At 45.0% G+C, this 71,006-nt stretch overlaps 4 protein-coding genes, 1 long non-coding RNA gene, 1 other non-coding gene and 1 pseudogene across 13 annotated transcripts in view; 4 read left to right on the top strand and 3 right to left on the bottom strand.

Moving 5' to 3' along the window:
- The window catches only part of LOC133916675 (zinc finger CCCH domain-containing protein 9-like), a 2,037-nt gene extending 412 nt beyond the window's left edge, over positions 1-1,625 (bottom strand). The window contains exons 1-3 of one of the 4 annotated variants that reach the window (XM_062360463.1): positions 1,543-1,625; positions 495-1,215; positions 1-406 (exon numbers count right to left, since the gene is read on the bottom strand). The exon at positions 1-406 is cut by the window's left edge and continues 412 nt beyond it. In XM_062360463.1, the coding sequence (XP_062216447.1) occupies positions 71-406; positions 495-1,184 (1,026 nt within the window). In that variant the 5' untranslated portion in view covers positions 1,185-1,215; positions 1,543-1,625 and the 3' untranslated portion in view covers positions 1-70. Of the gene's footprint in view, positions 407-494; positions 1,242-1,542 lie in introns of all 4 variants that reach the window. The other 3 variants (XM_062360479.1, XM_062360487.1, XM_062360472.1) reach the window with 3 other exon arrangements.
- A 15,130-nt stretch (positions 1,626-16,755) lies between these two features.
- Positions 16,756-22,821, top strand: LOC133916670 (probable sodium/metabolite cotransporter BASS2, chloroplastic; annotated as a pseudogene).
- Positions 22,822-38,218: 15,397 nt separating this feature from the next.
- LOC133888941 (indole-3-pyruvate monooxygenase YUCCA1-like) lies at positions 38,219-42,872 on the top strand. 4 transcript variants are annotated; one of them, XM_062329372.1, is made up of 5 exons: positions 38,219-38,910; positions 39,329-39,581; positions 39,835-39,953; positions 41,958-41,961; positions 42,652-42,872. In XM_062329372.1, exons 1-5 carry the CDS (start codon positions 38,281-38,283, stop codon positions 42,870-42,872), a joined length of 1,227 nt encoding a protein of 408 aa, XP_062185356.1. In that variant the 5' UTR covers positions 38,219-38,280. The 4 variants fall into 4 exon arrangements, with proteins under 4 accessions (XP_062185356.1, XP_062185337.1, XP_062185345.1 ...); XM_062329353.1 differs by lacking the exon at positions 41,958-41,961 and having other exon boundaries at positions 39,329-39,577; positions 39,831-39,953; positions 42,645-42,872; XM_062329361.1 differs by lacking the exon at positions 41,958-41,961 and having other exon boundaries at positions 42,645-42,872.
- Positions 42,873-47,195: 4,323 nt separating this feature from the next.
- On the bottom strand, positions 47,196-49,923 carry LOC133916656 (molybdate transporter 2). 2 transcript variants are annotated; one of them, XM_062360439.1, is made up of 2 exons: positions 48,423-49,923; positions 47,196-47,966 (listed from the first exon to the last, which is right to left on the bottom strand). In XM_062360439.1, the coding sequence occupies exon 1, from the start codon at positions 49,834-49,836 to the stop codon at positions 48,451-48,453; it is 1,386 nt and encodes a 461-aa protein (XP_062216423.1). In that variant the 5' UTR covers positions 49,837-49,923; the 3' UTR covers positions 47,196-47,966; positions 48,423-48,450. The 2 variants fall into 2 exon arrangements, with proteins under 2 accessions (XP_062216423.1, XP_062216414.1); XM_062360430.1 differs by having other exon boundaries at positions 47,196-47,944.
- A 2,238-nt stretch (positions 49,924-52,161) lies between these two features.
- On the top strand, positions 52,162-54,748 carry LOC133916648 (uncharacterized). Its single transcript, XR_009909526.1, has 2 exons — positions 52,162-53,725; positions 54,445-54,748. It is a non-coding gene; the product is annotated as an uncharacterized LOC133916648 (long non-coding RNA).
- Positions 54,749-58,175: 3,427 nt separating this feature from the next.
- LOC133916644 (pentatricopeptide repeat-containing protein At3g22690-like) lies at positions 58,176-61,803 on the top strand. Its single transcript, XM_062360411.1, has 2 exons — positions 58,176-60,925; positions 61,407-61,803. Exon 1 carries the CDS (start codon positions 58,234-58,236, stop codon positions 60,229-60,231), a length of 1,998 nt encoding a protein of 665 aa, XP_062216395.1. The 5' UTR covers positions 58,176-58,233; the 3' UTR covers positions 60,232-60,925; positions 61,407-61,803.
- Positions 61,804-62,162: 359 nt separating this feature from the next.
- TRNAI-AAU (transfer RNA isoleucine (anticodon AAU)) lies at positions 62,163-62,236 on the bottom strand. The gene has a single exon. It is a non-coding gene; the product is annotated as a tRNA-Ile (tRNA).
- Positions 62,237-71,006: the final 8,770 nt, after the last annotated feature.

The raw sequence follows: 71,006 nt of genomic DNA, 5'->3' as shown, positions 1-71,006 counted from the left end.
CGAGATGAAACAAAAACGAACTGACGGTTCCAGGTGATAAAAGCCTGGCCGTGCACTGGCACTGCCTTTGCTAAGGGCGGGGTACGAGGAGGCGTTCGGCGGGGGTGAGCGTGTGGCGGAAGTGGCAGCGGTGGCCGTAGGGGCAGAGCTCGCCGGCGAGCACCATGCGGCAGACCTGGGTCTTGTAGCGCGGGTGGCGGATGACGGGACGGAGCTCGGCGACGCCGTGCGCGAACTGGCACTGGTCACCGTAGGGGCAGGCCCCGGTCTCCTCCCACTTGTTGCACAGCTCCGTCTTGAGCATGCCCTGGTTGTACACCTCCAGCTCCATGCCACCGGCTGCGCGTTGCTCCTTCGGCTCCTCGCCTTTCCTGCCGCCACCGTCGCCCACGCACACGCGCTGCTGCTTCAAGGTGAATGCAACAATATCAGATACCAAGCGGAGGTGACAGACTGTCAGGTGCGGGGTTCGCGAGGCGGGAACTGGGACTCACCGAGATGGGGTTGTTCATGGTCGGGTTCGACGCGCGAGGCTTGCGGTTGTTCACGGCCGGCGTGGCGGGGGCTTGGGCGGGCTGGTTTATCTTGAGGTAGTCGTTCGAGCGTACGGAGATGCTCTTCGGCAGCACGGCGAGCTTCTTGGGCGCGCGCTCCTTGGCGTCCGCGACGGCATTCTGCTTGCCCAGGCCGAGCCGGTGGATCTCGTCGGCTATGGCGGAGGCGGCGGCGGTCTGCTTACTGCAGAGCAGCGCGAGGCGGCGCACGAGATCGCTGTTGGCGACTCGGAGCTCGGTGTTCTCACGGCGGAGTGCCGCCGCCTCGTCGACGACCTCGGCCAGGTGGGCGAGGCTGAGCTCGTAGCGGTCGGCCACCTCCTGGTACTGCAGCGCGAGGCGCGCGAGCTGGAGCCGGTGGCCCGTGGAGTCGGCGGTCGCGTCGTCTCCATCGTCGACGAGGGAGGCAGAGGAGGACGGCGAGAGAGAGACGGAGGTGGCGAGCGGCGACGGCGAGGAGAAGCCGAAGCTGGGGCTGAATGGGGAGGAGCAGCGGAACAGGGCGTCGTCGCCGCCGGTGGCGGGGTAGCGCGGCGAGGAGAGCCGCTGGTCCCCGAAGGCGAACGGCTTGAGCTCGAAGGCCGAGGGGAAGCGGTCGGCATTGGCCGGAGAGATGAGAGCCTCCTGCATGGCTGCGGCTTCCCCCACAAACAACTAGCCTCTGCGAAGAAACGGATCGAAATGTCACTGAAAATTCACAAGAAAAAACTTCAGTGGTGTTCTTGCTCAAAGCACTGGACTTCAGTGGTGATCAGAGATGCTCCAGTACACAATTGCTACTTCTCCTGTTGAACTTGTAAGAAATTTAGCACTAAGTCAAAGGAATTTGTATGCCATCATGCAACCCCTTAAACACACCTACTAAGGCAGCCAAAATCCATCAAAATATCAACCCAATGGGAGAGTTTAAGCAAAGCTCGGCACTCCATTAGCTAAAAAAATGCAATCAAGAAACCATTTAATCGAGCTTGACCAAAACAAGTCTTACCTCTTGGATCGAAGAGTTTAGGTACTAGGCGCAGAGATTTAGATTTGTTGAAGAGGACGATCGCGGAGATGGGTGCGGGTGCGGGTGCGGGTGCGGGCAGGGAACGCGTGACGTCGTGTTTATATAGCCGGGGAGCATGCCAGGAGCAGAGGAGACCGTGGGGCCCATGCGTCTGCGAGAGCGAGACGGCAGGGGAATGAGCCACTCGATCGTACCGGGGTCCGGAGCACGGTCGGGTTCGTTTCGTGCTCCTTGTTCCGTTCGGTGGTTGGGGACAGGCTCTGGTCGGGTCCGAACCTGAGTGAGTCTTACGTGTGAGCGGCCGTATAATATGTTAAAAAATCTTGTTCTTGATTCTTTTGCTTGCCTGGCGTGGCGAGAGCACTGCTTCAGGCTTGCTCAATTTCACCTGGTTTAACTGCGCTGGTGGAACAGTGCTAGTTTGCTACCACACGAGCAATGCATGCTTGCTAATCACTGTTCAGATGTACAGTACAATGTATACAGAGCCAGTGTGCAATTGTGCTCAAGCCCCCTACCATGTGCGCAGCTAGAAGCCTCTAAGCCTCTATTTAATTTTTAGCATGGAAGAGGAAGACTGAAACGTCTCGGTTATTTTGTGCTTAAAATTTTATTATATCAGTTCCTGAATCAGTCACGGTTAAATACACGTCTTACAACAGATGATAATCAGCTACAGTCATACAATAAAACGAGTGATAAAATAACTCTACTAAGCTAGTAATATATAAAAGACTATGGTAAGACCTGTAAGAAACATACTCTACGACACCAGAAGGCACAACAGGGCTAACATGAGGGATATATCACTCTACATGCAATTCGGGTGCTGACGCGACCAAGACTTATTCGTCAACCTCACCGTCGTCATCGGTGAACTCCGGATCTTCCTCTAAAGTCATCAAGGGGTATAAATGTATGCATATAATATTGACAAGGGTAAGGCTGTAAGTTTAACTTTTACAGAAATACTAAGTTTACACATGCAATGGTTCATTTTCATAATACAGGTTTTGTGAAAATATCATATCATCGGTATTAAATAAAGGGGGGGGGGGGTTCGGCCGTGGTGGAAAGTCATCAGGACTCAAGTTTTAATGTTACCGGATACTCCGTCCACAGCAACCCACAACAAATTGCCGGACCTATATCCAAAAACGGGCACACCTTATCCACTCACACTCCAAGGGAAACGCACACAACCATACTAGTTGTTGTGACCGAACCATAGTTAGTCAGTGATCATGGACACAGCTATTTGAATAGTTTTACCTCTGTGGAGTGATACACTTTACCCACAAGTTAAGCTTGACAACAAACCACCTTCATGGCAGTGCAGCTCTACAAAGCCATTACTCACCACAACATCATCCCACTAGCTACCTACATGAGCTAACTAGGGTTCCATCCCTATACTAGGCCTCCAACCGGGTCGACAAGTCTGCATCTACTTGCACTCCTGCCTCTGAACGTCTAGTGGACTAGCTTGTACGGTTTAAACTAAGCTCTGCCACATACAGGGTCGAGTGGCTGTACGGTGAAGACTAGGTAAGATGTCACATCAACTCGGTCCTTAATTGAGCCAAGGCAAACATCTCCATATTAAATCTGTCACATAGATATCACTTAAACTCCTAAGGCATTCCGAGCGAGAACCCTGATTTGCCTCAGCTCTAACAGGCTTTCTGTTGTTATTAGCCATCTGATAAGTCTTCACATCCAAATGACTCACACAACACCAAAGCACCAAGTTTCACACATTTCGCAAACTAATTACGATCAAACATGAAATGACAGTACAATACGCAATCCTAAGCATACTAGTAGTAAGGGGTTCATCGTAGAATAATCAATATTGCCGAGACGATAATTCTAGGGTTGCAATGGTTATATTTAGGTCAAAAGCATTCATGCTAGCTAATCTAAAATAGGACATAACTAGATCAATAATTTAAATTATGCTGATAATTAATACTTTATACAGTCTAGTGGAAAAATGACTCCTACGGGTTGTGGTGAAAAAATCTGGATTCAATATGATCAACAAGAGAAACGAATTGAGACTTGCCTCCACTAAAGTCCTTGAGGGGTCTTGCTCGAAATCTTGCACTCACGGCTCCTCCTCTTCCTCCTCGATCTCTCCGACTTCTACTGCACGTCACACCACACACAAACAAAAACACACATAAATACCAACAAAATAGAATCTAAATTGAAATAAATATGAAATTGATGGAAATGGATAGGATTTGAATTTAGATGAGTATCAGTGAAAGAATCATCGAAATCGGAGTTGAAACAGAGGAGATATAGGCTTCGAAAGTTGGCTGGAAAAATAAATTCGGGAAAAAGAAAAATGGTGGAATATTCTCTGGAAAAAGGATTATCAGAAAAAGAAAAAGGTTACTGTGTTGTAGACTAGGTTCATGGATCTTGTGGACCGAAGGGAATCTAGTCTATGGTCTACGGTGGACTGGGGCCATAGACTATGCTGATGTGGTGCCGATGTGGAGGGATACATGTCGGCGCGAGCGGCTTCAGTCGTCGGGCAGCGCAGGGACGACGACGCGGGGATGCTCGCAACGAGGCTTGCTAGAAAGCTCACTGGTGGTGGCTCTCGGCCTTGGTTCAGATTGAGAGCTGGTCCAGGAGGACTAGCACGGCACGACATAGCTGGTTGCGGGCATCTTGATGGTGGGCGTTGACTAGAGCAACGCTAGCAACTCGCCAGAGTTGGGAAAGGTGGCAACTGATAGGGGAAACTGCGAGAAGATGGATTAGGGTTGGGTTTTGGGGCGTCGGGAGTGTGTGTGGGGTGTGAGGAAGTGATCTCCACGCTCAGATTGGCCGGTGAGGCATCAACGGTGGCTGGCGACGGAGGCAGAGGTCGGCGGCCATGGCGGCTCGGTGACAGCTCGGAAGAGAGAGGGAGAGGCTAGGCAGAGGGGCAAGGGAGGTGGAGTGAGGTCAAGTGAAGCTCTTCGCGGGCCCAATTGGCTAGTGGCGGCATCTGGTGGTGGATCGACGACGGGTGCCGTCGGCGGAGTGGAAGGAGACATCGAGAGGGAAAAAGAGAGAGGAGTGGCGAAGCATGCCTTGGCGAACTCGATGAGCGATGGTGCGATGCGAAGGAGCAAGCGGTCGGCTTTTATAGGCGGAGGAGGGGGGAGTAGCCACAGCAATGGTCGGCAATCATGCGGATGCCAAATAGTGGTGTGCGGTGGGGTCGGCGTCAACTTGCGCCAGTGACCTTGTGCGCGTGTGCAAGCACAAAGAGAGTGAGAGAGAGAGGCAGAAGGGGAGGCAAGGCGGTGAGCTGCTGTTGCCCATACACAGCTCGGTTCGCACGGGGGCTGTGTGCTCATCGCTGACTCCTGTGTGCAGTGAGCTCGCAGAGAAGGGAGGGGAGACAGGGTGACGGAGGTGGCACTACGGAGGCAGAGGGTAGGCAGGTGGTACTGTAGGTGGCGACTCGCCGCGGGGTCTGCGGTTGGCGAGCTTGGGCACGAGCGTGCGTAGCGGGAGCAGGAGGAAGAAGAAGGAGATGGCGAGCCGACTGGGCTGGCGTGAGTGGGCCACATGAAAAGGTGAAGTGGGTCGGAGGGGTGCTACGCCGGAGGGAAAGAAAGAGAGAATGAGAGAGTGAACTGTGTTGACATAGATTTGGATTAGATTGAACCTAAGGGGAGAGAAAAAGAAAGGAAAATGTTTTGAAATTTGATTTGAATTGATTCTTTGAAAAAGATTTTTGGATTTTAAAATTTGCGGAAATTTGGAATGTTACAAAGAAAAAGAGAAGGAGAAGAGAATGAGGACGATGAAGAATAGGAAGAGCCTCTACTTGGTAGTCCGGGATCCGCAATTGCTTTCATGTCCTGAAAATCGACGGCTTTGATTGTAAACAAACCTCGAACATGAGAAATGGTCTTTAACATTCAAAGACTATTCTAGAAATGAATTGCTGATTTCTGACTTATCAGATGACTCATTCATCTTTATCGGTACGGTTCGGGAAATGCTAATCGTGCCATCACGGGAGGTGCTAACGTTAATTTCTTCAACCACACTTCATTGAGCGCTCTGATGCGGACAAGTCGGCCCCGCCTTTGTGTCGGGTGAGGTCACGTCGGATAGTCGGAGGTGAGTCCACTCCTGCTGCCTCAGAAACGCTTTACAGCTTCAGAATCTGGGAACTCACCATTTTCTGCATACACACATCCCAAGCACTCGTGCGTGCAAGAAACTAGGTAGGAGTACTGCGTAGAAAGTACCATTGTTGTTCTTTGTTCTTCTACGCGTATTGTATTATGTTGGCATATGCTACAATTTGGGGCTGTGCCAAAATTTTACCAAGTGAAGGTCAAATTTCACGAGCATATATAGCAAAAGTTTGGCTTCACACACTGGAACTCTGTACCAAACAAGCCCTAGTTCACGGCAGTCTTGTCACAAGAAACATAAGGCAATATAATCAACTCTACATGATGCATCTCTATTAGTTATTGCTTAACAACTAATTAATCTTGCTTTTGGAGGAACACAGCTAATAACTGATCGCAGCGGGTCCATTCTACATGTCAATCGGGTACATGACATCCTCGATCGGTCAGTGAGGTGCGCCCCGGCCTGACAGGAAAGGCTCATCTCAGTTCACAACGCAAAGCTCCCTCCGATCCGGTCGACATCGCTCGAGCTTGCTTTGCTTTCACGGGTCAGTCCCTCTCGGCGCTAACCAACTCGATCGCGTCTGCCTCCTCCTCAGGAAAATCAGAGTAACAAACGCAGGTAGCGGTCACACCACACCACGCACTGACGCACATCATGCAATCATGTTGCTTCCTGCTTACAGCTTTAACTACCTTCGAAATCCTGCCTCGCTTGCCCGCCTACCGTCGCGGCGGCACGTCCGAATCATTCTTTGGAGACGACGGGGGCAGCCGCGCGAGACAGAAAAGTTCGTGTCCGTGCATGGTGTGCGCGCGAGAGCCGCCTTCCAGCCGGCCGCGACGGCCAAACGAATCTGATGGACTTTTAGGTGAGTGCTTCCGTTCGGCGTTTGCCGATCACTCGGGCGCCGGATCTGCGGTCGCCGGTTGCCATCGGGTTTGTTATGCACTGTTTGGTAATGGTGGCGACGGTTCGTGCGAATGAAGGCATGCACTACGAGCGGGCTGATGTGCCCCTTCGACCAGAAATGGATGTTAATATGCTATCTTTGGATTGTTGTCATGGCTATCCTATGCCTTGCTTGGTGACCTGGAAGGATCGGTTCACACGGAACAACACCGCATTAGAACCTACCCGGAGAATAAAAAAGCTTCGACAGATCGGACGGTGGGCAGATATCAATCTTGCAGGCGAGAGAAATGTAACCTCATAGTTCTGCTTGCTAATAATATAAGCTTCTAATGGCGACAAAATGTAAACATTACATGCCTCAGGCCGAACATATACGTGATTAAGGCCTTCTCTACTATAACCCTCTGTCGTTGCAGCAATTTCGTGCTGATGATTTAAGGTTGAGATCTATCAATGCTTTATTTGGTAACAGTTTTGGGTGATGCAATAACCAGCAGATCTGTAGTTAAGTAACCAGCAGACACGTCTAAATGCAATATTAACGTGATTTACATAATCATGTGACCACAATATTGCATTACAATGAAAATAAATAAATATACACGCAAGTACTGTAACTAATATACAATGATATATGCAGACTGATAAAAGACGGCTCTTATTCCGATATGTAACTAGTGAAAGTAAAAAATATATCTTATTTCGATATAGTACTATTAACATAAAAGACGACTCTAAAATTAGATTTTGGAAGGACAGCTAGTGAGGCAATTCACCACTAAGAGTTTAATTCCCTTCACTATATAATGTTGTATTGAACAAGCAAGCCTCGGTAGCTAAGTCAATGGAGTCGTTCCCCATCAATATTTCCTTCAAGCGGGATCTAACTGGCCCAAAATTAATTATGTGGAATGAATTGATGGTACGTCTCACCAACATCAGTTTGTCGGGAGACCGAGATGAGTTCAAATAGAACTTAAATCAAAATAGAAGGTTCACGGTTAGCTCATTATACAAAACAATTGTATAAGGGATGAACCAATTCAGAATAGTTGAATGTGAAAATTAAAATTATTTTTAAAAATTAAAATATTCTTTTGGTATTTACACAATAGTGTTTTACTTAATAAAGGATAACTTAAAGTAAAAGACAATGGCTCGAAGATCAAAAGTATTTTATGTCACATAACTGAGACAATTAAACACTTTTTTTTCGATTGTCGTTTAGTTCTGCATGGTTTATAGTTAAGGTGGTATCAAATCTTTACTAACCATGTTTAGTTCTGCATGGTTTATAGTCAAGTGGCATCGAATCTTTACTAACCATGAGGCATTTAAAATATGTTTGGGAATTAGCTTTGGGATCTTAGTAAAAAATTGAAAGGCAGTATAATAGCGGTGACGACCACATTATATTGGTCTATATGGCTATACATAAATGACATTATCTTCAACAAGAGAAAATATGTAATCCTGTACAGGTTATTTTTATTAATACACACTGGTTTCATTCGTGATCTGTCCTACATCAATAGGAGCATCGTGAGTTGGTTACTATAACTTGTACAAGACTGAAACATTTTGCCAGGAGCTCTCTACCCAGTTTAGGTGGCAATCTAGACTCCGTAGTAAGTATAAGCAGAATAACCTTATATGAGAGCAGGTGTTTGGTATATCTTATTACTCTTTCTTAATTTTTGGTTGTGTGTATCTATGTTATACAGATATTAGAGGTAAACTCTTAGGTGATTGTATTAGTTTGATGTAACGATAAGGGTTAATAAAACTCTTTTTTCAAAAAATAATTAAAAAACTGATAAGAAGTGAAAGCCTAAAAATTATTTGAGACAAAATAGGCGCTGCTGCACGTACGGCTGCATGGACCCAGTCATACGCATAGCTTTTTCGAGACAAAATATATCGCACAGGCTTGTCGCGAAACTCTCTGCCTGTTTTAGATCACACCGCAAGAGGCATAGCTTTAATCTGAAGGACTGGTCGGCGCCGATCATCTCCATCTCAACCTTGAGCTCCAGCCTGCCTCGTGCGCGCTTGTCTGACGCCATCCGGTCGCGTAGTCCGGGGGACAATGCCAGGCCCGGGTGCGACAAGACAACCCCACCTCGCCCGTCGCCCGCTTGGGCACGCACAAACCTGGCACCACGCCCCAACCGACGCCCAGGATCCTCACGGCGCCGTTCTCCGTGCAGGTTTCGTCATACCAGCGGTTGTCCATCCGGAGTGTGAAGTTGAAGGAGGGGGGTGTCCCGAACAGACGATGAAAGCTATCGCCGGCCGTTGTTGTCAGGCGCCGGGGTTCGCCTGAGGACTCTGGTTCGACGACGATGGCCTCAACGTCAACGAGTGCCATGGACGCCATGAAGGGCAACCGAGGGCAGTAAGCAAAACGATATAATATTAATAAGCCCTATATAGGTAGGGGGACGTGTATGTCTCACATACGATTGCTTATTGTTAGCAAGATTATTTGTTTCCTATCTTGTGCATATCCTAGGGATTATTGCTTCCCTGTAATTGATCCTAGAAATCATTATATTTTCATAGATAGATAGTACATATCCTTGTATCCTGTAATTGCTCTCTTGAGTTATATAAAAATAGAACCCCAGCTCCTTACCGTGTGTGGCTTCCCCCAAAACTTCTCTCCGCTGCACTCTTTCATGGTATCAGGATTTCTTTCCTAGCCTTCTCCTACCTAAGCACCACCGCCAGTATCATCTGCCGCCAGTTCCCACCTCCAGCTACCCCCTATGGCGACTTAGTCCACCGCAGCCTTCTCCTCGTCTGCTCCGCTCGGCTCCACTACCACCAGTGCTCTTGCACCTCTGTCCATCTCAGGCATTGCTGGGCTCGCCGGAGCAAGTCGTGCACCACTCCCGGTCCTCCTCGACTTCGACGCCGACAACTTCTCGAAGTGGAACATCTTCCTTCATGCCCTCCTTGGTCGTCACGGACTACTCCACCATGTTGATGGCTCCGTCGCTGCTGCTCCCAATGACCTTCCTTCATGCCCTCCTTGGTCATCACGGACTACTCCACCATGTTGATGGCTCCGTCACTGCTGCTCCCAATGACCCCGTCCTCTTTGCCATGTACGGCTCCATCAGCTCCCACTTCCTCGGCATCTCCGTGACATGGTCACCGGCAGGCCTCTTCCTCGCCTAGCGTCAGTACGCCGCCGATCTCCTTCATCGCACCAACATGGCTGACTGTCACTTGACCATGACTCCAGTGGATACTCAGGCCAAGCTGTCTACCACGGCTGGTGACCTTGTCCAGAATCCGACGGAGTACCAGAGTCTAGCAGTGGCTCTTTAGTACTTGACACTGACACGCCCCGACATCGCCTACGCCGTTCAACAGGTGTGCCTTCACATGCATGCTCCTCGAGAGTCGCATCTTGCGCTCATCAAGCGCATTTTGCGATACGTGAAGGGCACTCTCGGCTTCGATCTTCAGCTGCATGCTATGCCCGCCACTTCTCTCACCACGTACTCCGATGCGGATTGGGCTGGCTGTCCAGACTCTCGTCACTCGACATCCGGTTTCTACGTTTACCTAGGTGACAATCTCGTCTCCTGGTCGTCCAAACGACAGACCACCGTCTCCCGCTCTAGCGCAGAAGCGAGGTATCATGCAGTTGCCCATGCCGTCGCTGAATGCTGCTAGCTTTGTCAATTGCTCCAGGAGCTCCATCTGCCCCTGCAGTCTGCCATTCTTGTCTATTGCGACAACGTGAGTGCGATCTATATGTCCTCCAACCCCGTCCAACATCGCCGAACCAAGCACATCGAAATTGACATCCACTTCGTGCGGGAAAAGGTTTCTATAGGGCATGTCCGCATTCTGCATGTGCCCTCCAATCTCCAGTTCGCCGACATCATGACAAAAGGGGTTGCCGACTCAGCTCTTTCTCGATTTCTGGACCAGTCTATGCATCCGGCCGCCTCCCTCTGAGACTGCGGGGGGATGTTAGCAAGATTATTTGTTTCCTATCTTGTGCATATCCTAGAGATTATTGCTTCCTTGTAATTGATCCTAGAGATCATTATATTTCCATAGATAGATGGTACATATTCTTGTATCCTGTAATTGCTCTCTTGAGCTATATAAAAATGGAACCTCGGCTCCTTGCCGTGTGTGGCTTCCCCCAAAACTTCTCTCCACTGCACTCTTTCACTTATACTACACAGAGAACAAAGATAAGTGTTTTCACCGTATTCGAGTATGTTAACCAAGTACTCTCTAACAAACTTCTCCGGTCCGGATCTTATACATGATAGAGGTTGGGCTATGGCCTAAATGGAAACATTCCAATAATTCTCAAAGGCCCATTCATATATAGCATGGTGGGGAGGAACTTTAGTACCATATTGCTAAGCTAGTTGGAGGGAGGGCGATTCCTCGCGTAGTCTCGTAGAGGGGTGACTCGGGGTGAACCGCCTCCGCCCGGCCGCCGCCGTCCGTCCTGCTCCGGCGGTGGCGGCCTCCCCCCTCCACCTTTTCCTTCCTCTCCTTTCTCCTTTCCTTTCTCCCCCTGGCTAGCCGGTGCTCTCCGTCCGGGTGGTGCTTCTCGGGCCCTGTGCCCTCACCAGTGCCGCCCTGGCATGGCCAAATATGGCCTCCCGCCGGCCGGATCTGAGTCCTAGTGGTCTGCTCGCCGCGATTCCGTGCCTCTACGGTGTTACAACATGGTGTTGGCCGGTGGAGCTCTGTTGTCACCCGTTTCGGCGTGTTCCTCGACTCGGGTGCGTGTCTACCGGTCTTCGCCTCCCCGGTGTTCTTGGCCGTGGTCTCAGCGTTGTGCTTGCAGTTCGGCGGATGCCCAGATCCATCTATCCGACTACCGATGTGGAGCTTAGGGCTGCTGGTGTCTCCTCTCCGGCACCATACGGGGCTGCAACGGTCGGCCCTCCCCTAGCCTCCCAGTGTTGTTGGGCTCCTCCCCTTACTGGGTCTTCTCCCTCCCTCAGATCTGGCATGTGGGGAGTTCGACGGCATGACGATGGCTTGTGGCGGTGCTTGCGTGTGGTGGTGGTGGTCGTGGCGGGTCTTCAGTGCAGATGTTTGGGTGCAGAGAGTCGTGAGCGAAAGCTCAGGCTGGCATTCTATCGGTGCCAATGTCGATGACGCCCGCGGGCGCCATTTCCTCCCTGGAGGAGATATTGTAGCATCTCTCCGGCTCTGGGGGCATCTCTGGGTGAAAACCCTGCTCCAGTTTTTGGTCAGGCGATGGCAGTGTAGACGTCGCTTCCTTCCTGAAGGCGTCATCTCTGGAAACCCTCCTGCACTATTGAGCGGCACCTGATTCTTTTGTTGGCTGGCTCCTACGCCTCCGTTCGGTGCGGCGGCGTTTCCAAATCATGTGGCGTCCCCAATATCAATTGATGTATGATGCGCACTCCTCTAAAGTGACACGCCCGCTGACTATCTGGGGGTTTAGTTTGGCGTGGGAGCAAGGCTTCGCTAACCAAGCTATTGCTGGCATGGTAGCAGGACTCCGCCGGCTTGTTGCTCAGGATGTTTGGTTTGGTGTGCGAGTTGAGTTAGGTTGGGCACAGCTATTTTGTTGGTTGCGTCGTGTGTTTTCGGTTCCACGACACGTGGCATACTTGCGCGACACGTACCTGACACACAGGGGCCAAACACGTTCTCTTGAGGTAAGAATAACACTATGCGAATCCTCATTTACTATACTAGATTGTAAAAAAATTGTGTAATTAAATGAAGCTTTCCTTTGTAGAGGGACATAATGCACCAGATTGATGTTGAGGCACGTGCGTCGAAGCTGCAGCTCGACAGTGGTAGCGAGGTCCCCAGGGTCAAGATGAGCGTGGTGTTTGGCCGAATTATCCGGAACGTGGCCAAGGTCTTCCGATCGATGAGCTACAATTCATCCTCAGACGTTACGATGGGACCACGAGCGTCGACTCATATCCCGGCACACCCATCCACCACCTTCACCTAGTAGCCGCACCCACTGGAACGGCCGATCTTCACCGCCGACCCGTTGAGAACGTCTTCGACCCCTACTACGATGAGGCAGTCCTTCACCACGGCTGGTCACCCCCAGTACAGTGGCATGTTGCCTTGGCTTTCATTCTCCGGTGCCGGTGACCCTCGCTACGGCGTCACAACGTCTAGGACACCCTACACCAGTGGTGGTGACCGCTTCTACGCTGAGCAGGGCAACACATTCTTCTTCTGCGGACCCAGGTCCTTCGAGTTCTCGCGTCCCTAGCTCAGGAATGACACTCGCTTCATGCATAACAAATTGTTACGTATGTCAGGGTTTATCGATGCTAACATATTTTCCTCATTGTTCCATGTGCAGAGATCGACGATCTCCGAGACGTAGAGGTACAGGGTAGCTACATGGAGCTGCTTAGTAGGGACGTTACTCGGTTCCCTAAGTATGACTTCATCTTCGGACAAAGTGACGAGCTCAGTGTGTCACAGCTACCTAGCGCACCACTCCCGGGGACATAGCCCTCCCAGGACAAGTATGCCACTCCACCGCCCGCTGGATGGCTTGAGCGGCTAATCATTCCACCGGACCACCTGACATACTCAGCTAACTAGGTGAGAGTGAGGTGGCGTAGGGTCCCGACGACAGATGCGACCATTGGCTTCATCCCTAATAGGGGACGTAACATGTAGGCAGTTATATCATCGTTAGTTTTATGGTGTTATGTTATTGTCTTTCTTTATGCTATTATGTTATTGCTATTGTCATAATAGCTTTTATGTATCTTGATTTTGTTCTGTGATTCTATTTGAACTATTGACTCGTAGAACGATCATTCCATAACAATCATAATAAACATGTCGACCGAATGAACGATGGCATATATAATACCCCTAGTATTGTACCGACGCTTCACCTAGCATGCCTTAGGGACTAAAAAATAGTACAAGTCAAATACGAAATCAAATTCTCTGCCAACAGCTAGAACACATCGATATTACTCCCAGTTGTTCCTCTGACCTGCCATGTGAGGCGGGATATAGCATCTTCTGACGTTTTTGGCTCTCTCTTGGCGCAATTGTTCCTGTAGTTCCTCATGATGATGTGAATGTGATGGATGTATTCTTGAATGTGTGGTTCTATCTGCGGGTCAATCCAGTGCTAGAACCCACAATAATCCGTCTGGAAAAAGTGATAGATGAGATAAGTAAATGGTATTGAGATAATAGAAAGGAAAGTGTGTATTGTTTGTTATACTCTGAAATGTGGACAACGGAAGAATTGATGGCTTGCGTCATTGAAATGCTCATAAACTTGGACTACATCGTCATCTCCATGCCGACATGGCGGCCAAAACAAGCAAGGAAGAGTATTATGGTTTTCGTAGTAATATTTACCATAGATGTCTAAATGGGGGTGTGGAGGCAGTGGATCGATTGGGGCATCGGGGGGATGAGGATGCGCCATTGTCTTGATTCAATTCAAGGTCAAGAGATTGTGAGTAGAGAATCGATTGAGTTTTGTTTATATACAGAAGTCCCAGTGGTAGTAGATAGATGTTGCAGCATTGAAAAGCCTGTTGCCTAGACTGCACCGACCTATTAGGGGTAGCACCAAAAAGTCTATTCTCTAGACTGCACTGACATATTAGGGGTACAACTGATAACTATATAGTTTCTGAAATCTACTCTATATTAAGGTGAAAACTAGCGTCATCACATAGGCAAAAGCATGCCAGAGGCAGAAGCTAGGGTAGGGGTGCCGTCCTCTACTACATTCATTGACTTGCAACTTTCCACATCAAAACCATTAATATTACGAACCCTACCACTACTACATTCGGGGTACATTGCTTCTACTCATACTGAATGGACAACACCCTCATAAACTGCAACAATGATAGTACGATACACGTAGAATACGACCCATAAATACCTTAAGTGGAATACATTGATGGTAACAAACTCAATAGTCTGTACTAGTTGAACCACCCTTCCCGCAAGAGGAACCAATAACTCCTTTATGAACTTTTGCAAAATGAAATAACCACACCAAACAACAGTTTTCACAGAAAATTTCTGCCAAACATCAATGTCATAATTTTTCTAACTTTCACAAGGAATCCCATGCTCTAGCTCCCAGCCATGCCCATGCACTCAGTCTATATAACAGCCCTCGGCCACCATAAATAACCCCACCCTCAACCATGGATAGACTACTCATTTCTCAGCTCTCTCAACTGCAATATCTTCCTCAGTACCACCAAGCCCACCCAAAAAATATTGGGAGATTTTCATCCACCAGGAGGTCGAACCACCGATGCGCTTTTGTGGTGACCCTTATAGGCTTCGCGGGTCCTAGAATATCTCCTACACCTATGACAGATGCTTCTTCATGTGTGTCAACTACCAGTACAATCCCCTCTACAAGGATCATACGAATACCTACCGGTATAGCGATATAGATCACTCATGTGACACTTGCCATACGATTTCATGCAGTGTCTTACTAATCTCCCCTCTTGTTTTATTTCTCCAGTCTCCTCCACCTATCTATAACTTCATGGGATGGCTGGAGATAGAGCAAACTGAGGACTAGAAGCAGTGGGTTGACATGAGCATGCGGTGGAGGAGGCAAACTAACGAACGTCGGGAGTACGAGCAACATCAAGAGGAACTATGACTCAAACGCCAGGAGGAGGAGCGCATGAGGAAGGCAGTGAAGGAGCGCGCAGTGGTTGAGGCATGCGAAACAGAAATGAAAAAAGAAGCAGGAGAGGACCCGTCACGCTAAGGCGAAGGGCCCCGATGCCCTGTAAAAGGGTAAATATCCTAGGTGCACTCAATAGAGAGCATCTATTGTAAACCCACATATTTTCATTCATAAGGCATTTTAAGTTTAGCAGCGACACACTATTAGGTTAGTCTTTACGCATACCATATATGCCAATGTTTGTTATCGTCATATTTTTATGGTTAGAGTCCATTCGTGCAGCGACGATAAACCCCCCATGTCCCATGTAATGTTTATCAGCATATGTAACATCCGTGCCAAGTTATATGATAATTGTACTTCATAACTACTATTGTTCGACAAATTAGATTTTGTATCCTCCTAACATTACTTCACTAAAAAATTAACTCACATACTTTTACATCAACTAAATAAAAAAAATGTCAAAAAAATAACATCGAACTAAATTTAAGGATAGAATGAACCACTCTGTGATGCCGTTTGGATAACTATTTACACAACTAGTATTTTTCGCCGAATGAATATGCAATATTTTTCAAATTGCCATATATAAAAGTTATATTAGAAAAAATAATTATACATATACCTATTCTTCTGTATATTAATAAAGATGTCGCCTATTTACTGGACGAGACGAATGTCTCAGCCGTTCAGCAAGTGAGATCAAGATCTCATTCACTGAACGAGTGAGATGTTCCTTTCTTTGTTATTAAATGCATTATGTATCGGGGTCCACAAGTTTTCGTCAGTTGAACGGGCAACGATAGCCTACATATACAACTTTTTTAAACTGGTATGTATTTTAAAAATATTAAAATATATATAAAAAAATTCCCGCGTCACGTATCTACAGAGCACGCGGTGAAGCTCCTCTTGCAGGCCTGACCCGACCCACATTACAATTCTGGGCCGAACATCTTTATCATTCGGCCTTCTGTCACGAACGGTCCGGTCTAGATTCACGCCGTGTCCGCAAGTCTCGTGTAAAGTATTTGGGTCCGTCCAATTCGGCAATGCCATCGAACCGAGCTCATCACCCAAGGCACACGCCCACCTTCCCTGCGGGCCACAGATGTCAGTGGCACGGCGGCGGAGTATTTGAGCTAACTGAATCGGCTGATCCACAGGCGCTGGGGACAAGCTGCCCCGATGTGGACCGAGATCCTCTGAAGTCAACGGTGAACAGTACACACGACTTTACCGTGAACCGTCAGGGTGGAAATAAACCAGATCAATCACCATAGTTCTAATACAGTACCGTACTATAATACAATCGCTACAATATTTTCATGTGCAGTATATATTGCTACGGTAAAATCGTTTCCTTAAAATCACATCACTATTCACCGCTCACAGTAAAAACTGTTTAGCGTGACTTCCACGAGCGTCGGAACGCCGCACCCATCTGCGTCTCGTGCTGCTTTCTCGGTTCCTCCGCATGGTTCCTTCCGCCACCTGCCCTCCGCGCTCCATGGCCTCCGTCTCCCGGGCCCTCCGCCCGCGGCCGCACGCCGCCGTCTGCTCGGCTTCTCGTCTCGGTACGCGCCCGCTGAAGCCCGTTTGAAATTTTCCTTCTCATTCGCATGAGGTTGTTTTGTTCATTTGGAGTTGGATGCGGTTTTGGGTGCAGGGTGCGGATTGGGAATTGCGTGCTCGCCAAGTTATGGGGGTAGGAACGAGAAACAAGAGTTGGGATTGGCCGTTGCGTCTGCGCCAGCCGTTGCTCCGGTTCTGAGGTATGCGCGTGTTGTCGAGGCTAATCGGGCGCTGGGAATTGCTCCAGTCCAGGGCATGGATTGTCCAATTGTGCAGATCAGGATTAACGGAAATGTGGTTTAGAGTGTTGACTGGTCAATTTCGTGCTAATTTGAAGTAGGGAGTTCTGTACACCAGTCAATTTGTGCTGGTTTGTAGAGTCCTATACGCTAATACGCCTGCATATTCCAGTACAGAGAATTTTGAATGCTTCTGAAGTTATGATGTTGTGCTACAACGAGTAGGTACTGCTGGATCTAGCTTGGGTCTTGTTAGGTCTCTGCACCACACTGCATTTTCCAGTGTAACTTGTTTGCTTTGCAGAACTTAGATATGAGTGACAGTGAACAAAAAAGTACTTAGTTGGAAATGCGTACTGGAAGAGGTACAATAAATGAATTATTATTCAGCTTACCTCCTTGTTGAACTGGTTTCTCTGCACTTTTGTGAGTTAAGTACATGATATGTAGTAGTACCTACTGAAATTTTGTCAAAATTGCTCTGAACATTGTCTTTCTTGTAAGTGGCCTTGCTGGTCAAAAGTTATTGCTCTGCCATTATAAGCTTGTCCAACAAGACAAACTCATCAATGGAGGACTTTATCTGGTCTAGTCATGTGATCTGCTGGACTTCATTCTGTGCTTCTGGTATACTGTAGCTCCGCCTTTCACTTGGGATTTGTTTCGTGGACAATTATGTGAAAAACAGGTCAACAAGTTTGTTGTTTCTTAATTTTTTTTTAGAATCTCCTGAACTAAATTTATGTGCCTCAAAACAGAGGATGAGAAGCAAGCCTATAGAGACTTCTCATAGCTGTCATGTTCTATACTTGTGGCTAGTTAAAGTCCTTTCATGTCTTCTCCAATCATGCTCCCCTCTCCAATCCCTTAATATTCTTGTTATTCTTTGTTTTCCTTCCCAATCTTGTTTTGTGTTGTGACATTTCCATTCTTGAGTGTTTCCTTCAGCTATCCACTACTATTTGTTGTAGTCGTTTTTAATATCCTGATAACACCAAATACTTCCTTATAACTTTTGATTCGCAACTTCGGGCAGTGTCTTGCTTTTCACTTAGACTAATGTATAATGCCATCCTCAAAGAGTGTTAACTCCCCTGAAATAAATGTTCATCACGTGAACTGCTAAACTGCTGTTTTGATTGTTGTTTCATAATCTCATTTTTTTTAACTGCCCAACTATGTTATTGGAATATTTGTTGTTATGCATTTCTAAGGTTTAAATTGTTCAAAAAAAATTTCTCAGGAGCTGCCAAAATTTGTGCAAGGCTGAAGTTAACATATCTAGTAATCTCCCGGAGAGCTTGCCTACTGGAGCAAGCCAGTATGAGAAAATAGTTGAGCTGCTTACCACTCTTTTCCCCACCTGGGTTTGTTGACATGAGAGGATATGAAGGTTTTCAGTTTTCTTTAGTTTATTGTTGTATACAGTTGCCTATGGCAGAATTGATACAAATATGTAAATCTACTAATACATATATCTTCTTTGGCAGGTCATACTAGGTACTATTATTGGAATCTACAAACCATCGATGGTAGCATTTCTCTCACTTGACAATCGCCACTACTATCTGGAATCAACAGCTAATGCCTTACCAATATGTATTTGCGGTTTCATTGGACAACCTGCAGGTTACCTGGTTGGAAACCGACCTTTTCACTGTTGGCTTAGGATTCCTTATGCTGTCCATGGGACTAACTTTGACATTTGAAGATTTTAGGAGATGTATGAGGAATCCATGGACAGTACACCTTTATTAAAATGAAATTACTTATTCTATTTCTGTGCCCAACAAACTTCTGAACCAATATAGAGATTTTTATATATGTTTTCTGATTAATTGCTTCTTTGCAGGTGGGTGTGGAATTTCTTGCACAGTATTTGATCAAACCTATGTTAGGATTTGCTATTGCAATGGTAGCTATATGATAACCACAGGAATACATACAATTAGTGTTTATGTTCAATAATGTTGTGTTGAAATAGCATGTCACTTGTAAAATAGTACGGCACTTCACTTATTTTGGGTTATCAAAGTGTTGCGACATGCGATGGATACAGTATATCTTGTTGCATTGTTTGCTAAATTGTGGATACAGTTTTGTATTGTTAGTTAAGTCATGGTTGCAGTGTAAAGTTTAGTCACCAAGTGCACAGTTGTCTGCTGAAGTTTGATCACAAGCTTATTTGAAGATTTTAGTATAAACTTAGGGAAGATTTGACTAAACAGATGATGGCTGGCATAATCAACAAACTTGTCTGCCATGTCATGCTGTGAAAAGATTTTATTGTTCAAAATTTGGTTAAGACATTTTCTCATATGACTTCTGTCTTGAATGCTGTGAATGTGGCAAACGTTCTTTACTTCTTGTGTTTTCGCTTTAATCTACTTTATTTCCTTGTAAGGTGACCATACTGTCTCATTTCGTCATGGTTATTAAGGGAAGAAAGTTAGTCTATGTGTCATATAATATCAGTTGTTAACTCTGGAACATAATATGCACTGTTTAGTTCTTCAATGGTGTACATTTCAGACAAGATGGAGTTTCTATATTTATCAATTGATGAAACCTTTTGAACCTAGACGTTTAATTATCTCTGCAAGCCCCATCTCATTTTAATGCCTACATTTATAAGCACCTAAACAGGCATCTTATGTTGCAGACCTTGAAGTTATCTGCTCCTCTTGCGACTCGTCTTATTTTGGTCTCATGTTGCCCTGGTGGGCAAGCATCAAATGTTGCAACTTACATATCCAAGGGAAATGCTGCACTTTCAGTTCTTATGACCACGTAAGCTTAGCATCTTGCTTGAGAAAATGTTCCTTCTTTGGTTCTTGTGTTAAGCTAGCTGTCATTCATACACCTGCGTCTTTCTTGAGTTCCTTTATAGTTACTAAAGTGGTAGGCTTAGTGATTGACTTTCTTTTGCACTTATTATAATTCAATTAATGCTATTTGTGTCCCAACAGAGCTCATTATTTGTTCTGGAACACAATAAATTGATTGTGTGAGTGGCAGATAGCCTTAAGTAGTGGGAAGTATTTCTCAGAAAAAGAGTGAAGTTTAATCAGAAAATTCATGTTATCCAAACATTGATTTCGACAGTGGATACATGTCAGTTTCTGTCATAAGCTTTAGCTGTCAAGGTTATCTTATGTCAGCACTTTCTGTAACATCAATTCCATGGAATTGGGGCCTACAATGATTGCACACTAAACAAGCCTTTTGTTTTCAAAGTTAAAATTTGGATTTAATCAAGAATTCCATGATGAAAACTGAAGTGCCAAATACTTTTGGAACTAACATTGCATGTTGTGATACCAAGTTTGACCAGCATCTAGTTATAAAGCACTTATGCGGTTATGTACCTTTTCTAGTATCAGTTTGTGCAAAAGTTTTTCCTGTTGAAGGTTATTTGCAGACAATCTGACGGTTGCATATAGTAGTATTTCTGTTGTCATTATATTGTCTTTTTTGTTTTACTCAATATTGAATTTGGAGATCTTGATTTGTATGCTCTGTTGCTCTCTTCTCTCTGCGGTTCTCTTGTACTGTAACATATTTGTTTTCTTCACATTTTAGTTGTTCGACTATTGGTGCTATAGTGATGACACAACTCCTTACTAAACTCCTTGCTGGTCAACTAGTTCCTGTTGATGCAGCAGTAAGGACACTGTGATCCGCATCGTAAATCAGGCGCCTACCAGTTTTCTTAACTGTGTCTGCCTGACTTACAAGGAAATTTGGTTTTAGTGCCGACTATCGTTGGAGGTACTTAAAAGTCTTAATGGAAGACTCATTATACAGTCTTTTGGTATCTTAGGAATGTCTTCTTTGACAGTTGTGTTGATTCTATTCTCTCACTTTGCAGTATTGGCACATGAGTACTTTCCGAAGTTTACTGAGTGCATTATCTCCATAACACCACTAATTGGTGTCCTCCTCACCACCTTGCTTTGTGCTAGCCCAGTGAATTTGAAATTCAGTTTCTTTATATTAATGAAAAACGCAATTTAACTGTCATTTGAGTTATAGCACATAAAGTTTGCCACATTTTAACCTAAACAAGCATCTGATGTTTCTGCTCTCGATCAGGTTTGCCAAAATTTTAGCTCTTTATCTAGTAGAACTATTTTCTTATTCTTATCTTTGCAATAAATAGTTACTCTTCATAGTGATATTTTGCACAGTATAAATGGCGTGAATTGCTTTCACTATTTTTAATTGATAATTTATCTGTTGCTAGATTGGGCAAGTTGTAGAAGTATTGAAAACTCAAGGTGCTCAACTTATTATCCCTGTTGCTCTGCTGCGTGTCGCTGCATTTGCTCTTGGCTACTGGTTATCAAGATTGTCTTCCTTTGGGGAATCAACTTCTAGGACCATCTCAATTGAATGTGGGATGCAGGTAAAGAAATATTGAGATTCCCAGGTTCAATCTGTTCTTATCTAGCGATAGATACTCTCTGTTAATAGCTTAACGATTGTTTGGGATGGTACGCAACCAAACTTATTTTATACTTTATTTGGGCAATCTTGTGCAGGTACAGTTTCTCATGAAGGTTGTGCTTAACATCAATGTTTTCTAAAATTATTTTGCCGCCTAATTGCTTAAACAAGTTATTTTTTGTTAAAAGGTATTCCCTCCGTCTCACAATACATGATGTTTTAGCCTCTTCAATTTTGTTTAAAATACATGATGTTCTACGATTTCGAGGTAATTTTATCTCAGATTTTTCTAATCTGACCCCTCTATTAAGTCTCTCATTCTCAATGCAAATCTCATTTTCCAGTCATGCTACATCATTATTACTCATAGACTAATGTGCATAAAAAAAAGATAATATGGTCATTTTACCTTTCATCTTGATACATGTGCCCAAGTCTAAAACGTCATGTATTGTGAGACAGAGAGAGAGTAGTGTACATTAGAGGGCCTCGGAATGAACCTTTTAGTTTTACATTACTGATATCAAATGGAATGATGTGGTCTTTACACTATTGATACTCTGCTCAAAGGAATGTGTTGGACAGTTTAGGCTGACGTTGTACCAATTTTAAGTTTTTCCCGTTCCTAGAGTCTTGTACATTTTAATACTTATAGTTCCTAACAATGTCATTGCTGGTTTTTGCAGAGTTCTGCACTTGGATTTTTACTTGCCCAAAAGCACTTCACGAATCCGCTTGTTGCTGTTCCTTCTGCCGTCAGTGTTGTATGCATGGCAGTATGTTTTCTAGTTCCCTTTTCTTAACCCTATGCATACGCACTTCATTCTTTTGCATTCACTACTAATTTTTTACTTGGAGGCATTCTTACATATCTTCTTAACGGTCTTTTTTTTTTTCTTGACAGCTTGGAGGGAGTGCTCTTGCAGTTTACTGGAGAAACAAAGGGCTTACAGCAAATGACAAAGACGATTTTTTTTTTCTTGAATACGCAAGAGAGCTATATATCTTTGTATTAAGAAGAAAAGATTTAGAAGATTTACACCACAACCCACAAGGGATCGATAAGTGGCCTAAGCCAGCATACAATTAGACAAGGATTACAAGAAAAGGAAAACAAAAAGGCTAATCAGCGGTGTAAGCAGTGAGACCACCGTGTCGAAGCGTCTCAACTGAGCTGTGGTGACGGCTAAGTTTGGCTCCGGCCACCTTTCAGCAATCAATGTCGTCTCTGATTAGGACCACCAAACAATCTGAGGAGGCACGATGGTTGTTGAAGATAATATCGTTGTGTGACAACCAAATCCTCTAGTAGGTAAGGAGTATCAGGGAGTCGAGTTCCTCGTGAAGCTCTTTGTCGACACACTTACGAAGGGCAAGCCACCACTGGGTGATAGATGAACTGAATCCATAGTATCTGCCACCATATTTCCCTAGCCAACATGCAATGGAGTAGATGATATGTGGTCTCAGGGAGTTGCGAGCAGTGTGCGTAGGAGTCGTCGGATTGGAGACCATGGCGCAGTCTCCTAGCCATTGTCCACAGCGGGCCATGCAACTCTAGCCATCCAAAAAATTTAACCTTCGGAGGCGGCCATGTCTTTCACACCAAACTTGCACCCTCAAAACCAATGGCACCTTAAAACATGGCCTGATAGGCGGATTTATATGAATATTAGCCAGAGCTTGTCCATTTCCAAATCACCCGGTCATCGATGTTAGACAAGATCACGGTGTTGAGTTGACTCCAAAGCTACAGATATTGAGCAAGCGTTGGTAAGGTCAAAGGACCTATAATGTCTGACCCATCGACGATTGTGCAGCGCCTCCCTCACACTTCTTTTCTTCGAAGTGGAGGGAGCTACACACTTGAACAAATCAGGTGCAATGTCTTTGATGGAGCGATCCTTTAGCCGAGGGTTAGACCAGAAGGTGGAGCAACTATTTCCATCTTTGAATTTGGTTGAGGCATTGAAAAAAGCGACCACCTCTGTCATGGTGAAGTGGAAGGCCGGCCCATGGTTTGGATGAGTCACATCGCTGCCATCAGAGCCACCTAGGCGAAGGGCAATCCCAGCTACGCGAAGATCTTGGATGCCAAGGCCGTCATACACCAAAGGTCGACAGACTTTCGGCCAAGAGAGGGAGCACGTCCATCGGTCAAAGCTTTGTCTCCTGCCCACAAGAAAGCCTTCCTATTCTTATCTAATTCTTTTTATCACCCATGGGGGCACTGTTATGGAGATGATTGTGTGCAGTGGTGTCGAAGAGACCACGGATCGCGCCAATGTTGCACGTCCCGGTTTGGATATGAGCTTGGACTGCCATGGAGGTAACTTGGCGGCAACTCGGTCCACAAGATGCCAGTCATGAGCGGAACGCCTAGGTAGTTAATGTGGGGTGGGGGGGAGGATCTGCACTGAAGATTGTTGTCGATGGCATTGATGTGCTCCTCGTCACAACAGATGGGAACAGCAAAGCTCTTCTCCAAGTTCGTTGTAAGGCTGGAGGCCACCCCAAAGAAATTGAGGATGGTAAGATGAGCCTGGATATCTTGTTGAGTAGGTGATAGGAACACGACCGCATCGTCCGCGTAAAGTGAGCATCGATTTAAGATCGAACCGTGTCCCGTGGAGTCTACGATGCAAGCCTCGGTAGCTAAAGACAATACCTGAGCCAGTATGTCCATGACGAAGACAAACAGAAAGGGAGAAAGGGAGTCGCTTTGCCTCAGACCTTTGGCATGGAAGAGGGTACACCCCGGATAGGAATTGAGCAAAATCCGAGAAGTAGAAGAGCTCAGAATCGCTTCGATCCAACTACACCAGCGAGGACCGAAACTCCAAGCCCTTAAGATTTCAAGGAGGAAGGCCCAGTTAACAGAATTAAAAGCCTTGGCAATGTTCAACTTAAGCAAAACCTTTGGTTGTTTCGCTTTCTTGAGCAGCATTGCAGTGGATTGCACCAGTTTGAAATTTTCATGGATGGAACGTCCAGTAATGAAAGTGCTTTGGCTGGTAGAGATGATAGAGTCAAGACGAGGGGCAAGCCGGAGAGCCAAGATCTTGGTGATCAATTTACCAACACTATGGATTTGGTTGATCGATCAAAAGTCTGAGGCCGCAGAGGCACCCTCATTCTTAGGTAACAAAGACGATTTCAAGGAGTGAACAAACTCAACAAATGAGCTTCTACTTGTTACCTGGTTTATTTTTAGTCGAGTGCAGTCACATCAGAGCATATTCATGGTATGGATAGGAAGGGACTATACTAGCTAGTTGGTTATCAAGGTGTTACACTCTTGTTAAGTTTGTTGTGTACTATTTCATCGTCCCAATAAGCTGCTTCCCTGCAAAGCAGTCAAAAAATTTCATGGACCCCATCAACGTGATGCATGGGTGAGTAATTAGATTTTCAAGAAACTACTCATGTTTGCTCCAATAGTCGTTATGGCAATTAAGGATTTTCATTTTCTTGTGCTACTGTTGAATGCATGGATTTCATTTTGAGCTATCTTTTTTGCATCTGTTGCGAGTTTATAATAATTCAATTATTGTACAAAATCCATTTTGTGAGGTTGCCCCTGGCCCCTGGGTTCTCACTAGGCCAAGTTGGAAATAAAATGGCTCGGAATGAAAGAATGAGATTTTTTTAATGCATGGAAGAATGAGCTAAAATATTTGCTGTCGAAGAATCTAACGAATATCCGTTGTAGGAATTTTTTTTATTAATTTATTAGGATTTTCTATCACCGCCCAAAAAAGATCCTTCGCTATTCTGTTTTTATTTATTTATCACTAATGATTTACTGTAGTAATTTTGATATTATGTTTTTTACGAAAAATTTATACATATCTAAAAATTTTTATATCATTAGATTCGCGTGAAATGTACTTTATTAGTACAGTATACTTTTAAATATTTGATTTAAAAAAAAATATACGGTCACAATTGCTATAATAAATTATTAATGATAAATATATAAAAATAGAGATAGAAAAAATGAGTACTTGTACACACGTATACAAATGGAAAAGACTGGTACCTTCGCGTTGCAGCATCAACACAGCTCCTGTCCATCTGCTTTCCCCAGTGCGCACTGCACAAGCACACGCATGTATTGAATAGAGCTGCAGCGGTGCAGCGTTGTCACGCACGTACCATCAACACATGAGATCATCGCAACTGTACAGCATGCATGCGTGATGTCATCGGCGCCTGTACAAAATAGTATATTGCAGCCCTGACAGGATCACGTACTACCTCGTAGTACGCCAGTGCCTCTCGTAGGCATATATAACGATCGGTGTCAATCAAATACACCTCAGCTCGGTCCGCCGGGCGGGGAATGACCATCGCTGGCTCGGACAACTCGAGGTGCACACGCTACATTAGTATTTTAATTATATTCCTTTTATTTTGTTTCTGTCTAATTTCACTGTCAGTTCTTATTTTTTTATTTTTTTATTTTCAATTACTTTTTTCCAAATGAAATAACAAGGAAAAAGAAGAGAATTCCGTTAAAAAAAATAACTTTAAAATTTTTTTCGTGACGAAAACTATAAAAAAATTATTAAAACGTTTAAGAAAACGAAAATCTCTTTATAAAAAATTCTCCGAAAGGAATATCTCGGAAGCTCTTTTGCGCTCGATCGCGTGCCGTGCATGCATCCTGGCTACGGCAGCGTTCTTTCCGTCACTCTGATTTTGATGAGAGGATCCATCGATCGAGCTTATCATGGGGCCATCATAAGCTCGGACATAGCTGCCATGCCCTCACGTCCCGTACTGTTAGCTGCAGCCTGCTACGTCAAATCGACACGTACTGTGAACCATTCCGAGGATCGCGATGCCCATTGGAAACTTTAACCTACCGTAATTTTTTTTTTGAAATTTGATCCCTTTCAAAAAGTTCAGCGAGCGCCTAAATTGAGCTTCGCAGTAGTTCTTCGAGGTTTTTCTCGCAGCTCTCAAAGAGCTCTGAAGCTTGATCCGTGGGCTCCAAGAACATACTATACGAAGCCTGGTTTTACCAATGGAGCGGTCCCCGAGAAGTGTTCGGTAGCATAGAGTATAACTACAGATTCAAGGAAGGCATCAAGAACGAGATTCGGGACTGCATCCACCGTGTCGCTCCTTCCGTTTTGCGAGGTTGTTGGCACGCAGAGCGCGACGCATGCAATTGAATGGCCGGAGTGGGGTGAGCCGGGGACGCGGGACGACGCCTGCCCGATCCCATCAAGGCCTACCCCTCACGCATTCCTCGCCGGGAAATGCTCGTGGCGAGGGGGACGAAGAGAATATCCTGGGGCGTACGTCGTCACGTCCGACGGATCTCGGCCCAAACCCGACGCCCCGGCCTGTGCCGCGTGATGTCACCACCATCCACGCCGCTAGCTCCGCAGCTGCACGCCTGCTGCAGCGCTCAGCTCCTTGCATGCTGCTGTGCTGCACCAGCGGGCAGACGGGCAGGGGCACGGCCGGTGGAGCTTTTTTTTAAACGCAGGGAAACCCTTTTCCATTACTAAGTAACTGAATCACAGTACCGATTAAAGTTTACATCATTCACAGAAAGGATAGAACGAAAACATAGAAGTGCAAGCAGACAAACAACAATTACAAGTCTGATAAAAGGATAGAAAGACGATCCTAGTAAAAGTATCAACATAAGGAGCTTAACTGCTGACGTGCGGCTGACGCCTCGCCTTCCCCCCTGCGGCTCGATCCGGCCATCGCGCTGGCTAGCTTGGGTGCGCCCGATCCGTACGGCCGGCTGTCGTCCGTCCCGTCCCGGCGAACCATGAATGATAGAGATGATGATGGCTATGATTTATCTTTTCTCGCTCTTTAATACTTACATTCGTTTGCAATTACTTTTCATCATAGATTACTGTAGCAAGTTTGACTGTCCGATTTTAAAAAAAATTATAGATACTTAAAACTTTTATATTATTAGATTTATCATGAAACAAATTTTAGTAATATGGTATATTTTCAAATACCTATAAATCTTTTTAAAAAACGGATAATCAAATTTGCTATAATAAAAATGGTGACAAGTAAAAGCAAATGGAGGTAGTAATCGCCACTTCCTTGTCAGGGAAGAAGCAAAATGCCGTTCTTGGCAAGTCTTTTACACAGTTCTTGAGCGATCTAATCAACGGCCTTTTCTTCTTTCCTTTTCTTTTTGGCAAGTATAATGGCTACCATTCCACAACCAGGGATCAGGAGTGGCTTCTATCTCATACTCCATGGGCGTACTTAGTATGAGACCGTGGCGAATCTAGGACAATTTGAATGGATGTGCTCATTCTAGTACAACATATGTCATATGCATTATATCACAAGTTCAATAAAAATAAGGCTGAAACTAAACAAAATACAATACAAATTGTTCAAATAAAAGCACTAGTGCTTTTGGTTTCTCAAATATGACAAATATCCAAATATCCTTTGCGAGGTGGCGTCAAGTTGGGTTGGGCTCGTTGGAGGAGGCAGCGCCGAATTGGTCTGGACTTCTATTCTATCACTATACTGCAAGTACTCTAAAAATGTTCTTGGTTTTTTGTGTATCCGGTGTCAAGATTAGTTTCCAATAATGTATCTGTAAATTGACTGGGTAACTTCGAGTGCAAGGATTGATCACGAAATGAGATACATGATGTATACAAGTTCGGGTCTTCGATTGAAGTAATACCCTACGTTCGGTGGGGGTGTTGCTGTTGTATATTGATGATCTCGAGTACGAGCGATGTGGCTAAAACTATTACAAGGAGTAGATCGGATTTAATCTAACCTAGGGCTAAAGTTATCGAGTATCTACTCTGCTAGGGTCTTGATGCTTGCATCCCTTTTTTTCTCTCCCCAGTCTCTCCGCCTTATATAGAGATGATGTACCGACTCCTATCCAACCATAGTTGATAGGGAGTTATCTTACTTGACGTCCAAATAGATAGATCTATTTTGGATACTAATCGTTCCGAGTTGGGTAACCAATCTAGATCTTCCTAGTATGTACTTCCTTAATTCTGGATGCATCAGGTACTGCTGATTCGGTTCTATGATATCTGGAACTGCCTAATATGTGTTGTACATACCATGTTTGTATATAGTATACTCCTTATGTGTATATACTCTATAGTTAGATATTCGACAGTAGCCCCTAACTCTACCCAAGAGAAGGGGTTTCCATAAGCGCCCACTCGAGTGCCACCAAGTTTAAGCTTGGTCGAGTAAAGTGGATCAAGCTTATAGTCGAAAGAATTGAGAATGAACAGATCCTTCCTCGAGTATCGAGTGGAAGCTCAGTCGGGTCAAGCGTCATGCTTCTAACTACACTTGAGACTCAAAGAAAAAGATTAAAGAACTCAACTGATCGACACCCGACTCTGAGTAGAGTTAAAAAAACCTTTCGAAATTTGAAATGACAGGTATATGTGCATTTAATGCCGGTAGAAGGGCGTGAAGAGATTCGCACTTCGTCATCATACCTCTTTTCGCGCCGTTTGAAGCGTTGTAAAGATGGGAGTGGTTGAAGAGACAGTAAATTTTTGGTTATTTACCCGTATGAACTGAACTTGTAGCGGCCATTCCTCGTTATTGTCACTGGTCTTCTTGCACAAACTCCTAGGCTTTCTCCGCCCCAGCACGCACCACTGTCAAAAGAAATTTAGATCCATGGATCCTAGTTCTTCTCCAAAGATTTTGGCTCCCTCTTCACCGGAGAAGCAGCCAGAAGCAGAAGTCGTCGATGCCTCGCCCGATCAGTATGACGAAGCGTGGTTCATGATTGAGGCCTGGAAACCCTCGGCGATGCAAGAGTCATGGCTGGTGGAACTTGAAGCAGAAGGAGTGGTGCCACCACGTAGTCTGGTTAAATAGAGGACGACATCTGGTGAGAGATTCCCTTTCTGCGAAATCAAGCATGAGTTTATAGTTTTTGAATCGTTCTTCCGTCGTGGATTCAACATCCCTCCTTCTAAATTTCTTCTCAATGTGCTTGATCGGTATCAAATTGAGCTTCACCACCTGAACCCCAACTCTGTCACCATGCTTAGTGTTCTTGTCCATCTGTGTGAGGCTTTGCTCGGCATTGAGCAAAGTTTAAATCTTTTCCAATACTTTTATAAATTGAAGAGGATTACAGAGAATAAATGTGTTAGAGGTATGGTTTCCAATTGAGGAATTGAATGAAGAATTCCTATATCTTGGTTCCCCTAACCTCCTCCTGGTCGAAGGATTGAAAAAAACTTTGATTTTATATCTCCAATCTCGACCCAATTGGTTCTCTTTTAGTTTACAGAGGCCTTTCCCCCTTCCAAAGTCTGTTTTGGACACAAGAACACCGCGAGTTCAACCACAACACCTATTACGCCAACAGAATTGGCATGCTAAGGCAGTTTGGTTTAACCGGGTGGCATGTGGTCAAAGATTTCATTAGCAAGTGGTTGAGCCCCTTGAAGGCGCGAACACGCTTGGCTTGGGAATACAGTGGAGATGAGGATGCCTCCAGGAATGCGGCCGGATGTAAGGCTTAGTTAGCACTTTGCCTTTTTTTTCCATGACTTTCGAGCTTTGTCGAATTACCTTTCTTCTCTTTTTCAGCCCTGCTTGCACAAGATGCCACTGCTTGGTTAAATAAGCTCTTCTCTACCGAAGCACCGGAATGTGGCATTTTGCCTTACTCCTTTACGAATCTTCGACCAGATGTAAGGATTTTCTTAATGGAAAAGCATGACCGGTCATTGTCTATTTGATCTGACCTGTCTATATGGCTGCAGGCTCCAGTCTTCCGCCAAGAGCACATCCTTTCGAGCGAGGTCTTTGATCTCGATGCCACTTCTTCTGCTGACACTGTCGACAAGGGGAAAATATCAGCCAATGAGGAGGTCGAGGGGTCTCTTCAACCGAAAAGATCGTCCTCATCTTCTCACTAGCTGCATGACCCGAACCCTCTCAAGCACAAGCAAAGGAGCCCACGTGTACTGAAATCGAAATTCCCATTGCCTCCTTATTAATTTTCCTTTCAAATTATTAAGTGGATACTTGAATGCGTTCGGTTCGGATGGGTGACCTTTGGTTAGGGGACGGTGAGTGTACCCCCTCAATCACCTCCTCGAGCAACCGTCACACTCGACGACTCAGCTGAAAAGGTAACTCTTCTCGAGTTATCGATTTTCTCTCGGTCATTCTACTAACGACGAACCTACATGGGTGGCTTTTTTAGGGACGTCTGGCGCGTCCTCACAATCACCAACTCGAGAGACCATCATGCCCGATGACTCGACCAAAGAGGTAATTTCAATCGAATTATCGCTCTTTAATTGGTCATACTTTCACTCAATAAAATTAAGATAATGAACTTTTATCATCTGGTTCTTTGTAGGCTACAGATGCCTTGTCTTTGCCTCGCTCATGTGTACCTCCTCCACCGGCTCCGCCTGCCAGCCCGATCATGACTAACCTAAGTTGCAGAGAAAAATAGAGTTGACGTTTTTTTCTTTGAGTCTAAGAAAAATGTACTCGCTAGATGATCTAGCACTAAAGAATTTGTACACATTAGATGGTCCGTCGATAAGGCACTATGCATACCGGAGCATTCCAGGAGCCAGAGTTCAGGAGTTCTGCACGTCGGATGGGCCAGTGTACACGCCGAAGCATTTCAATGCAGAAGCAAGATTTGAAGTGTACACCAGATGGTTCGGTGATGGTAAGCTATCCACGCTAGACTAATTTTTCCAGAAAGGTTACAAAATGGCGTGTCTGATGAGATACACACACTAGATGGTCTGATGATGGGTAGCAATGCATGACGGACTAATTTTTTTCAGAAAGGTTACAAAATGGCGTGCATGATGAGATACACGCGCCGGATGGTCTGGTGATGGGCAACAATGCACGACGGACTAATTTTTCTAGAGAGGTTGCAAAATGGCTTATCCTGTGAGGATGTACACACCGGATGATTCGGTGATGAGGAGTTGGCAATATCAGATCATCCGACGTTCATGTTCTATCCGGGATGATTTCTTCAACAAAGAATTTTGAAGTTGACTAATCTATAATGGTGTTGGAGATGCATGTTTGCTTATCTTATGATATGTGGGTGATGGATACAATTTGATGGTCAACGGCGGTATGATCAGGGCTAAATGAGGTGCTTGGTGATGAACGATCAAGGAGGTCGGGTAGAGTCAAGGGTGATCCTAACTGTTCATATGGAGATCAAGCAAAGCATACAAGGGTGGATGGAGACGGCGTGTTGATAAAGTTAAGTAAAGTGATGAGTTTCAATGTTACCTAGTGTTCATATACATCTATGAGAGCCATACCTTCTTTTGAGTTTTTTTTTGTTTTGATTCGTTTCTCCTAGAGTTTTGGCTTCCGCTCTTTATTTTGAGGTGTGTTGTAATACCATCTGTTTTAAAATAATTGGTTAAGATGTCTATTCACCCTCTCTAATCGCCGTTATTGGTCAAAAAGAAATGTGTAGTCCATCTCGATTTTAATGTTTACATGACTCTCGTTTGTAGACTCTTCTTCTTTTGGGATAAAATTTGTCCTTTTTTGGGAGTAATAACTTCATATGCAGTGGAGTACTCTGTGCTAAGTTTTTGTAGGTGGATAAAACTAAAGAGCAACTGCAGTGCATCTCCAAAGTGTTAAAAAGAAATGGCGAGTTTGAGAAATATTTGGGGAATCATGGACCAGGCTAACATTAGTGGGTAGCTAGTGAGGGAGGCTATCGAAAATTCCTTAAAACTTGGTCTCTGTTTGACCCCGCTTTCTGCGTGTGCCGAATTTAGCTTGTAGAGAAATGCTGGTGAAATACAATTTCTGCTTCTCTATAAACTTCTGCTTACTCCTAAGTTGCTGCAAAATTCTGCTTAAAATCTTTAGCTTGGAGTATTTAGCAGTGCTTCAGCTTTTCTTTTTACAAGTTGTCACAGATGCGGCGACAAACAGGACCTTAGAGCTGTCTCAATTAGAAGAATAGAGTTAAAGATAATAAGAATCTCTAAAACTTTCCACTTGTGGCTGACCACAATACCTCTACATTTTTCGAGAACTAACACGCAACCGCTCGAGTGTCTTTGGTTTCTTCGAGAACAGCTCAACTTGCACCACAGTTTGTCTTGACGCTACTATCAACCGCGCTTGACTAGAAATGCATGCTTGAGATAGAACTGTTACCAACACTAGAAACACCAGCCGACTGGAGACATATGCTTTAGGGTATTCCAATCCATCTCAACTTTTATCTGAGGAAAGTAGACATGATTGATGATGGCCTACCACAGGGGTACATGCAAGAGCAACACCAGTTCAAGGTCTACCGGCACGCGGCTATTAGCCGCATGTTTGGTGAGTTCGATAACGGTCAATTCTTGATTCATCTCTAAGCCACGTGTGTACGAAATTTTAGTTTCAACTAGATATTGTTCACAAGGCCACTGTCACTTTCTGCACCATGCCGTTCAATCCGTGGGCTGTGATGTTGAGGCTGGATTGTTCTTTCACTATCTTAAAAAAAAGGTTTCTATTTGTAGGCTCTCCACGATCGCTCCCATCCACTAGTTACAAAAGCCAATGACGGATAAAATCTCAGGGTGTCAGACGCAGGCTTCCTCAGGCCTTTAAATTTGTCTTGGATCCGCTCCCGGCTCTAGTAGTACATTCCAACACCTCGAGACAAACGACGAACAGGGCAACGGGCGACCACCCGCGCATTACGACGAATTACACGAGGCGACGGGGTATGCCGTTGCTGTCTAACAGGATCCATGGACCAGCCTATGCTATGCATCCATAGCCGTAGGCAGGCACGTGTAACACCCCAAATTTGCTACCTAAAAATTTATCGTTCCTGATGCCCTTTTTCAAAAATCAAACAGAAATTAAAATGAATACAGAAATTGCATAAGAAAATGATAGAAAAATGTTTGGAAAAGAGAAAAGAAAATAAATAAAAAGGAAAAGAAAACTCAACAGGACCATCTCTATCTGCAGGCCGACTCGATTCCCCAGTCCGGCCTCCCTCCCTCTCCTTCCAGCCTAGTTGCATCGCCAACCCACTCCTCTCCCACGCTCACGTGCAACAAGCCGAGACACCGGCCCGCTTTCCCTTCACGCCCTCTGGCACGTCCCCACTCTCACTCGCGCGCACCCTTTCTTTGGGACGAAGCTGCGCCCTGACCCATGCGTGCACCACACCGAGCTCCCACTCTCCCTCTCTCTCACGCACCCGCGCCGGCCCCACATGTCAACTTCGCCTCCCTCTTCTCGCTACCTTCCTTTTTCCCTTCTCTCTGTAGCAAATCCAGCCCCGTGTCGATCTCGCACCGAGGTAAGGGAGGAGATCACCGTGCGACCGCAAATATGAAAGGCTCGAGCAAGAGGAAGGGAAGAGGATCAATTGTGCATCGTGATTGAGCTTGAAAATAGGGAAACCATCGCAAAATCGGTGCCAGCACCAAACCCTAGTCCGATTTGAAATCGCATGCCCCAAGCTATAAATACCCCCCCCCCAAGACCTCCCCTTAGCATCCCACGAGCATCAATAGTCGTTCCCCTTGATCTCCAGAGCGCGAGCACCGTACGAGAGCCCTCCAGCCAAGCCTGAGCTTTTATCATTGTGCTTCGCCGTCACCAAGCCGTCGATGACCTCCCCGATGTCTGCATGCCCCTCAAACAAGATCGTCGTCGCTTGAAGACCCTCTTCCACCGCTCGTCGCCGCAGTCCGAGCATTGGAGCCCAACTTCGGTGACCACCCCAGCTCGCGCTACAGTGCAGCCTCGCCACTCGTTACCAAATCGTAGATAAGTGCACCCTTAGCTGTCTGATCTCGCGTATGCGGTTAGGATTAGAAGCCCCGTACCCCTTCGTCTTCGTTAGATTTCATCAGTCGGATCGCCAATAAACATCCGAGATTTTAATAGCCTTGTCTGACTCAGCTCAGCCACATGTGCCGCCATGTCACTCGCCAGTCCTACATGGCGGCATAGTCAACAACCCAGAGCCTCGTTAGCAGACTGACATAAGCATGCACAATAAATTAGTTTTCCTTTAGAAAAATAAATCATGACATTCAGAATTCTGAAAATTAGGGTTTTCTTAATAAGAACATTTTGGAAAAATCTTTATTATTTATGTTAATCCATTCTATATGTTTTCGATTAATAAAATAAATAGATTTAATCAATTTAGTTCTTTTAATTCTTTTTAATTGTTAAATAATATAAATAATGCAAAATAAATGTTTTAACTATGAAAATATTTTTAGAAAATCTAAAATAATTATGTTAATGTTTAAACAAGTTTTCTATAATGTTTTTTAATTCTATAAAAATAGTAAATGATTATGATAAATTAAGAAATATGTTTTTCTTTAGTAAAATAATTTAGAAAATCTATTTTTTCTTTGTAGTATTTCTTTAATGCCAACTAATTGTTAGAAAATCCAAATAATTACCAGAAAATTCCAGAAATTCCAGGAAAATTCCTACGCTTTTGTTTCATCCTTCCAAGTCACATATCCACTGTTTTAACTCTAATCTAATTATTTCCTTCGCTAATAATTTACCAAACGATATAAAAATAATAGTTCGAGTTGTTCAGTGTGTTTTTGGCTCTTTCTTGGTTCTTATGTTTATTGTCTTGTTTTATTTTGTGGTTAGACGCCAATGCCCAGAAAAAGGAGTTTGCAGGACTTCAAGGCCAAGAGTTTGAGGAACCCGCTGAGCACAAGGGGTGAAGGTAAGTTGCCCTTGATGCATTTTGCTCCCAAGTTTTTAATGTTTTGTTTTGCAAAGTTGTATGCTTATAGTTGTTGTAAGGAAACCCATGTTTGGCTATACTTAGTTTCTACATATCTACCTTGTCGCTCGGTTTTGATAGGATCAAGGGTAGTATTTCTTAGCTTTGCTTGGGAGTTGAATCATGACATTTGATATAATAATTTTGATAATGGTACTATGCAACATGAGATAAAATTTGTGATAATATTTTTAGTAAAATGGACTAGAAAATTAAGGAAGAGGATAGTTTCAGTTGCCGAGTGCAGGTGGATGGTAGTCTTGCTCAATTTAATTAAGGACCAGTTCATGGTGCGATTGAATCGAACTTTACAGTACAACGACAAGCCTGGTATGGGACATGCCTGGCCAACTAATTATTTTTCTTCCAGTATATTGTAGACTTGTTGTTAAAACAGGGAACAAAATGGTGATTTCTCTGGACCTGTATGGTGTAAGAGGGAGACTTCTGTTGTTGAGGTGTTATTCACGCGATAGTGAAATCTTAGCGGATAGATATTTGTTGGGAGAGACTTTGTAAAGGCCTTTGCAGTGGATTCCTAGCGCACACCTTATAAGTGTGTAAGAGTTTTTCGTCGGCCAACGGATACTCGGCAAAATAGGATGCATGTCTTGTCAGTAAATTATACAACCTCTGCATAGTATAAAACTGATTAATTAGTCGTGTTCACGGTTATGAGTAACGAGAAATGCCATACATAAGTTTATTTGTTCATTCATGGTTGCAGGAACCATTTTTGAGGTGGTCAATTTTGGTTGAGGTAGATTGAGTCAAGAGGATTAATTCTTGAGGTGGTTTCTGCTCATTTATTTACTTTCGTCTTATTAAATGTTTTGTTAAAATCCACCTTTATGCAAATGAACCCCTGCAAGTTTTATTCTTGTTATTATGTATGAAAACTTTATATATTGAGATTGATTCATGCTCAATATATAGGATGGGTATCATTCTTTTCATATACCGGTCCTGACAGCAGTACTTACCCCGAGGCAAGAGGGAGCGTACTCTGTATTGAGTGCTGATCGAACCAGGTGGACCACGATCAGTCCACTTGCGCGCGTCCGGGGCCCGCGGCGCAGTGGGCCGGCAGCAGAGCATCATCATCAATGATTGAGCGAACAGACGATCGAAGGGGGGCACGCACGAACTGGCGCCACCACTGCTGCCGCATGCGGCGGCATGCTAGAGACCCGGGGAACTTGTTGCCAAGGTGTGGTCGTGCACGGCGCTACTCCTAGCTTCGCCCAGCGTACGCGCTACCGCACCTAGCTGTGGGGGCCTTGGCCGATCGATTGAGAGCTTCGCGTTGCATGCTCGCGCGCGGCTGAAGCTTGTCTCTTCCGATGATCCTGCTGCATGCCATGCACGCCGCATTCCTCTACATGCTTGCCCGCTCTAGGGCGCCGGGGAAGCCTTTTGGACCATCGCCCAACTTCTATCACAATCCCAGTGCAGTTTCTTTTGTGCGTGTGTGTGCGGGTGTTTGTGCAGCGGAAATGAGGAGGGCAACTCGATCACTCAGATTTGCTTCATGATGTGTTGCACAGTGCTTTGATATAGATCTTGGAATCTTGATCCGATGGCCTACGAGCTCATGCACGCAGCGAATCCTCGTCCCGATCAGAGTAGCAAGGTTGTCACCAGGCTTGGCAATAAATGTCCCCATTAGAGCCCTGACTCGTGACAACTGTAGACTGTAGTTGCTTGTAGGTGACCTCCTCTCGCATAAAAGTATAGTACGAGAGCTGAGCCGATCATTTTGAACTCGATCAACTCCGAGTTGACTTGTTCCCGTCCATCGATCGAATGCTCTCTCACTGCTCGACCAACCGAGCAAGGATGCCATTGATGCCTGCCTGTGGCTCAGTGCTGCATGCTGTGCACCTAGAACCCCGCAACAAATAAAGCTTAAGGCTAGCTCTCCGTGCTGGAAGCCTGAAACTGGAACACCTATTCGCTCCTTTCTGCGTGCACCACTGGCTGTGTTCCATTACTCCCGTCTGAGCACCTTCCACTCTACAACTAACTCCTCACGATTGACTTGGGTGAAGCCCTAGGATCTGTTTGGAGTACGCAATTTTTTGTGAGGGTTGTCGTGAAAATATATCGGAGCAGCACACAGATTGGTTTGTATGTAGTATTAGTAGCTAGCTCATTACCATTTCTTCCTATCATCTAGACCACTACTGTGTACATTGTATACGTGTGCTTAAACAACAGGAGCATCGAACGTATCGAACCATTATGTAGCTTTCTAACCAACGTTTGATATACAGCAATCGGGCTAGAGAGTAGGATGCTCCCCTACTCTAGCACGCACTCAGCCACGCCTCCGGCCCAGCTAGCTAGCTAGGTCGTTCTCGCCTATATATGATACAGCATGTCTGGACTCTTGGTCTGGACCCGATCAGTCTGGCTTGCGTGATTAAAATGGCACAAGTAGTGCTATTCCAAATTTGCAACCAAAGCGACGGATAGATCTAACACACACCCACCTAGAAGTGACTACTACTCCTAGCGTGGAGGACCATGCCTCGCGACGAGGCACGAGCATTGGAACACGCACTCATATTTCGTTTTCCGAGCGAACTCGCGTCGCTACGGAATTGAAGTACTCCATTGAAATACTCCACCACTAGTATCAGTACGTGCTCGCTGGCTGCAGAACCCTGCGCTACAAATCTTCAACCGGTGAAGCGTACGTTCTCTCTCTCTCTCTCTCTCTCTCTCTCTCTCTCTCTCTCTCTCTCCAAAACCCCTATAAAACCTCTTGTACAGTAAAACCCCCAGCACTTCACTGTAAAAAAACGCACACAACGCGCACGCGCAGCACCAGTGTCCAGCAAGGCTCGAGAGCGATGGACAAAAAGGAGCAAGACCGCCGGGCGGCGTGGGTACCGGGCGCCGTCATCGTCGGCGCGGGCCCGTCGGGGCTGGCCGCGGCCGCGTGCCTCGCGGCGCACGGCGTGCCGGCCAACGTGCTCGAGATGTCCGACTCGCTGGCGTCCACGTGGCGCCACCGCACCTACGACCGCCTCACGCTCCACCTCCCCAAGCGCTTCTGCGAGCTGCCGCTGCTCCCGTTCCCGGAGGGGTACCCGGCGTATCCGTCCAAGGACCAGTTCGTCGCGTACATGGAGTCCTACGCTGCCGCCGCAGGCGTCGCGCCACGGTTCGGCGCGCGCGTCGAGGAGGCCGCGTTCGACTCGGCCGCTGGGGTCTGGGTGGTGCGCCTTGCGGGAGGCGGCCAGCTGCTCCTGGCGCGGTGGCTCGTCGTGGCCACGGGAGAGAACGCGGAGCCGCGCGTGCCGGACTTCCCCGGCATGCGGCAGTTCGCCGGGCTCGTCATGCACACGTGCGAGTACAAGTCCGGCGAGGCGTTCGCGGGGAAGAAGGTGCTTGTCGTGGGGTGCGGCAACTCCGGCATGGAGGTCAGCCTGGATTTGTGCCGGCATGGCGCCAAGCCCTCTCTGGTCGTGCGCAACACGGTAACTAATGATCCCAGCTTTTAATAACTGTGCTTACGCTGGTAGTAGGAGTTTGGGCCCGTCGTTTTCTACTCTTGTTGTCTTGCTTTGGGCAGCGAAAGTACAAGTGCTAGCTGCTAGTTTTGTGCCTTCCTGCTTGAGCATTTTCCCATTGGATGCTTGTTTTTGTGTGCGTCGCACTTCCCTTTGCTGCGATCTTTTTCGGACACGCTTCACTGTGCATGGTCATATTTGGCTACTAAGCATAATTAGAGCTAGAAACATGTACGGTGTTGGGTGTCGCTGTCTTGTCCAATGTCACTCTCAGCACTCCTAACAGCTATCTTTTGCTCTTCTTTTATGTTTTTCTTCCAAGTACTTGAACTATATAACGCGCTTCTTTCATTCGCAAAAGATCAAGTGTTGATGCTTTGCGCAGGTTCATGTGCTACCAAGGGAGATGTTTGGTCTCTCCACATTCGGCATCGCCATGGCGCTGCTCAAGTGCTTTCGCGTCCAGGTCGTCGACCGAATCCTCCTCGCGGCGGCGCACCTGATGCTGGGCGACACAGGCCAGCTCGGCCTGAGGCGGCCCAAGACTGGGCCCATCGAGCTGAAGAGCCTCACCGGCAGGACCCCGGTCCTGGACGTTGGAACGCTAGACCACATCAAAACCGGCAAAATTAAGGTTAGTGCCAGCCTACTAGACCCTGCTTTCACAAAATGAGCAGTAGCAGAAATTACAAGACCAGTCAAACCGTCGAAGTTTGAGCTCGTGGGCCAACGCCTGATCTGGCATAGCTGCCCGGGTTTAAGGCAGCCTCACTCACACACACACACACTTCCCCCTGGAAAATGGCCTCTGTTTTTCACCTTTGGTCCTGCAAACCTACACTACAATGCCTGATGAAGAGTAGCTGATGCGAAACATGGATCGCCAGGTAGTGGGAGCAGTGAAGGAGGTAACTCGGCGCGGGGTCAGGTTCGCGGACGGCAAGGAGGAGCAGTTCGACGCAATAATTCTCGCCACGGGGTACAGGAGCAACGTGCCGTCCTGGCTCAAGGTAAAACTCTCAGTCTCCCCTCTTTCCTTCCTGTTCCTAGTACTGCAACGAGCCAAAGATTTTTGGGAAAAATGCAAAAACCCCCTAAAAGTCACTAGGATTTTGGCTTCCCTCTAAAGTTGTTTTGTTAAAAAAAAACCCCAAAAGTTTGATTTTGTGCAAAAACACCCCTAAAAATTAAAAAAAAAATCACAAAAAATTCTAAACAAAACTATAGACAATTCTAAGACCTTTTGTGAAATTTGTTTTCAAAAATAATATCCTTTGCATCGTATTTCATGGAGAGTAAGTTTGAAAAAAAAGAAAAACGTGCAGCTCATTTATTAATTCAAGTTAAATACATAGTTAATTATTTACTAATCTAAAAATTATGAAACAAATTTTTTTAGTCTTCTTACATGATCCTCTATCTTTTAAAAATACATGAAATCTTGAAACAGTTATTGTAACGTGCATGATTGAGTAAATGTGTTGCAGATAGATTAATTCATAACTAATTCATAACACCCCCAAAATTAGTGAAACTACTTTTATTAGTTTACTTAAATAATTATTTTTGTAGGAAAAATAATGGTAGACATGACAAAGTTAAAATAACATGAGTTAATAAATGAGCTGCACATTTTTCTTTTTTTTAAACTTCCTCTCAATGAAATATGACGCAAAGGATATTATTTTTGAAAACAAATTTCACATAAGGTCTTAGAATTATCTCTAATTTTTTTTAGAATTTTTTTGTGAGTTTTTTTTTGAATTTTTGAGGGATTTTTTATAACAAAGTTAAACTTTTGAGGGGTTTTTTTTACAATAAAACAATTTTTGGAGGGAAAAGTCAAAATCCAAGTGACTTTTGGGGGGGGTTTTGTATTTTTCCCAAGATTTTTTTTTTAAAAAGAAGTGACTCCAAGGCAAAGGACTCGCTTGTTTGTTGGTTTGGGCCTGCCGCGCTGCACTGCAGAGCGCTCGCATGCATGTCGTCACCCCTGTTCCGGCCATCCTGTCCCTATGCCCTTCTCGTGTATGCTGGGTGCGCAGAGGCAGCTCATGCCCGCGCCACGCCGCGCGTTCCTTTCCCCAATAGCGTCCCTCCTTCGCTCTCTCGCCAAGTGATCGAGTCAGTGGGTCACCCGGGGTATGGGCACCAGCAGAGGAGGGCTTATCCACGGGCTTGGCGCTGATCCAAGGCGTACGTTAGAGGGTGAGAACGATAGGCTCCAAAGTTTGGATATACACTTGGGTCCAGCGGATACTTGTGGATATCTGAAGCCTGCAGGTGGCGATCAAACTTCCTGTTAGGAACCCTTGAGGGGAAAGGAGCTAGAGAAGGTTCTAGAAGGAAGGAAGATAGGATCTGGAGGTGGAAGATATACAGTAGATATGAGGAGACGGGAAGAAGAAGGCATGCTTTGTGTCTATTCTCTTCGATGCCCATTCTAATGGACTTCCTCCCTTTTGTACTCGGTGGCCCAGCCAGGGTGGCACAAGACCGCTGTTATCATACCGCCAGGATTCCATGGAACGTCCTGGTCGACGAGATCGATGGTGATCAGACCGGCGCTGTAGTAGAGGCAGTTGCCTTCGGCGAGCAGCAACATAGAGTCGAACATGCGGTACATGTGGGAGGACGGCTGGTGCACGGACAGCACCACCGTGCGCCCCTTGCGGCCAGCGCCGAGAGCGTGGCGATGAGGCGCGCAGCAGCGGTGGAATCAAGCCCTGACGTGGGCTCGTCCAGGATGAGGAGTCTCGGGTTCCATGAGCACTCGTGCCCTATGCTGACCCGCTTCCGCTCGCCACCGGACACGTCGCGCATGAATGTGTTGCCCACAATGGTGCGGCGCACGCGGTGAGCCCCAGCTTGGCGCTGACGGTCTCGGCATACGCCGCCTTGGCTACGGTGGGGCCTGCCCACGGCATGCGTAGCTTGGTGCAGAAGATGAGCACGGTGAGGTGCGGGTGCAGCATGTCGTCCTAGGCCATGAAGCCCGTGCGACGGCCCACCAGGACCGTCCCGGCGCGCCGACCAGCGAAGCGGCCGCCGAGGATGGAGAGTAGCGTGGACTTGCCGCTCCCTGATGGGCCAAGCACGACGAGCATCGCGCCGTGCATGGCGAAGAGGGGGTCATGCCGCGAGTAGCCCAGGTTGTCCTCGAACCCCTTCCCGCTATTCAGTGCGCCGCGGAACAGGTCCAGTACGAAGGTCCTGTCCAGCAGGATTGGCCTGCGTACGCTGCCCTATCGGTCTTGCTGAGGCCACGCACGCCACGGAGGTGGCAGACAAGCTTGAGCGCGTTGCTTGCGTCGCACACCCGGTGATGTCGAGGAGCGCTGCGATGTTGGCTTCGGCGTCGGAGCATTTCGTCGAACGGTTGGTAGGCGTCGGCCCGTGGAGGTCGATGGCCGCTTCGTCGGCGTCGCAGTCGATGTGGGGGTCGTTGGAAAAGCCACGCATCGGCTCGACGATAGTGTGGAAGAGGCTATGTTCGCGGGTGTCGGAGAACACGGGCAGATGCACGGAGGTCATTGTCGGTTCGCGCACGCCATGGACGGGGCCCGGGTGCATGGCCATGCAGCGCGAGCCAGAGTGTACGAAGTGGATGTCTTGGGACCAGTATGTTAATAAGTCGTTATATTTCTCATCTTTCTCCAATGCTATTGGTATGGTGTTCATGAGCTTTTTTTACTTCACAGGATGGAGGTGATTTGTTCACGAGAGAAGGCACACCCAAAATTCCCTTCCCTAACGGCTGGAAAGGGAATAACGGGCTCTACACCGTCGGATTCTCGCAGCGGGGGCTGCTTGGTGCGTCGTCGGACGCCCTCAATGTCGCCAGAGATATAAATTGCAAGTGGAAGGACACGACCGGACCCACTAATAATGTGCTTGAAAGTAACAACTCTTGTTTAACTTTAGTGTAAATGTACAGTATCAAAGTAGTTATGCTACGTCTTCAAAAGGTGGCATTGTGTGCTTATGACAACGTGATATTCCTTACCGGGAGGCTAACTTAAAAAGGTTTTTAACAGTGAATCAATTGTTGATGTTCAAAATCACAAGGTAAAATACGTGATCCCGCGTGTAAAATGTGAATTTCTTTTATCGCACCCACCAATCACTTATGACCATCCCTTTTTTTCAACTTGCCATGTTAGTCACTGTAAGGACCTATCTAAATTAAATTTGAGTTAATTGTTAAGACGATAATTTAATAAGATGAGAGTTAGTCCACATCCGTCTCTCGATGCGCTACGAGCTAATCCACATCTCATCACGACGATCGTAGCCACTAATGATTAAAACGAATCTAATTCCGGCCGTCTTGGTATGCGTGCTTTGATAACTCATAAGAGAGCTGTTATCCACATATACCTTTCACCACATGAATATCATAACATCAAGTTAAACAAGATTACAAGTGATTACAAGTTGATGAAATACAAAAACAAGTGCTATCTAGTGTAAAAATATACATAAATCGCAACGGAAAGAAAATATCTAAAATAAAAGAAGACCGGTGACGCCATTTGCCCATAAGACAACAAACCGGGGTTAGTAGTAGTATAGCGACTGCTCGCCACCACACCGCTCTTGGTGGGATTCGAGTAGCCGACACCCATCTTTACCTAAAAAGAAACAAGCAATGTGAGTACGAAAGTATTGGCAAGACTTAATTCATAGTGGGTACATATAATAACCCGAGTACAAGAAGAATGCATTTGAGGATGCGTAGCAAGGAATCGGCCATAAAGATTAAATATATTTATAATGCAAAAATAATTTTAACTCAAGTGTGAGTAACTACAACTTAGCAACTATACCCTCCTATACTGAGATCATCAACATAACATGTCTATAACTTGGAGCATCTCAACTCATCAACCACCATCTCTATCCACTACTCATCATACCCTCACACCACATTTGGAACTCTACGACTGATAAGTATGGATAGAAGCGAGTTCATGACCGAGAGCACAATAATTCAAATTGATTTTACACCCTCCATAAAACCCGTCAGTTGCAAGTGATGATTCACGTGACAACCGTTCACGTACTCACCTCGAACCTTTGTTCCCATGCCGAGCCATGTGGAGGACACCTAGATCCCAAGCGTACGACGACTTACCGGCCCTAACTCAGGTGCCTCTACAAGCTTTCTTGCTCACATCTCGGTGCATGAGTCAAATAAAAGTGGTGACTTACGATACTTGGCATATCTTACCATTAGATCGATATGTGGTAAGTACGAAAAAGTGTTAAAGCCAACGACACCAACGATCGGTGTTTAACCGATGCATGAGGTCTATGGCATCTAGGTTTCTCACTTGTCCTACCCCTAGCACTGCTCACATCTCGTCTCATCCTCACACTTATACAACCCCAATATTTGTTTTCATTGTGAAAGTAATTAATTCCTATACTCGTGAACGATGGAACATTTCACCGCTTAACTTCTATCAGTGGCATATGCATTGCTAAGCATATCGGATAATTTTAAGTTGAACAACGACATGTTATACCCGGGTTACAAGGAAAGGAAACATCAGTAGTTCAAGGTAGAAAATACATCAATATATGTTCTACCCACAAAATCCGACACATACTCGCTAACATGCATAACATATATATGCTTAGACTCCACATGATCCAACATATGAGTTGAAATATGCTTAGATGCTTGTCTTGGTGCACAATTTCTTCACAAACAATATCATAATCAGGTTCCACGTAAAGAATATCCCTATCACTCTTCACTTTGTTGAATGCTAAAAGAAAAAAATGATGCATTACAATTAACGTGACGAAATGATATGATACATGCACCGAATGCCATAAAAATGTGCAAGGAGATGAGGTACTAAGTAAAGAACATAATGGAATAAGAATCATATGAATTGAAGTGTGAAAGCTCATGCTATAAAAGATTTATTTAAGGTATATTCAAAAAGGACCGTAATTAAGCTAGCTATCAAGATTAAATGAGATTCACAATTTAAACAATACTTCCATACCAAAGTATATTTTTCTTAGGTAGCACTGATCATAACATGAATTATCCAAGTTATTTCATAATTTTAGGACATGGTATTAATTAACTGTGATTTAATTAAGATGAAACACATTTAGTTAATTAATTAATTTTTAAAAAGCATTTTATTGAGTTTCAAAAAATTTACATGTAGTTCATACTCATACAAAGCTAACACAACTAGTTTAATGATTTTGGAGTTCGTATGAATTAACTACAAAATATACAAGCTATCAGCAAAGTTAATAAAAAAGAAAAACCTTTGTTGAATAGTAAATCCGGAAGCTCCGGGTATCGGAACCTCCGGGTGAGGTTCCGAGTGAGGGTTCTCTATTAAAAATTTCTTCGATTAATCCAGAATCTCCAGATTATAGCATAACACGAGTTTTTTGACGATTCATCGGATGATTCAACTTGCTTGTCTCTACCCAACCTACCTAAACATGCATATGCACTAAATCATTGGTTCTAGACATACTTTACCCACTCTACAAACAAGAATCAGGCACTCTACCTCATCTAAACATCTCTTCTAGCTCTTTTGCCTCAAGAACATTGATGGCTTCACCATTCTTTGATTGCAGCTTCGAAACTCGAAATCCAACCAAACCCAACACACATTCACAGCAAGAGAACCTATGAGACTCACCCAAAGTCTTGTTGGAGGTTGGGGAATGTCGGTTGGGGAAGATCGGAGGGAAAAGCTTGGAGAAGAGGAAGAAGGCCTGCCGAAATTTAGAAAAATGAGGTGATTAAAATAATTTGCACTTCTTCAAATATTTATGCATATGAGAATGAATTGAATGGATGAGAAGCTAATGATCTAGGGAACACCATGGCATCACATACATACCTTGCTTTTTACTCCTCGAGGGGGGATCGGGGAGAAAGGGAGAGAGCTTGAGGGAGGGCTACTGCCTTTTTCCTTGGATGTTCGGTTGGGGAGAGGGAGAGGAGTGTGAGCACGTGAGAGTGAGAGAGTGAGGGAGTGAGGGGGCACAGTGGGGCCGCTGTAGCCCAAGGAGATGAATGAAGGGTAGGTGTAGCGAAAATAACCCCATTAGGTCATGATTGTGATCTTGGTGATTAATGATAATATAGTCAATGAGACTAACATATTTGTCAAGAATATATGTTAGTAGATCTCATAGATGTAATACATGAAGAAGCCACCATAGCCGAGACAAAGTTGGACTAAATTGAAAAAATCACAGGAAGATTTTCCTCACCAGATGTTCCGGTGCTCTGGGTGTTGAACTCATCGGAGCATATTTGACAAAGGAGAGAGAGGCCTGAAGACCTCACTATAAGGTCCGGTGATAAGAGAAGATACACATTGGAGCATTTTGTCGAGAGAAGGTTGCAGCCATTGAAGTTGAAGATCAAAGCATCGGATGCTTCGGTGATCAATTTGTTGTAGACAACGGACAATAAACAGTACAAAAGAGGCAGAACGAAGTTCAACGCATCGGATGGTTCGGTGATGAAGACTGTGCACATCGGAGCATTATTTCTAGAGAGGGTTGTATTGGCTCAGTTGGCTGAAGTCAACTCACCGGATAATTCGGTAATAAAGTAATGTGCACCAGATACTTTCACCGGAGCAATTTACACATAAAAGAAGGAAAAGCTTGGATGGCTCAGGATAACTCACCGGATAGTCCAGTGATGGAGATGAAGTATATACCGAAATATCTTGTGTTCACATAGGCTTGAGTGGGGTTCCAACAACTAGTTTGTGAGAGTGTTAACACTGGATGAAACTTTTCTGAGTTGTTAGGTTAACGGCTAGTGCGTGAGTTTGAGTCAATAAATACTCTTTCACTCAGTCATTTATATGTGTGGCATGCTCCTGGAGTCTAGAGGAAACTCATACACCTTTAAGAAAAAATACAGGCCACCAAAGTGCTTAAAATGATTATCTAAGCTCTCCTCCTAGCTTAAAGAGGTGTTGATATCGCTGAGAGCTACCACGAACACCGAGCAACGAAACTCTCCAAATTGATTATCTAGAAGTAAGGGAATTCAAAACCCCATCACATAAACATGTGTATGCAAATTTTATGCCTCTGGAAACAAGAAAAATGACCTCGTAAGGTGTTCAAATTTCAGCCAAAAAACCAAAACGAAAATCAAAACCAGAAACTGAAAAACTTGCAAACTTGCAAGGGAACCAATATAGAGAAACTAGAAGGAGGGGAATTTAAGCATATGCAAAAATATAAACTTAATTACTCAAAGAGGCCAGCCCTATCTTAGGCGGATTATAAAGATTTATCTCTCAAAACTCTCACCTATTACGTAGGCTAAGGACTCATCCTTCTCTCCTCTAAAACCCTAGCTCTAAACTCTCAAATGGGTGGCACAAAGGAGTTCAAGTAGCTGGTTCAAACTCACTCATAGCCCTACCCCTCTATTTATATCCCCTTTATTTATAGACCTAGGAAACTTGACCCCTAAGTTTTCTAGTTTTTTCTCAAAATACCCCTCTTGTAGTATACTTCTACCTACCACCGAGTGTATTTTGGTTTATTTTCTTCTCCATTCATCGGGCGCCCGTGGCGCCTTCACGACTTAGCTTCACTTCGACGCAAGCTTCGCGATAGTGCCACGTACTCCTCCAGTTCTCCCACGGTTTTGAGGCCAAACCGCGAAACCGCCTGTACGCTTCTCAAAGCGTGACTCGTCGCCTTGCTTACACCTTAAGCAAGCGTTTCAATGTCGATGCGTGTACTTCGTCATGCGATCCTGACCGCCGACAAGTCTCTCCTGCTCCCGATCCCTCTGGCCACCTTGTCACTTGCACCGGCATCTCCTTCGTTTGACTTTGTCAACACGCCGTCTTTATTCGGCTTCCATACTTTGCTTGACCTCCACGTGTTTAGCTAGAATTATCCTTGACTCCACTCGGTCTCCTTAATCGTCCGGCACCAAGCACTCCGCTTGGTCCCGATCATCCCGCTGTCGACCGTCAAGTTGCACACTATGAGACAAACAAACACATATCTCTAACTCCAATTCTAGTAGTTCATAATCAATATGCTCAAATAAAATCCCAAATCAATTCAAATCACATCAAAGCTCATGCAAAACCGAATATCATCGAGCCAAATAAATATCAATATCAATCACTTATCATAAATAAACTAAGATACATTTTAATTTAGTTCCTCATCTACTGTATAGGTTATAGGATTGCTAAGTCTCAATAAAACATGGGATGGTCCCAGACATAGAAAAGTATGTTGCATTCTATGGCTATTGTACATGAGGAAACATGAAGAGGCCACGCATGTCCGTGCAGGAGACAGACATTCTCCATGGTGCACTGAAACTCGCTGTAAAAGATGTCCCATAATTCTCCGTGCATATTTTTCAGGGAAAAAAAATCTGACAAACTGTCTCATGAGTATGAATCGATCCTACGTTGTTCTTGTACCTTCAATTCGTATGTTGTATGTTCTTGATCAAGCATCTTCGTCACCATCTCGTCCAACTTTGTTCCCGGTTTGCTGCTGGCCAGCGCCCCAACGACCGACGAGCCCTCGGTAGTCCACGTCCCTGAGGCGCAGCAGCAGGTACAGTACAATCCCCGAGATGAAACCCAGCGCGGCGCTCGAGCCCGTGAGCGACACGCTGGCGCAGATGAGCATGACGAAGGACTCCTCTTTAGTACCCATGTCGCGCGACGCCATGGCGAGCTCGATCCCGGAGAAGAGCAGCATGACGCCCAGTATCCCTATAGGGAACTGCCCGAGAATCCTAACGAACGAGTTGCCGAACACGAGCCCGAGCGCCAGCTTACCGATGGCCAGGAACACCACGGACGCGCCGCTCCGACCGCCGAACCTGTACTGCCCCGCTAGCCCGCCCGCGCCGTGGCAACAGGGCATGGCGCCGAACCAGCAGCCCACGAAGTTCATGAGCCCGACGCTCACCGACACCCTCGCCGGAGAGAGCTCGGCCCGTTCGGGGAACAGATCCGACGAGAGCTTGCACACGGCGATGACAGAGTTCAGCACGGACAGCGGGAGCTGCGGCACGGCGCCTTCCCAGAACCCGATCTTGAAATCGTCCCACGTTATCTTGACCAGCCGCAGCGGCGCCGGCCCAAAGCGAAGGCCTTGCACGATCGACGGGTCACGGACGAAACAGAGCACCAGGCCGAGCGCGAACACGATAAGCGCCGCCGGGACGCGGCTGCAGGAGCGGCGGCGGCGTCTCGTGCCGTCCGTGCCGACGTCCTCATCGTCGCCAGAGCCGGTGGCGAGGATGATGAATAGCAGCGCGGCGAGCGCGAGGACCAATCCGTCGAGGCCAAGGAGGGAACGCGGCACGGAGGTGGAAGCAGAGGAGGAGTGGGAGAAGTCCTGGACGTAGCGGATGTACTTGACGGCGGTGAAGGCGAAGGAGAGTCCCTGCGAGAGCTGGATGCCACGCACGACAGGGAGCGGGAGGAGACGGTAGATGTAGGTCATGAGGCCGGTGGCGCCGAGGAACAGCAGGACGGCGGCGACGGCGAGCCCGGCAGACATGATCTGCGGGACGGTGAGGTGCGCCGAGGAGAGCGCGACGGCGGCGATAGACTTCATGGGCTGCACGGGCATGGGGATGCCGAAGATGAAGCCCGTGGCGAAGTTGTAGAGCGCGGTGAAGATGAGCGTGGTGCCGAGGTCAAGGTGGGACGCCAGCGACAGCGCGAGCACGATGGGGATGTAGGTGCCCAGGTCGCCCACCGCGCCGCCCAGCTCCGACCAGACGGACGTCTTGAGGCGGATAGAGGGTGGGAGAAACCCAAGGCAGCGGCCGCCGTCCTCGCCGGCGAGGAGCGGCTGGCCGGAGGCGGATGCCATGAGTGTCAACGACTTTGTTTGGATGTTTCTGGTGCGTCTGGGCTTAGCGTGCACGTTTCTGACCGGTGGATGGCTCGGCTGCTCCACCGGGCTAATATAATAGGCGCGGCTGGTGTTCCTATCAAGACTTCAATACCAAGACGCAATCTAGATGCTGTTTGTTGAATATGATGAACAAATATGGTTAATTGTAAATATGATGACTAAGGCTGCGTTTGGATCATGAGAATTTAACTGATTCCTACTACAATTTAACTGATTCTATTTGAATCCTTGCAAACAAGTCTTGAAGGACATTGTCATCAAGACTGAGGCCCTTTTGTCTGAAAACATATCACTATCGATTTGCGTAGTCACACGATATACCTTTCAGAAATTGATCTAGACATGGTTGGAATATCCTTCACCAGTAGCTCATTCTATTCATCTTCTCTTTGATATTTTGAACAGCGTCTTTCTTTCGTGTCGATTTCCTTGTCGCATGTCTAATGATAGTGATGGAATTTACTCTCCGGCTTTATTATTTGGATTCCTCTCCACTTGGATGCTCATACTACTATTGATTACTTGTGCCGAATATGACATCGTTGACGCTTGTATTGATATCTTAGAACGGTACCAGCCACTCTTACAAAAAGAGTGAATAAGAAGATATTTCTGGTAATTATTCGAGGACATAATTAAAAAATGCACGGGCATGATTTAGATTTATATCATGTACACATATTTTTAGTAAAAAAAATATAAGCATGAGCATTTCATTCTATTTTTGGACTTTTTTTACATTTGGATTTGCAACACTTATCTATGATTCATTTCAATGCGTGACAAAAAAAAGTAGGAAGCATTTGATTAAAAAAAATATTTGTTCGTCTTCCTCTTAAATGCAGTTATGTAAGTAATTTTGTAAAAAATCATAAGCAAATTAGAATAGATCCGTGAGCAATTTAAGAAATAGTTTAAGGAAATTCAGATCGTGTGTTCAACAAATTTTGTGAATAAATTAGAACTGTTCAAACACAATATCAGATCTAGCTACTATGTATTTTCAATATAAAAAATAAGAATAATTTATGAACAAACTGTGATTTGTATACTTTCAAAGCAAGTTTTGCCAAAATTCTAAAATTAACAAGCAAATTAGTTGAATACTACAAGCAACTTGATGCATTCTCATCAGCAAATCCATACAATTCGATATACAAATCCTTGCTGGGCCTAACAATTGGCTCCTGGCCTGCAGCAACCGAAGCAGGTGGATAACGTGACGACGCCATGGGAGCCGGCCCGCTCGTAACCACCCAAAATGCTCATATTCAGACATTTTTTTACTAAAAATAGGTATCATATCATAAGTTTAAAGCATTCATGTGCAGTTTTTAGATTTTACCATTATTCGAACTTGTAATGCTTCTCCGCTTGGTTACTAGCCTTGTCGACAACAAAGTTATTAGAAAATTTTGGCTTGCCAAAAAAGTGTGGCTAAAAAAAATCCCAAACAACAAATATGACAAAACTAGTTAAGAAACCGAGTGTGTGATGTGTGAACCAGGGACTAATGAAGTGTGTCTTGTTACAATTGTGGAAATCAACCAAACACTTACTGAAAAAAGAGAGTTACTAATTTTCAACTGATTGAAAATAATTGATTTTACAGTTGACACATATGAGCTCTTAGATCTTCATCCGACGAACAACCATATTTCTTCAACCTTAGCCTGAGAACATCTCTCTTTCTTCAACCTCTAGCGTGATAACATCTCTCTCTTCTCCACTGCGCAGAGCACCTCGCTCTCCTGCCCTGGATGCCTCCTCCCGTCTCCTATGGCATCCCTGCCGTCAACCTGCTCTCCTGCTATACTAGCTATTTCAGCTCGCACCCGCTCAGACTCTTTCCAACCTATGATTTCTCCTCCTCCAGCAGCAAGCGATGTCCCTGCTTGCCCCTGGCATCCGCCACCACCACGGGCTGACCTACCTCCCATGACCTCCCTCTAATTCTGGCACTGATGAAACTTTGATAAGCTAATGTCACCCACTAATCCAATGGGACTTCATCGACTGAAAATTTGCACAATTCTGTCATGTGAAGCAAGGGTTGTATGACAAAGTTTAGTTGTGGAAAAGTTAACAGGAAAACAAATAGGCCCTTATACATCTATAAAAGACTTAAAAGTTTATTACTTCTTTTGCCCCTACGCACTGTTCCACTGTTCACGGTCCCTCCAGCCCATTTTGGCCGTCTGATCTGAGGCTTAGAGAGCGATCTGGCCATCCGTCCACCTGTGTCACATGGTTTTCCTTTCCTGCCCTCGCTGCTGATCTCCAATCGTGTATCAATCCCCTTCTCCTCCCGATCCCTTCTTTCCCTTCGCCTACAAGTTCTTCCTCACCTCGCCTCAATCCCCTCCGCCCCCGTTCGCCCAACCACGGCTCCTCTGCTCCCAGCGACGGCAGCCCCGGTCGACGCCCCTACTAGCGACAGCAACCCCGCCCAGCGGCCCTCCCCCTGCTTCGTCCCGCCGCTCCACCTGGGACCACCCTCCTTCGTCGTGCCCAATTCAAGTTTCAGGTGGCCGCGGCTACGTGGCTGGCCGATCGCCTCTATCCATCCATTCCGTGAGGTGATTCCACGGCTTGCTCGGTTCCACCGCACTTGCATCTCCTCTCTAATCTACTTATTTGGGCGTGCTGCGCAGTGCCGCTAGGGCCATCCGCTTGCCGAATTGCTATGTAAGCCCCAGATGGACCCGTCTGCTTGCCGGGATGTCAGTAGTACATTAGTTTTAGTTTCTCTCTTTCATTTCCCTGTCAGACTCATTGATTTTACTGGTTACCTACAATGCATATTTATTTGACCAGGTAATGTAATAGTCTATGTTTGTCTAAAAAGTAGAACCAATGTTCTATTCCGATTGCTAAATTAGATTTGATAATTGTTTTCTTCCTTTGTAATGAAGTTTGAAAATTGACCGTCTCCATACAGATTTCTTCTCCAATATGCTCGCTTTAGCAAGTTGGCACACTGATTATATATGGTTTTATCTTTGTTGGGTTCCTTATAATTACGTCAGTTTGGAAGTGAATGGTTCTATTTTTTGGGTAGGATTTCAAGGTAGTCTGAAAGAGGCATGAAGGGCCGTTAAGTATGCCATTAAGCATGGGGTCTTCCATTTGGGATTTATGTTCTTCGGTTGCAGATTTGTAGCGTTTGCTTCCCGTATTCAATATAGTTCCTACTGAGAAGTTTCTTTTGTGGAAGCAGGTAAGTTATAGCTGTAGGCTCAGAACAAGGTTAGTAATATTATATTTTTTTTACACACGCCGATGCATGGAGAGTAACATAATGCATGTGCCTTCCACCGTGATTGCTGCTGAGGGATTACTACTGTGTTAAGCTTCATGAAAAGTCACGTAATGTCCTTTTTTTGTTGAGCCAAGACAGGATGCTCTTCATGTAGTTTGGTACAATAAACATGTTTCTTTTATGATTATGCTTCATCATATGATGTATGATTACACACAAGTTTGTTTATAGTTTTGCAGCCTGCTTATACATGGTTTCACCCTCTTTTCTTGGATTTCTCAGTCGGTGTGCTCCTTACATTACTAGATTATATTGAAGTATTAAGTTAATTACATATGCCCTAGAGTCTGTTGTCCAACTCTTTAAGCACAATTCCAGGGTAGTTTCAAGGTGCCTTGAGGGACTATTACCACTTGCTTTTTCTTTTATGATTTCTATCACTGGGAAGCAGTTATTACATCATGTTTCTTATCGTCGGTTGTGGTTGCCGTTGCACTGATATCATGTCTTCACCTCCTGAAAAATCGCTGCCTAATCGACACCGTACACGGAGCCAGGCCATACTTGCTTCCTCACCTTCAGGTTTGTGATTTATTATATATCCTTGCCATTTTTGTTCAGCTCTAGATTTACATTTGAACTTCAGCACCTTTTGCATACTTGTAAAGTTATTTGCTCCAGACTATATATACCCAGTGCAGTAAATAATAGCTTTATGAATTTTTTTAGAGCTATAATACCATACTAATCATTATGCGGATTTTACTATACAAATCAAAGTAACGTCACCTTCAGAGAGACTACAGACCTACAAAACATTATCAAATTGTGGATGGATTTCAGCTATGTATTGTATTTCTTTTCTTTTTTTTCATCTACGTCATAAGAGCTCTGCAGTTCAACTCCTCTACATACTAGGCTAACAACACGGTGATTGATATCACTGGCAGTCCTATTTCTGTAGTCCATCCTAGCCATGTCATGTGTAATGAATGTTTGCAGCTTGGACTAGCATGGAGTAGCGACCGAGTTCTTTTGTTGTTATTATAAGCTTCAGTTATGACTGTTTACCTTATATTAAGTGAATGAAGACATTTGTCATCCGATGAGCTGTTACATATTGTGATATCCAGCTCAGTTTGTCTCCCCTGTCAAGCTCAAACTACTCTGGACACACATTATCCATGTAGTATACCATTTTTTCTTTCACTTTTATGGTTTGGTTGCCGTTAAATTTGTGTAGAAAAATTATGGTCTATAGGTTTTCACGTTCTATCATATTGCTCACCTGCTTTGTGTAGAAGAGAAGAGTGGGTGCTATTCATGTTGGATGGAACCGTTATCTGGTCTCATGCCATTTGAAAGTGACCTTGTGTCTGGTCTGCTCCAACAGAAAGATCATAACTTGGTTAATTGCTATATAGGTAGTCTGCACCAAGCCAATATCAAGACTTAAATTCCGCTGGTGTGCTCTCTCCTACAGCAAAGAATGATGTGCACTAAGTAGCACTAGCACCCACGGATGTGTAATTTGGGATCTACCTCGACCAATACTTGCGATTTGTAAACCATACAATATGTTGTTCAAATTAGAAGATTGCGATACTCCCTAGATTGCAGCAGTGCTTGCATTAGACTATCTCTAACCATATTCCCTTCATTTCGTTCCCTTCCCGATTCCCTTCCCCGTTCTCATTCCCTTTATTTTCTCTCATCTCCAACAGCTTCCCTTCGAGGGGAATCACGAAGGGAATGGAGAGAGAATCCCGTCCTGAAGAGAATGACTCTGGGAATCTCGTCGTGAAGGGAACCGTGAAGGGAAACCGTTGGGAGCGCTGAAGGAAACGGGAATCCCTTCACGACGGGAATCTGCCCGTGAAGGGATTCCCTTGGGCTTGGTCTTACATGAACATATCAATTCTTTAGCCTTTCATTGTTACAACCTAGCTATGACTAGCTCGCGCGGCAATTTGCAGCGGGCTTCCTTCTAGTTAAAACAAAAGCCAAGTTCTCTCATAATTGAAACAAAATTGGGAATGTTAACAAGCCTACATCTGATCTAGCACTAGGAGCTAGGTCTGATCAGGTCATGACCCAAAAGCATGACCGGAGCTAGTATCAGTCAAGGTTTCAAAATTCGATTCAAGACCAAATACCAAGCCCTAGCGATTTCTTCGATATTCACGGTTTTTGACAGTAATTCGGTAGAAATAGGTCGAATTTTGTCAAATGTTTATTTTTTTTTTGAATTTTGAATTTGAACTTAACCGAAAACTGATCAATTTCTGAATGCGAACCGCATCGAATTGATCGGTAACCATGAATATCGAGTGGTTACCGACGTATTTTGAAACCCTGATATCAGTATTCCCTAGGCGCAAATCTGCCGCCACTGGAGAAGATCACCAAAGGCAGTAGACAAGCTTGCCCAATCTTCAAATCTATCCTAGATCCTCTGCAGTGGTTGAGAACTTTATGTTATGAGCTTACCTGAGCAAATATGGAGCAGGCTAGCTTAGGCTAGTACTGTCCAAATAGGTCGTGTCTACTGGATCGGCCCGAGACACGACCCAGGCACGGCACGACCTAAGCCGAGCTGGATCGGATCGGCACGGCACAAAGCCACAGGCTATGCCTGGGCCGTTCGTGCGGAACGGCAGGCTGGCACGAGCACGGCTCAGCCCAGATCGGCACGGGTACGGCTCGGCCCAACATGCTTCGGCCTAGCTAGGTTTGGTCTGGCACGTCTCGAAGAATATGTTGTACTTTTTTTTCCTTCTAATAGAAATATTGTTAACAAGGTAACTAATCAATCAAGCTCATTTTTATCTATTTTCTATAATTTTTTATTTTTTAAATCTTATAGCTATTTTTTTAAAAAAAAAAAACTATTTTCGGAGTGCTGCTGGACCGGCCAGGCTAGCTGTGCACCGTGCTCAGCTAGGCCAGCTGTGCACCGTGCTCAGCTAGGCCAGTTGTGCCGCCAAGTCGAGTCGTGCTGTTGGGCAGCTACCATGCCAAGCCGGGTCAATCCGAGTAGGGTTGCGGCCCAACACGTCACGGTGGCTGACGAGCCATGCTATGGGCCGAGGGTGCGGCACGCGGGCCGACACGGTACAACCCGTTACAGTAAATGGGCATATCAGGCCGTGCCATAGCCGGGTCGTGTCCTACTGGCCTGACAGGTGGACAGCACTAGCTTAGGTCAAACCTGAGAACTCTGCCTAAGACCGAACTTGACAAGGCTATCGGGCCTCTAATTTTCAGTCGGGTCAGCTCAGGCTTGGGCTGGGGCTCGACTGGGCTGCCCGGTGATTTACTCTGCGAAAAAAAATTACAAACCAATATATCAGGCTAGACTTGGGTTAGGCCCAATATATTTCAGTTCTACTCAGGCCTAATCCGAAGTGTATACCAAACCTGTTTTCATGGCCTAATTGGGTTAGATTTCAAGGTCGAGAAAGGGTTTTGGGCTCGAGTTAGACTGGCCTAAGCAGATCTACGGTTTCCCGTATTTTTTATTTATATATTTTTATTTTTTAATATTTATAAAAATGCATGCACATCTAGATTATCATCGCCTATTGGAAGGGTGACAGCAAGGTGTCGTCTATCCAACGAGCGACACCTTGTGAGACCCATAACGCAATGATCAGAAATTAAATACCTTAACCAACGTGATGTCTATGTTAACATGTCGCCTACCAACGGGTGACACATTTGATGTCATCCGTTGGCGGCGCGACAAGTCTGTGCTGGGGACATTGAAAAAAGTATCGTTTGTTGCATACACACAGGTCTTGTTGCATGCATGCTTATGATTATTGCGGGCCCCATTATGATTACCAAAAATGCTAGTTTTTCGGGCTCTTGAAAAGCATGCATGTGATTAACAAAAGCGATAAGAACCATTGTGAGCATATTGTGTTGATACATTTTTCAACAGACGACACCTTTTTCAATAGGTTTTGTGGGTGTAAAGGTGTCGTCCGTTGGTTGAACGTCATATCAACGTGGATATTATATCGATTAGAGTATTTAATTTCTGATTGTTGCGCCGTGAGTCTCATAAGGTGTCACTCGTTGGATGAGCGGTATCTACGGTAGCTTAGAAGTGTAATATATTAAAATTAATGTGCATTTTTTAAATATTAAACAATAAAAATATATAAATAAAAAATCCCGGTTTCCCCTGTCTATCATCTATCGCGCGTGTAAAAGGTAGACCGCAAATCACACAACGATGTGGCGTGACCTGATTAGTCAGGGTGGGGATAGGTGGGTGGAAATTTAAGGTGCGATTGAATTTTAATCTTCAAAATCATTCTTTTTCTCCCAAACCATGTGTTTTTTTTCGAAAACCGTTTGAATCATTATATTGTTAACAATTAATGCAGAAAACTAAATCCAATATGAATGTATTTAATATTGTTTGAATGTGTAAAAAAGCAGAAATTCCGCTATATTGTTTCAACATTTCTAATATATTGTTTTAATAACTCACACATAAATTCTAAAGTAGTTTTTAAAATTATAATTATTTTTCCTAAATTGTTCAATCAATTTTTAAAAAGATTGAGTGCATACAAAAGTTGTTTCAACGAATCACTTTTTAGATGCTGAACTTGTATATTCCAAAGCTGTTGAGTTCACAACGGTTGAATCTGGTCTATTAAATTATAAATCGTTTAATTTGCACAAGTGTGCCCTGCATGATGCAGCACCTTTGCTCCTCTTTCCCGCCATCCAAACGCACAAGCAAACCATTAGGCATGAACAATGTTAAGTATTTATAGCTAGTGCTTAAGTAAAGGGAGTGCACATATATAAAAATTATAATTTTCAATACAAATAAAGATTAAAGATGTTTAAATGTAGTTAATTTTTTTGTTAGCACTAATATAAATAATGGTGTTTAAGTAAGTATTGTGTCTTCCTTCTAAGCACATGTGCTACCGTACTTTAACGCAAGCCAGATCTACAGTGGAGTTTAGGATTTGGACACCAACTCAAGTACTCATAAGTAACAATCCCAACCGCTAGCCGCATCCACTAACTGCTGAGCTCCCAGACCCAACGCCGATGCAGCCATGCGTTACCTCTACTTCCGCCCCAACGCAAGCCCGCCCCGGCCTCACCGCCACCACCTCGATGCCTGCGCCTCGCGTGCCCACCTGGCAGAGCTCCACGGCCGGCTCGTCCGCGCCCATCTCGCCCCCGACGCCGCCGTTACCGGCCGGCTCGTCGCCCTCCTCGCATCCCCCGTGGCGGGCCACGACATGCGCTACGCGCGCAGGGTTTTCGACCGAATGGCGCAGCCGAACGCGCCCGTATGGAACAGCATGATCAGAGGGTACTCCAACCGCGGCGCGCCTGCGGACGCGCTGGCGACGTTCAGGGCCATGCTTCGGAGAGGCGTCTCCCCTGATGGTTACACGATGGCCGCTGCTGTGTCAGCGAGTGCTGCTCTTGCTGGCTGGGAGTGGCGGGTGACCGGGGACGTGGTGCATGCAATGGTTCGGAAGATTGGGTATGCGTCAGACCTGTTCGTCATGTCGGGTCTTGTGAATTTGTATGGCACGTTTAGAAGTGCCAAGGACGCAAAGAAGGTTTTCGAGGAAATGCGCGAGAAAGATGTGGTGTCTTGGACGTTGATGATCTCAGCTTTTGCACACTGTGGTCTGTGGGATGACGCCTTCAGGTTTCTATCTGATATGCAAGCAGAAGGGATTCCTCCTAACAAAGTCACGATAATAAGTTTGCTTTCTGCTTGTGGGCAAGGGCGGGCTGTTGACGAAGGCCGGTGGGTGTATGGTCAGCTTGGCAAATTTGGCATTGAGGCTGATGTGGATATAATAAATGCACTCATAAGCATGTATGCAAAATGTGGATGCATTTCTGATGCTTTGGAAGCATTTCGGGTCATGCCTGAAAGAAATACTAAATCATGGAACACTTTGATTGATGGGTATGTGCAAAATCAGAAGCAAAAAGAAGCACTAGGAATGTTTGAACAGATGATATCAAATGGCGTAACTCCAGATGCAGTAACACTTGTAAGTGTCTTATCAGCATGCGCTCAGCTTGGTGATCTTCAGCAAGGGAGGGACATCCATAATTACATAAAAAATCATGGGATCCATTGTGATACCATCCTTACAAATTCTTTGATTAACATGTATTCCAAATGTGGAAATATGGCAGCAGCTGAAGTGGTTTTCCAGACTATGAAACAAAGGGATGTTGTTTCATGGACAACTATGGTTTGCAGTTATGTCCAGGGACGTCAATTTACAGCAGCCTTTGACTTTTTTGAAGAGATGAAGGCTGGACAAGTTGTCGCAAATGAAATGGCACTGGTTAGTCTACTTTCTGCTTGTTCACAGCTTGGAGCACTTGATAAAGGGAGGGAGATACATTCTTATATAGAAGAGAATAATGTAAGAAGAGATGTATGCCTAGAAAGTGCCCTGTTGGATATGTATGCAAAATGTGGCTGCGTTGACATGGCTGTTGAAATATTTAGTAAAATTCAGCATAAGCAAACCCTCGCATGGAATTCTATGGTTGGAGGTTTTTCAAGCAATGGACATGGAAAAGAAGCAGTCCACCTCTTCGACCAAATGCTGAAGTTAGGAGAGCCCAAACCTGATGGTATTACCTTTAAGGCAGTCCTTGCTGCCTGTGCTCATGTAGGAATGGTTAATGAGGGGCTAAAGTACTTTCATTCCATGTCTAGCTTTGCTATTGCCCCTGATATTGAGCACTATGGTTGTATAGTAGACCTCCTAAGTAGAGCTGGGCTGCTAGAAGAAGCATTTGAGTTCATCAAGAAGATGCCAATAGAGTCTAATCCTGTAATTTGGGGATCACTTCTTTCAGCATGTAGATTCCATCACAAAACGGATTTAGGGAAGAGAATCGGACAGCACATAATTAAATTAGCTCCTAATGATGTGGGAGCACATGTGCTAATTTCGAACTTACATGCTGAAGAAGGTCAGTGGGATGATGTACAGCAAATAAGAGGGCTGATGGAAAGCAAGTGTATAGAGAAGTCACCTGGTCACAGCTCCATCCAAGTCTAAATCTAAACCTTCATTATGTAGTTTAGCGTGAATATGCGATCTGTTCTGACAGGAGGAATGCCAAGCAGTGCATTTTCTGTTTTATAAGACATCAGGCATGACAGGTCAATCTCCGTTGCCTTGTGGACATGTGTTTTGGGGTTAACACTGCCTAAAGCTTTGTATACAGCACTTCTTTCAATAGATCCATACTCACACTCAGTGATTGCTCAAGCTCAGCTAAACTTGTCCATGGTAGCATGCCTTGGATAATGTTCATGTGTGTATTTGAAGTTGTGACAAGAACCGAAGGCGTGTAAAATATGCCCATTTACTATTTTCGTATGCGACATAGAACTTACCCGTTGTTCAGTTCCTAGATAAGCAACCATCTGGGTTCTGGATTTTTTTTTATGTACCTATTATTGTGCTCCCTAAGCTCTGATCTTCTGTGTGTTCTAGTCATGCCTATACTATTGAAGAATCATGTTTTATTCCTGAATTTTTGTACCTTTAATTTGTTAAAACTATTCATTTCTCCTGTTCTAAATAAATAACAATTTACATTTTTAACTATTGCACTGTTCATGCAGTTGGCATTCTTCCAGCTAACAAGTCCAAATAAATAATGATGCTGAAATTAGAGGCACAAGCCCTTGTCTGTACTTCATAATTTCAGCATTGGCATTCTTCCATTCTCAAAGCTGCACATATGGTAAGATATTTACATTTTTGTCATCAATTTCCAAGTTGTTGATAATGAATCCGAAATGTAAGTGAGTTTTCATTTTGGGATTGAATTATCAGTTTTTCATATTGCTGGAAAATACAGTTCTTTAGCTTTTAGAAGGTTGAAGGCAAAGATCCATGGAGAGCTATATATGGGTCAATTAACCTCACATCTTTTCTGCAAACATCTCTAATGTTTGAAAATATGTGAAGAAATTAAAAGGAATGGACCCCACTAAACATACATATTGGACAAATAACCACATAAATTTCATAAGCTTCATTTCATTTTTCCCCCAGAAGACAAATTTTGCATTTGGAACATCTCTAGAAATAAACGATCAGACTATTGAAGTATATGTTGTATTCTTTTAGAATGCGAAATGGTACCATATGGCCCTGATTGAAACTTGAAAAACAGACCATGTACTTCTTAGTGATTGTTCATCTACCATGGTGGATCGCAGGTGAACCAGCGCCAGAAGAGAATCCCAAGTAAGCAGCTGGAGTTACTGAATTGTGCATGCTGGCAACTAAACAATAATTTCGAATGCACGAGGAACACAGCCTTAATTGTCTTAATCGGCTCAATCAGCAGATGTCTGTATCCCTTGTACAGAATGCAAATTGTTGCATTCTGCATTCGTGTCCCTAGTGTCTGTGGCTGTAAGTTATGTCTGTATCTGTGCAGTGAAAAGGTTGCTGAAGGAAGAACCAAAAACAGGGGTTAGGGGTAAGGAAGGTATGAGCGCTAGCAAATGGAGTTCATGGCTTCTACGTGACTACGCTATTAGTAGAATCACTCCTAATCTGTGGTCTGATGCAGCACTGTTCATATAGTCAAATGCTCATGTCATAGGTCCAGGGTCGTCTCCGTGCCGTCTATTTAGCCACAGATGATGCAACTTTTCGAGTGAGAAGACAAACTAGCGCTGCGGGCTGACCGTTACTGAGCCTTTCTGTGGCATCTTTGCTAGCTTAGTGATGATTGATCCCGATGTGATGACCAGTTTTCGTACTTGTAAGATGTAAACAGGCCCTTAGTCAGCATTCAGTTTTCCTTCATAAATTTGATTAGCAAAAGAAAAATCATTCAAAGTGTTGAAGTTGAAGTCATTTTGACATCCTTGAAGCCCAGCAAAAATATTCAGGTTTACTTTGAACATGTGCCACAACGGGCTCATCAACAATGATGAAAAAAACAGTAACAAAAACGAAATATATGGCCCATGCAGGTCTCGAACCTGCGACCTTCGCGTTATTAGCACGACGCTCTAACCAACTGAGCTAATAGGCCATTGTGATAGACGTTCGAATTTATTTCATAAAAAACGTTTCTCGTCTGGCACGCGGCACGCAGCCCGATTGAACAGATCTAATTTGGCAGAGCCCAGCCCTTTTCTATTCCCAAATAACTGATCTCACGGCTTCAGGTGGCATCCCCGGACCGGACCCCGGCCACTCTTGGTGATTCCCTTCGTTGTACGCACGCACGCAACCAAAAAACACCGGCCGCGACCGGTGGGCGACGTCTTCGGTCAGGACTCGGGAGAGGCCGGAGCAACCGCGCGTAGCGTATGCTTAGTACCACGCTACTGCTAGTGCTAGCTCGGCTCAGCTAGCCGGCCCCTGCCCGAGTACGTGCGGGGCAGAGGCAGAGGCAGCGCCAGCGCGCACCACGCACCTCACGCCGCGAGCCGGAAAGGCTGTACACGCCTGTACGTGCCCGTGGTCCGCGCCGCGCGCGTCAGAGTGGGGGAAGAGAGGCCCCGCCTTGCCTGTTGCGTGCCAGCCACCCGTCCGCCATGCGCCGGGGAGCGGAGCGCCGCTCGCGTCGATGGGCACGTGAACGCGGTGGTCACTGGTCCGCTCCCTGCTTGTTATGCCTCGGCTATAGCAAGCAGGGGTGACAATCGGTGAACTTGGTAACCAATTTTTTTGGCTGTGTGCATATGTGTTATATAGAAATTGAAAATATATTTTATTTATTTGCATCATTTTGATACGACGATAAGAGTCAGTAAAAAAAAATAACCACCTTCAATCAATAACATATTTTAAGACTGCATTATTTTGGTTTAATTAACTAAAAAAGATTGATAGGTATTCTTAAGTTTATCAATTAGCACCCCTGGTAGTAAGCTTTCCCACGGTGCTACTTACTGTTTGATATGGTTTGGTCACCACAAACGAGTCAAAAACATGTCGACAGCTACGTACAGTTGGAGTGCATGCGTATCTTAACATGACTTTACCCATCGGGGTTTGCCTCATGATTTTACGATCACCGCTCTGTACACTTACAAAAGGCTGCACCCACTCCCGAACGCGTATGGATTACGAAGCATCTAATCCTTCCCTAACGTGCAGTGGCAGACACGACGAAGTCGTGAAGGGGTTGATCTTATTTCTTCTACTCTTTCACGTCATCTCCTGATCCGCCGCTGCTGACTGCAACCACACCGTAACTGTGCCCATTGCTAGTGTGAAATCAGAGAGATGCTCTGCCGCTGCAATTGTAAAGGCATCTCTAATAGTTAGAGATAACTATTATCTTTTAGCTAAGAGAGTATATTTTTTAATTTAATGATTAGCATGATTTTATATATCTCGCAGATAAGAGAAAGATAAGTATTAGCTTTTAAAGAGAAGAGATAAAAAGTTAATACTTTTAAGTCACTTCAGTAACTTTCTCCTCCATAAAGTATAAGAAATTGTAAATGACAAGACTTGTATAAAATTTAAAAAATATACTTTCTCAAAAAAATAATAGATATCTATAATCATTAAAGATATCCTAACAAGTCTGCATAGCCAAACGTGAGACACTGGTGCGCTTCGTACCTCCACGCATCAAAATTTGATTACTAGTACTACGTCGTAACTGCACTAACAAAGTTACAAAGTACTATAGTACATCTGAGAGCTTTTGCGAAACCAGTACTCAGTCCGCATTGAGAAACCCACTGCCCTGTTGTTTAATTTACGTGGTTACAGAACAACAGACCGATTTTAGCTTGTAGCGCACGGCCGCAAGCATCATTTGTACAAACAAAATCAGCAGTGATTCGACGCAGACAGATTACGTTATTGAATCAGGTGGCTAATATTTTAGTGCAACCAATGAACAGTAGCATGGCACAGGCAGGCCTGAAAATATCCCTACTAGGATATATTTAGTAGAACTCTTTCTAATTTAATTTTTTTTAGAATGAGTGATTATTTAAGAAAATAGGTTTTTAAGATAAACTTTATGAAGAAAATGAGTCATGAAAAGTGAATACGAAGAAAATGAGTCGTGGAAAGTGAATCAGCGAAACTACTTTTTTCAGCTCTCATGATCTAATTTATTTCATAAAATTACTCACACGAATTTCAATCTAGAAACTAAAAAACCAAAAATTATTATTTACTCGAAAAATTGCTTTGCGAACTCTGTCAAATAGATATCAACTTTCTATATGAATAAAATTTGGAATTGAGGGAATGGAACCATATGTAGCCCATCAGTCATCAAGAAAGGTATAGTTCCCGCATGAAAAGGGAAACACGTCTTGTTTAAGTTCAGAAAACAGGGGTGCAGGGCACTGCAGTTTTATTTTGCTTTTTTGACAGAGGCGGTGCTCATATATGGTTGTCAGTTGACGTTGTCACCAGCTGAGGAATGCCTCTGCAATTGCCGCTAGGCTATGAAAACATATTATTGCGATCGTAGAAGTCTTTAAACAAATGCCCTTCCCCTCCACTTCTTCCTCGTAACAATCGGCTTGAGAAAGCTCTGCCCATCCCTGATCCCTCTCGCCTGCATCCTGCTGCGCTTCATTTCTCGCCAGGCCACGCAGGCAACAAAGAGACGAGAATACTGACGGGCATTCGGTCTAACAACCACAATGCGAGGGCAGTGATATTTTTTTTTCGGAATTGCTAGTTATGTATGATTTCTAACCTTCCGATCATTATCGAGATTCGTGCTCGGCCACGTCCTGCTCTATCTCACGTGAAGTCATGCAGGCTCCATGAACTTTAGCAGCATGGGTGTCCTGTTAGGGTTCATGGTTAGAGGTGTTCGTCGAGGTTATCGGTGACCCTAGGACATAGAGAGAAGGCCGTGGAAATAGGCTGGCCCAGTGGTGGTGACGGGTGGTGGGCGAGGCGTTGCTGAACGTGATGGCAGAGGACCTACGGTGGGCAAGGTTGGCACCAAGGCGAGTACTCGACAAGGTTGTCATGGAGGCGATGGATCCAGCAATTTCCGTCACCGGAGACAAGGTAGAAGGGCGGAGCATGGGCGTCTTGTCAGAGAGGAGGAAGACAGTGGTGCAAGGGGTAGGGTGGCTTAGGGAGGACGGAGAGTGGAGGAGGGCCGATGGGCCTCGCTAGCGTTGGCCGGTGGGGCACGCAGTGGGGAAACAGAGGAAGGAGACAGGTGCGTAATTGGGAGTCGGAATGAGATTTTGAAGACTATGGGTCTGATTGGTTGCCCAGCAACCTGGTCTCACGAATATATATAATCTCAGATAGAAGCATGTTTGGTTGTCCGTATATACTATTCCAGCTAGCCTAGTTGATGCAAATGTACGCTCGCAGCCTGACCTGATGGATGCAGGCTCCTACATCCGCTCATGCAGTCAAACCCACTTGTCATTGTCACAAAATCGTCTTCATACTAACAACCAATCACACTCTCAACTCTTGCATCTACTTATGCGTCATCAGATTCGATCAATCAAATATAATCCTATATCAACTTGTCCAGACAGATACAACCAACCTACTGGGATCGTGATCGTAACATAGTAAATAGTACTCATAATTATAAGCATAATAATTGTTCATCTCTAGTTATTACATTAGGTGAATGGTGATATTTATAGGCACAACTCAACCACTCCCATCGTCATTATATTTGTACCTCTTATTCACAGGAATATTCCTTCTAACACTAGAAAATATCCTAGAATATTCCTTAGATATTATGGCCATTACCTACTATAAGAAACCGTCCAAATAGTATTCTAATCAATCATTAAATCGATCATTTACTTAATCACAACTTCAATGATTAATCAAAATACCGCTTTGGTAGTTTTGATACTTGTTTTGTGCTCAAAATCGGAACACATGTCTTTCCAACATATTACATCATAACAAAACTTAACAAAGAGTGAGTAATTTAATTATATTACAAGTTTTTAAGCATCCGTAATTTTTTACAATTTATAGCAAAAGAGAGTTACGAGGAGACTAAAACTAATCAACTCCTAAACAAAAGAGAACTATGTAGTAGAAGCTAAAACTATAAACAACAAAAGGAGGATAGAGCTATATGCCATTAGGCTACAGCTACATCACAAAAGCACGACATTCAATTAGTTGCCTACTCATGACCGCCACCACCCTCGGTGGGCATGAAGTAGCGAAATAACAGCTCCTCCTCGCGCGGTAGCACCTGAAAGAGCAGCGTGAGTACGAAGTTATTCACAAGACTTAATTTATAGTAGGTACTTATAGATAATCCGACTCTAAGAATTATGAATTGGGATGTTAGTAAGAATATGACCACATGGTTAAGTAAATTTATATACAAGAGTAAAATTTGACAAAAAATATGTGTAAGCACCTAGACTTAACCACACAACTATCTAATCTATAACTATCAATTGAACATATATATATATAAGGAATTATAGTAATAATATATGTAAAGAACCATCTCAACTCGTCAACCACCTCAAACCAAGCTCGTAACTCAACGACTTCTGCAAATGAACAAAATCATGCTCATGACCAAGAGCACGGAATTCCAAAATATTTTTACACCTTGCAGGGGTACAACTTTACCCGTAAGACCCAAGGACCATACGGCTAGAGTGACCACACAGGTCCACCTAAGGGGTACTCGTGCCAACCTTTCCCAATAAGTCCTAACCATTTGAATCAGGCATTGCTCAGTACGGAGCCCACTTAAATTAACTCCCGGAGCAACCTCAAGTGTCTCTTACAAGCTCGTCCGCTCACATCGTCGATGTGCAAGCTCAAATGATCACATCTACAGAGATATTCGGCTTATCTTACCATTAGATTAACATGTAGTAAGTATGGTAAATGTTAAAGCCAACTGCAACAACGATTGGTGCTTAAGTGATGCAAGCGGTTACGGTGTCCAGGTTCCTCTCCCGACCTCCCCAAGAAAATCCACATCGGGGCAAGAGAAATATCCCTAACACCGCTCACATCTCGCCCCATCCTCACTACTCATCTAACTAACACCATCAACCCAACATTGTTTTCAATGTGACGGTAATTAAAGCCTATAGCTTGCGGACAGGGATTGAACCACCGCTCAACTTCTACTGAAAAATTTATGCACAGCTAAGTATTTTAGTTAACTTTTAAATTAGACCATCATCAAGTTAAACACCAGTTACAACGAGATGGATCACCAATAACTCAAGACGGGGTGTAATGCATTGACATAAGTTCTACCCATACAAGACCTGACATCGACTCAACAACATACATAACGTACATAAAGCATATTTTATCACATTAGATACATATGATCCAAATTAATATGGGGTATGCTTAGGTGCTTGCCTTGCTGCTCAGGTGGCTATCTGATATTACCCACATAGAATTCACAGAACCCGAGTGGCTCGGTGTCACCTTCAACTATACCCATGTCACGCTCTGGATCCTCATTCACTAAAGAAGAACATGTGTAATGATGAGTATGAATGGAATGCAACAATGTATGCTACTATATGCATAACAATAAGCTAAAAGTGAAAGATATGCGAAATAATAGTAAACCTTGCGATCTAAACGACTTCGGAAAGCTAACAGGAGACTGTAGACTCCAGGTCGAACTCAGAACATCCAGGTTTTGGAGCCTTCGGGTTGTACTTCGGACGGGGGTTCTTGATTAGCCATTTTTGAATTAACTCGAAAGGTCCAAATTGAGTCCGAAACCTCCAGGTTAGGCCGAAATGTTCGGGCTAGGCTCTGAGCGAGGGTTCTTTGCTAAATCTAAATTGAATTAACCTGGACCCTCCAGGTTTAATTCGGACTATCTGGGTTAGACAGACTTACACTTCTCGATGATCTTCCTCGATCGATTTTTATTTGCATGTTAAATCCATTACACCTAAACATGGATATACACTACACAAAAGGTTCTAGACTCAAATTGCACCCTAAACCGTAATGATTTTTTAGCACAATTCATCGGAATATTCTAGGTCTACCCGAAACATCCGGGCAGTACCCGGACTATTTGGGTTATCCAGAGAGGTTGCTTCGAGGCAGAAAACTCGACCGATTTGATTTACAAGCCTCTCCAAACCAAAAGGAAACATGTTTGAGATAGTTCACAGAGTATAGAACTCACTCACCAACCTACCAACACGATTCCTAACACAAATCTCATCCAAATCCTCTCATTTTGCTCCAAAGCTTAAGAACTCAAGAATTCTGCAAACTTAGGTCCAAACTCAAAATCGATCCACCAATTCACGCATTCTTACCGAGAGAAGCCTAAAGAACTTACCCACGGTGCTTGTAGAGGTTGGTGACCACCGGGTGATGAAGGAAATGAAGAAATTATCCTAGAAGAGGAGTCCAACCACAATTCCTCGTGCTTCAAGTAAGAACATCAAGAACAGCTCAAATCTTCCGGGAAAATGCAAACGAATCGGATGGATGAGGAGCTTAGGGGCTAGTGATCGCGTGAATACCACATGTGTACCTCAACTCGGCTTCTAGAGGGAGGAATCGAGGGAGAAAGAGAGAGGGCTTGAGAGGGAGGGGGCTACTCTTCTCCTTGGCCGGTTGGAAATAGGAGGGGGAGAGAGAGAGAGAGAGAGAGAGAGAGAGAGCATGGTGGGAGTGAAGGAGTGGTTTGGTGCACATAGGGGAGAGGGAAATGGAGTGGTTGACCACTCAAGTGGGTCCCACATGCAAGAGAAGGAAGATATTTCCAATGCGAATTCTATTCCTTTCTCTCCTGAATTTCTTTCTCTCATCTGATTGACTCGAAACGAAGTGCTCTAGTGTGCCAAAATAAATTGCACAAATTTAGACACACTGCTAATGATACATGATTAGGCTTAATCATGTGATTGCGGATTTGGGACGTGACACCTACCTATGATGCCCTATGCAACTAAATCCCAACACACATCCCAGAGGGTCCCGCATTGAACCCTGCGCTAGGGCTATGGGAGATCTCCCTCTAGCCATTTCCTAGTTGGGTTCTAACTAACCCGCGAGCTCATTTTTAGGTGACTCTTTGCACTGTCATCGAAGGTCCTCGTGCTACCTCCCTTCGGCCTCAGAACTTCATTTTACCCTTCGTCCTTTGGGCCTCGTCATGCCACGCCTTTGGGCTTCGTTCCTTCTCCATTCCTTGAGATGATTTCTCCTTGCCTTTCATTTAGCTTCGAGTCTCGAAGGCCAGCCTGTCGGTGTGCCTCCGAAGCTCATCCTCCTCAGCCCTTGAATACTCTTCTATCTTAGTGAACAACTCATCCACGTCCCTGACCGGCTTTCGCGCTAGGCGTGAGGCCAGGGTCCCTAGTCGGAGGCCATGCCATCGTCATTGAGGCCCTTCACCTAACATTTCACTCGCACGAAACACCGAGTTAACTCCTTCAAGTTCTCACCCTCCTTTTGTTTTACTGTAAACAAATCTCCTACAGTGACCAGGGGCACATAATTGCCTTAGAAGTGCAAGAATAGTGCCTCCTGAAGCTGCTCCCAGGAGAATATCATTCTCGCTAGGAGAGAGGTGTACCACGAGGGGTGATTCCCTTAATGGGCAGGGCGAAGGCCTTAGCCATGGTGGCCTCATCTTCCCACGTGTACTCTATCTCGACCTTGAAGTTCATAACAAACTCCTTCAGGTCAGTTTCACCATTGTATAGGTGCAGCTGAGGCATTTTGAACCCCTAGGGCCACGACCACATTTGCAAGTCCACAGACAATAGAGAAGCTTGATCTACCGCCCGCAGCCAATGGGGTTCGTCCGACCCTCGGTGATAAGTTAGCTCCAAGTCCCTGCTGTTGCTAAGTTCCCCGGATGCCCCTGCTGGGAGGAGATGGACTGACGAACGGGTCTGAGTTCCTCACAAGGCTCTTGGATTTGCATGTTGGCCCCCTCCACCTGGTTCATGTACAACACGTCGCTACCTTCATGAGCTCCTGCTCCATGGTCCCCTAAGGTGTGCAGGGGAACTTGGTGATGCTTCGGGATGTCCTAAGTAGTCGTCCGACCCTCTTCAATGCCCGGAGTGATTGCCCTGGACCCCCCAGTTCCACCTTCGACAACCATGCTGACTCCAGGTATCTGGACCCTAGGGGCCTCGACCAAAGCCTCGGCCCCATCAGTCGCCATAGCTCCTTGCTGCGATGGAACCTTCGAGCCTCCCTCGTTATCTATAGATCCTTGTGCCTTTTCTTTTTGAGTCCTTGATGGTATGAGATCACCACGTGGTCATGGGTTCGCTCACCATGAACGGCGCCAAATGTTGGTGACGTGATCGCAACACAGTGAACAATCCTCGTTACTATAAGTGTAATAATTGTTCCTCTCTTGTATTACATTAGGTGAGTAGGGTATTTATAGGCATACATCAATCACTCTTGTCGTCATTGCATTTATACCCCTTATCCACATGAATATTCCTTCTAACACTAGGGAATATCTTAGAATATTTCTAGGGTATTATAGTCATTGCCTACCTATGATGCCATACGCAACCAAATCCTGACACATGTCCCAGAGGGACCTACATTGAACCCTTCGCTGGGGCTACTGGCAATCTCCCTTGACCATTTCCTAGTCGGGTTTTAATTAACTCGCGAGCTCCTTTTTAGGTGAACCTTCGCTATATCACCGAAGGTCCTCGTGCCGCATCCCTTCGGTCTTAGGGCTTTGTTATACCCTTCGTCCTTCGGGCCTCACCTCTGAACTTCATCTTTTGGGCTTTGTTACACCTTCTTGTGCCTAACTCCTGCATGGCATAAAGGGAAACATCTCTGCCTTGACGTTAGCCTCGCTACTTTGG

This window comes from Phragmites australis, chromosome 1 (assembly GCF_958298935.1).
Source record: "Phragmites australis chromosome 1, lpPhrAust1.1, whole genome shotgun sequence".
Taxonomy (NCBI): domain Eukaryota; kingdom Viridiplantae; phylum Streptophyta; class Magnoliopsida; order Poales; family Poaceae; genus Phragmites; species Phragmites australis.
Note: the sequence above shows the minus strand (reverse complement) of the source record. Positions and strands in the feature narration are given on the sequence as shown.

Coding starts and splice junctions, on each gene's coding strand:
- LOC133888941 (XM_062329346.1), top strand. CDS start 38,281: ATGGACAAAAAGGAGCAAGACCGCCGGGCGGCGTGGGTACCGGGCGCC. Junction 38,911..39,328: donor CTCTGGTCGTGCGCAACACG/GTAACTAATGAT, acceptor TGCTTTGCGCAG/GTTCATGTGCTACCAAGGGA. Junction 39,584..39,830: donor CCGGCAAAATTAAGGTTAGT/GCCAGCCTACTA, acceptor ATGGATCGCCAG/GTAGTGGGAGCAGTGAAGGA.
- LOC133916656 (XM_062360439.1), bottom strand. CDS start 49,836: ATGGCATCCGCCTCCGGCCAGCCGCTCCTCGCCGGCGAGGACGGCGGC.
- LOC133916644 (XM_062360411.1), top strand. CDS start 58,234: ATGCGTTACCTCTACTTCCGCCCCAACGCAAGCCCGCCCCGGCCTCAC.